This window comes from Plectrocnemia conspersa, unplaced genomic scaffold (assembly GCF_051122295.1).
Source record: "Plectrocnemia conspersa isolate PC_06_02 unplaced genomic scaffold, ASM5112229v1 ptg000014l, whole genome shotgun sequence".
Classification (NCBI taxonomy): domain Eukaryota; kingdom Metazoa; phylum Arthropoda; class Insecta; order Trichoptera; family Polycentropodidae; genus Plectrocnemia; species Plectrocnemia conspersa.
The window spans coordinates 30962751-31023698 of record NW_028277178.1 but is presented as its reverse complement, the minus strand read 5'-3'; the positions used below and the strand labels follow the sequence as shown (position 1 = coordinate 31023698).

Below are 60948 nucleotides of genomic sequence, written 5' to 3'. Positions count from 1 at the left end.
GTTCTATTGCCTGGAATCCGAATAAAGTGAAGTACTCTTTGATGTTGGAAAGAATTTAATTATATTTTTTGAAATATTTCTACGAGAAGGAGTACAGGTCGTATATGTATTTGTATCCTAGTGGCTTTTTGCTAGGAGCGTTGGGACACAATTCATTATATTCTCAGAGTATCATCTACTCAATGAAGCATTGTTTAAAGTTGCTAAGGGGAGGTGTCGACAACCCGTCAATGCTTGGCGACTTTCGGTTGCGAGTCTTAGGGCACCCTAGAGAGTCACGATTGCGTCTCTTATTCTTGCCAATAGACCCTTATAAACAAAACTAATGTGATTGCTTCTCATTGGCAACAATTACTATTTATTAAGCAAAGCAATGCTTTTGTTTAGACGAGCATAATACATTGTATAAGTACAATACTAAGTGCTTAGTGGTAATAAACAGTTTTGGTCATTGTTAAAGTCTTTTGGGTGTTCTGATATGACTGTTCTCGAGGGTTTCTACATAAAACGTCTTTGTTTAAATGACTATGCACAAAATTGGCAAACATACAAGTAGCACAGTTCATGTTAAGGAATACACACCCACATACATATACGTCAAAGTGTTTATAGATATATTATGAATAATTTAATTTGGATTAAAACATATTGTTGCATGTATTAGTAGCATATTTTATTTCTATAAGCATTTTATACTCATTAATGAGTATCAAATTCATTTTTAAGTTGATTATTATCTGATTCATAATTAATATGCATACATAACATCCAAGTATAAAATTATACTGCTGAAATGTGATGTATCACATAGATTTATAATACATTAAATCATAGAAACAGCAACAATCAATTAAAAGTACATTTAAAATATGTTTTTGGTAGGATGGTTTTATTTTTTAAAGCAATAAAATCAAATAATGATTTTTTACAAAATGACATGTGTTCAAGTGTTGCTGTTTTTATCATTTTTTAATATGATATCTGGAAAGGTATTGAACAAAAACGAGGTATTTCATAAAAAATATATATATTGTTTAATATTTACTTACAGCCGTCGTTCAAATTGATATTACAAAGAAGTCTGATAAAGTACACGGATCCATTATTTATCGGAGGGAGTAATTCTAGTGTTACAAGATACAATCGTACCGAGCCTTATGTTTTAAACATACACGGTGAATTGCTCAGAACATGGGATACTAACGTAACTGTAAAGTTAATAGCATGTTTAACATTTTTATTGATGAATTATTGATATTACTGATAAATTTATATTCGTTAAGATCAAGTTACGTACTTTTGAGCAGCGCAACAATGAGTTTAGAGAGAGCATCATAAGGGCGGAGTTCAGTTTTTGTTTTTCGATACAAAATGATCAATGGCTTGTACCAGTGATTAGAAAATATTCGAATCTTCCTAAGAAATGTCCGATGAAGGTAAATTAATATATGGTTATTATTAATTCAGTGAAGTTTTTGATGTATTAAAATATATTTTTCTTCAAAGGTGGGGCTTTTTAGTGTAAAAAATTTTCAACTACCAGAAGAGACGTTTCCATCTAATTTTCCTTTGGGGGTTTGGAGATTTGACTTCAATTTCTATCTAACGGAAGCTAGAAAATACATATTGAAATTCCAATTATTTTTTAAGATTGAAGCAATAACTAAGAGGGGCGGTAAGAAAAAGAAACCTAAAAAGTAAAGTGCTCAGTCAACAATGTTTTTATCATTATTATTGTTCTAAAAAAATATACATTTATACAAGTAAATATATTATTTAATTGAAATTTTTTGATCAGTCTCATAAATCCAAGGCATCATAATCATCTTCAGTTTCAAAAATAGATTTTTTATTAAATAAATTATTACTTTTTATCGATTCGTTACATGAAGATTTAATTTCATGCATTGTTGTTATTGATTGTGATTTATTTGTACAAGCCACAGTTTCTTCTTTTTGTGATTCCTCATTTTTATCATCAGCTAAAACTTGTGGTTTGTCTTCATCAATAACTTTATTTGTTTTAGAAGTAAATGAAAATTCAAGTAACTTTTTCATTGTGTTTTTGTTAACTGGTGATATTTTTTCATTTACAAAAACATCTTTTGAATTTGATGGAATATTTTCCTCCTGTATTAAATTTACATCTTCAATAATAATGTCATATTTATTATCATTATTAATAGAAATATTACTACTATGGCTCTTATCTGCAATTTCTATACTTTCCGAACTTAAATCTTCATCATCACTTGGGTTTAAATTAATATGCAAATCATTAAACACATCGTTTACACTAGGTACATAATTCAACGCTTCAAATTCATTAAATTCATCTTCATCAGAAGATGATTTATGATTTTCGATAACGTCAATCATTGAACTCTTTTTCTTTTTAGACATTACATTAGATTTAACATTTCGCTTTCTTTTAACTGCTTTATCTTTATTATTTTTATTAATATTCCTTTTCAATTTTTTGATGCCGGTTATTTCGCCTATATAATGAACTTTAGAATTAGTGTTCATAGTGGAATGTTTTTTTAATGATTTAGCCAAAAGATCTTTCGTCCTAGAATCAATGAATTGAAAATGAGATGTCCCTGCAGTTATATTTTGTGGCATATCATCAGGTTTCGCTTGCGAATCAGGTATCACATCAGAATCGTGTTCTTCATCATCTTGATTATCAGCGAATTTCACATTCTTCTTAAAATATTTACTCTCTATTATATATTCTTCGTCTTGATCAGTTTTAGATAGGCACTCGAACTGCTCAAAAATTTCAGTATTCTCTTTTTCAAGATCACTCTTTAAACGTATTCTATCTACTTTTAATAAACTAGCATAATATAATAATTCATCTTCCCATATGTTATTAAGTTCTAGATTGTTTAGCAGACGTTTTGCAGTACATAAGTAATGGAAATCGGGATACTTTAAAAAGTTGGTTTGTAGAGCATCCGACGATCCGGTGATTGTGCAATCTTGCATAGATAAATCAACGAGGCTTACTGCCATAACAGCGTCTACTGTATATACAACTTTTCTGTACATCAATCGAGCGTGAGCTTGAGATAACCTTACAAGACTGTCTAACATTCTTACAGTCGTGCGAGATGGATCACGATTTTCCGATCTTCGCTGTCTTACGTAGTATGCCTGCAGAACTGTTGTAGCTTTTTGATCCATGATCACTTCATACGGTCCAATAAGTGAAACGTATAACTAAAAATTATTAATATAATTTATTAAAAATATAATTAAAATAAATAGCACAAACTTACTTGTAACTTTTCTAAAGGCCAACAGCCAATGTTTGGAATATCTCTTGCTTTACCGAAGAGTATATAGTCCGCCACTAATTCATCCCATGATTGACATTGTGTATCAAGTAGGATAAATATCAAATCAAATCTAAAACATATTTATTTATTTGAATTAAGACAAACGTGACATTGTGATCCACTATCCAAATGTGTCAAATTATAGAACATGATTCAAGAATGCTGCGAATTAAAATGTCATAGAAGACACGAATAACTGACGGTTTGTCAAAATGAAACGCGTTCCTCAAAATAAAGCCGAGCATCTTGGAAGATTTTTAAGATTGGAGAAAACAACCGCATGCTTTCAAAAGTGATTCCAATGTCTTTAGTGGAAATTATTTTAACCAAAACGTTCTCCGCTAAGATGTAAGAAATAATCTGACGGTGAATGAAATTGGGAAATGACACAATAGTGCACTTTCTGACACTAAATCACTTTGTGGAAGGAAAGAGTCGCAACAGACCAAATACGTCTAAGCAATTTTAAATCATCAGCATATAGAATAAAACTTGAATTTGTAACTGCCGATTATTTGTGATTTGAACCACAAAATTATAAATGTGCTTTATACTATAGTCTATTTATTTTCAAGAGTCAGTGCGCAAGAACATTGTTTAACGCGTAATCATAACATGCTTTTAAATTTCTGCCCTGTGATTGGTCGTTCGCCGTAAGATCAATCGTTTCATTGTGAACGACCAAGCACAAGGCAGAAATTTAAGAGCACATTTTGATTACGCGTTAAACAATGTTCTTGCGCACTGACTCTTGAAAATAAATAGACTATAAATAAAATGCTATTTATATTGGCATTCGCTTTTAAATAGATATTTACTCTTTAAAATAAAGTTTACCTACTTCCAGAATTTAGAATTGATATCCGTGTAATCTTATGCTTACTTATTTTTTTCATTTTTAAAATTGCAGTTATGTTGGGCTTTCATCGAAGTTCAGTTCCGAATAATAACACTTTATATTTGATAGCTTTTAAGAGAAAATTATTTTTTTGTAACTGCAAATCAGTTTTTTGGGCCAATATTTTTTAAGCAACTTGGTGTCAATATCTGATTTCTGTTTCTCTCCGATTTGCCTTTTTAAATTTTGAAACATTCGTTTATATACATTTGCCAAACATTTTTATTAATTTCAAGCATAAAGCTCTCTATTCTCTATGCTAAAAATATTTTATACAAATAAATGGTTCAACTAATATTATATAATAAAAAAATAAAATCAAATTTGGCCAACTAAAAACAAATATCGAAATTTTTTCCATTATCTCATCAAGTCTTTTCACCTCGAATATAACTAACCTGCTCAATAATGGAGTTCCTAAAGATACATTAATGCTTAGTGATTGTTCCGTATCATAATGTCCCTTAGGATTACAGGCAGCAATTACAGCGCATCTAGTGTTTAATTTGCATATTATTCCAGCCTAAAATATAAAAAAAATACGATTTAAACTGATATTATATACAATATTATAATAAAATAAACATCTAGATCCGGAATATAGAGCTAAAATTAATTTTAATTTTAATCTACAAAGATTTTAATATGTGTTAGTAATTTTATATTAGCAGTGAAAATATACTTTCACAGGCATCTTAGGGAATTCAAATTCCTAGTACACTTTCGCCAGTGGATGTATATTATTATAGACGAAAATACAATTTCACGGTGAAAGTATAAGTTTTGATGGAAATGCCTTTACGTCCTACATACAGTTAAATAGATTCGTTGCGTTATTCATAGGGTATTCAATATTCAGACTAACAGTTTTAGTCACATGACCGCCCGATATTTTAATTCTGATCGTATTATATATTATTCTGACCGAATGCAATTTTTATTCAACCGTTTCATATTTATTCTGACCCAAAATAATATATTTATCACCATTTAATATTTTAATTCCGATCATAATATAGTATGTTTTGGCCAAATAAAATTTTTATTCTAAACATTTGATATTTATTCTGACCCTGAATAATATAATTTACTGAGTTGCCGAAAGTATATTTCTACTAGTGAAAGTATACTTTCATTAGGGAATATACAGGAACGCCATTTGGCCAGAAAAATTCATGTCATTTAATTAAATACTATGAATCTTAATAAAATATAAATATTAAAAAAGCTGAAATGATGTCCCTGATTTTAAACCACAAATTCTCGGGTTATCCCTCAAAGAAAATCTAAAAAAAACAGTTATGAATCTATCCTGAAAATATTTTTTCAAATATGTAATTTTAGTGAAATCATATCGGAATACATTTTCACCAGTAGATATATATTTTTACCAGTGAAAATATAATTTATCTGGCAGGTGCTAGTAAAAGTATATGATTTTAACTTTTCTATATGTAGTAATATATACATTTATATACTTATCTTTATTTATTTACTTGCGATGTATAAATGTTACAGTAAATATGTATTTTTCAGTAAAGTTATATTTGTTCTAATGAAGTCCAAATATATTTCCACTAGTAGATATATATTTCTACTATCGAAAATATGATCTTACTGATACACGCTAGTGAAATTATATGCTGCTCTAAAAAGGTACAGACGGCCCTTGACTTTCGCACATAATTGGTTCCTGAAAATGTGTGCGAATGTTGAATGTTCGAAAGTAGCGGGAAGTAAAAAAAAAATTTAATTGTGGGTATTTTAAAATATTTATTTATCAAGTAAATATAAGATGTTTAACCCTTTCTACGCCACGCGCACCATATGATGCACAACTAAATCCACTCTCTCACGCCATGCGCATCATATGACGCGTTCGTTAAAACCTTCATTTTTTAAAGAAAAGGAAGATAAAAGTTGGCAATATAAGTTTTAAAAATCAGTTTGAATTCCTAGTAAACAATTTCAGTGATTTTATTTATAGAATTTACGATGAAACAGTAGTATATATGATTATAAAGTCACGCCTTAATTTTAGTCGTTTGTATTTTGTGCGCGGTTTTGATTGTGCTACTGCAGCGCCACTTATAAAGCCTTTCCAAACAGAGAGCGAAGCGAAGGCGTGGCGAGGCGTTTTTATTTTGTAATACACCGAATCCTTCGAGTCTCGTCACACAGAAAAGCGAACGCGTAGCGTTCCGAGGCGTGTTATAAAATAAAAACGCCTTCGCTTCGCTCTCTGTTTGACAAAGCCTTTAGGGTTGGCACAAATGCGTCGCAGAAAGTCGTTTTTTTTATAATTTAATTAATGAATCGAAATTAAATTATGTCATCAATATTTCGATAATTATTGTGATTTGTAAATACTTGTAAATATAGTTATGCGTTATTTTGACTGTTGTTGATTGTCAATTGTTTTTATTGTTTGTAATAATTAAATAATAATAATAATAATTACTATAAAATACTTATTATTAAATATTAATAAGATATAATTAATAAAATATTAATAATAACTCTTAGTTAATATTAAATAATAATAACAAAAACGATTCCTTGTCGTTGAATCATTTTATTTTACTTGTTCTATTATTTTATAATTTATTTGTAATATATTTATTTAATTAGATTAAATTAAGACCATCGTGACATAACAGGTTACCCCAATGCGTCACGATAGCCGAAAAGTTTATTATTTATTGTATATATATATATGTAAATATATATACAATATAAATCTAGATAAACGACTGAACTTCAATTTTGGAACCTGGAATGTGCAATATTACAACCAGGAAAAATGCAAACAATAGCGGAAGAAATACTAAAACTCAAGATATATCTAGAAGCCCTACAAGAAATTAGGTGCAAAAGCCAAAACCGATCACCGGTTGTAGCGTCGTGGAAGAAGAAGAATATGTACATATTATAAATTATACATATAATTATATATAGTTAAATGTAACATCGTATCTTGCTATGAAGTTTTATTATTTATTATTTTTATATAAAAAGAAATATGACAACCTTCAACAACAAACAATTGCAAATTATTCTTCCACATAAAAGTGTGTTATAATTCGTAAACACCATTGATCAAAAACAAACAGTTTGGTTATTAGGGTTATTTTTGTGTACGATATATGTATGTGATTTTCTATACATCTAAGAAATGTTGTCGATTTGTAAATTTTTATAACAGGATGTGGGTCATATGACGAAAAAATGCGTTGCAGATTTATATAATAAAATTATCTCAGTCTGGAAGCATGACCCTGCGTGTCATTCGCTTGTATAGTGTCGCGCGCGTGCATGTGTGTGTACTTAAAAATTTGTCTAATATTTAAAAATTTGTCAAGATGCGTAAAGGCTTCATTAATATTTTTCATTGTTACAGAGTTTTCCAAAATATACCTGTATATTTAAAGCGAATTTCGGTCAATAGGAGGGCGCAAAAACAATTATCACTTTTCAGAAGTCAAAAATTCACGTCAAAGGCAATAAAATCGTGCTGTCGCCATTGCAGTAGGAACGCTCGATAACGGGCATTCAACGGCACGATTTTATTGCTTTTGACGTGGATTTTTGACTTCTGAGAAAGAATAAGAGTTTTTTGTGCTCTGCTTTTTTATGCTTGGTCAAAATTCGGTTTAGATATTACATTATGGCTAGACCACAATGCGTCCACCAACTGCGTGTACATGGATGAGAACAAATTAATACCACTCGATAGATAGTTAAAAAGTCAGATAGCAGTGCTTTTTGGGGAGTTGTCCAATACTTCTGTTCTCGCGGTAATTAAACAATACTCAAGAACGCGAGTGCTGGAAATTAGGTGGCAAACAAAAAGGAAGTTTTTCTAGAATCTCTGGAATATTTATGTTCCCTACTAGCCACTTGTAGAAATGTTTTCCCAAGTACACTTGTCGACGTGACTAGAGAGAATCATATTCAAGCATACCTTGTAGGAATTTTGTTAGAAATTAATATGGATAATATTTATATTCTCTCATGTAAAGTTATCCAAGTGATCTTATCTAGTGAGTTGATTGTGTTATTTGGTATCTAGATCACGTACAAGGGACGGATCCAGGAAATTGTCAGGGTGGAGGCGAATCATAATTTGTAATTTACTAACTTTTTTAAATTAAAAGGACGTTTAATCTGTTATGAAATTTTATGTTCAGTAAAACTTTACTTCATACAACGTTGGAATATTAATTATACTACATCAGTAATTTTTTCTACTTATATAATTTGGCCTTTTGGTTTGTTTTTCTATAATTCTTGGAAGTTCTAACTATTTCTATTTTATTGGCTAATTCTGTTGTTTTTTGCCATATATTTCCAAATTCTTATCTCTATTATTATTTATTAAATTGAATAGGTCTTTAATTAAAATATGAGCCGAAATTACGTCTAGTCTTTTTTAGAAAAATATTACTTAATACAATTGTTTTGCTAAATATGAATAATACATTGAAGTGAAATTAAAAACTCGAATTTTGCTATACTCTTCATTAAAATGTGCGGTTTTTTAAATTTCAGTTACTATCCCTCGTAGCTCAGACATTATAAGGTTATCATAAGGTTAACCGTTTGCACTCGTAATCGTTTTCGTACTAGGTATGTCGCCAGCTCAGGAAAAATTAAAAATGTTAAGTTCTTTTTAAAAATTAAAATTATATATGTAGAGCATAAATATGAATAAACTATTACCAAAAACGAAGAAATCAGAACAAATACTTGCATTTCTCTAAATTACATTTTAATTTTTTTTTGTTCTCTCAAGTACCATTGGTTGACAATCCCTAACAATAAATTAATACAACAACGACCCATTTTAAAATATTTATGGGACCAAAAAGGGTTTATAACCATAAATAAGTAAATATACACAAATAACAAAGATATGCCGCTCAGTTTTAGATATACGTATCTACCTGCGAACGAAGAAAGCTTACATCGCTTGCAGAAATACAAAATTGTATCGTTTTACAACAATTTAAAAATCCGCAAGGTATATCTATGTTTATATAAACTGATGTTGGGTATATTTTTAAAAACTAAAATACGTCTCATCGAAGGTCAAATGAAACGTTGCAGTTAATGTCATATTATTTAATATATTTCTTAATAAAAAATAGACAAAACTTTTTAGTTTTATGGTACATATTTGTTTGTGATTTTATATATTCGAGCTAATAATGCTTAAATAGCATATTTTTATATAAAAATAAACAAAGTAATGCACGAAAAAGGTCACTACGTTTAATAATATGTGGGATGTTGATTTATTATAAATTAAAGAAACAAATATGGAAAAATATAATTTTGTAATTTTTAGTTCTATTAGTATACCAACTCATCGGTGTAAAACAATTGAAAATAATCAATAGGTTGTATACAGTTTGCGGGAACTTGGGGCTCAAGACATTTATCACTTGGTGGAAATATTGCTATTTATAAGGTACATTGTCATTACTAGTTATTATTCTCCAATTTTCTGATGTGGTGCGATTTGTTTGAGGTACCGTTTCTTCCGCACTATTTTTTCAATTGCCTGTATTCCACCTTCGATTCAAGGCAACAGGCCTAATTTCGACGTTACTTTCTTTACTATCATCATTGGAAGATGAAAAATCAAACATAAAATCCTCCCCATCACTATCATTACAAAACATATTATCATTACAGTCACTATATTCAGCGATAGCACTGTTTTTTTTTACAATAAAATTTAAAAAAATAATTTCACAATAAAATTTAAAAAAATTAAAAAATTAGTAATTAAAACAAAATTATTAATCACTATAGTTTTACTTAGACTCAAATTATGGACACCCTAAACACTGTCGAAAACCCAATAGGCAATAAAAATGTCACCGACGCATGTCTACCGAAGGACGATCGCCAACCATTGCCTTCGAGAGAAGTCTACGGCACATCTGCATTTAAATTTAGTCATCAAAAAAACCCTGACTTATCGCGATAAATGAGCTCTCCCCGGTTTGATACAAGTAAAAATGATATTTTTTTGATAAGATATGCTTCTTGAAACTCTTGTCTACAACACTGCAAAAACGCCATTCAAAACATGCACAGGAAATACCCAAAAATCAACGTTATATTTCATTAATTGAAATAGTGCGCCTGACGCACCCTACGAGTAATATAGAACCAAGCGCTGGTGCGTCTCACGCACCTTACGAGCAGAAAGGGTTAAGGCATATTTCAACACAATCTTCAATGTTTATATTATTTTTTTCTTAAATATTCAACATAGATTTTCCTAATTTAGTGGCATTAATTTATAGTTCACATTCTGAACTAAATTTCGCTCATGTAAGTCAAAAAATTATTTACACGCATCATAATTAGTTAAGTGCTATGTATTATTATAAATAAATTATATTTTAATACAAGAGTATTAGAATTTGATAAAAATATATATAAAAAGCAAACCTTTGCAACGGATATAGTCTGTTGTTCCATAGCTTCGTGAATGCTGGCTCGATCATGTTCCCTCATTTGCGCTAGTTCATCAATACAACACGCTCCACCATCAGCCAAGACTAGCGCTCCTGCTTCGAGTTGCCATTCGCCATCTTCCTAATAATTTAATTACATTAATTTTAGAATTGCATCACATCAATGGAATAGAGTAAAACAATATAAAATACAAACTCTAAGTGCAGTACATGTAAGTCCAGCTTTTGTACTGCCTGAACCTGATGTCAAAATCGATCGAGATGTTAACATTGCTCCTGCTTTGAGTAATTGCGATTTTCCAGTTCCCGGATCACCAACCAACAATAAATGGCACTGACCTCTTACAGTGCGGGCGGCCTTTTTATTATTTCCATCTGGTGATATTGTTTTATTCATTGAATCAATATCCACTTCTAAATTATGATTACAGCCGGTGATCGCGGTTAATATTAAAGCTAGTTTTACCATATACAATCCGTATACCTGAAAAATAAATTATACAGAATAAAAATTATATTTTTCTAGATGAACTTGAACACTCAATGCAAGAAAATGTTAACTAACTTTTGAAATATATAAACAAATAAACAAAAACATGTTACAGTGAATGTGAATTTTTCAGTGAAATTATATTTTCACTAGTAGAAACATAATTTAGCTAATTATGCCAGTGAAAATGTATCAAACAATGAATTCAATATCGGTAAAATTTAAGGTGACCAGACATTCTCTTTGAACTTTATTTTCATGCTCATGTAGCAAATTTTTCTACATTGTCTTCCTCAAAAATATTTCCAAGATGGCTTTCGAACAAAAAAGAGCTAAGAAAAATGTTTGCTTCTTATGAAATATTGTCAATGTCCATTTTTAAGTAATACAAACATTTTTAGTAGATACCATTGTCAACAAAAATATTGGTTAAGATATCATTGCCATGTAATGTGCTATATAATATTAGGTACTATTTGATCAGCGATATAAATTTAGAAATACCTTTGGGCATATGGAAGCTAAAACGACGTCTCTCCCTTTCATCGGACATCTTTCATACGTAGACCAAAACTCGCTGAAGTTAACTTTGATATCCGGAGATATTGAAACTGCGATTGATTTTTGAGCATTTATAACTTCTAAATGATTAGCTTTGAAAACGAGTTCTACTTCGCATTTCTTATTAGAAGCAATTGGAAGCCATCTCCGCAACATTGTGCCGCTAGCAAAAAATGTTAAGATTTATAACTATATTATTTTAAACCAACCATTCCAGTGAATAAATTATATACCATATACTGACGTCATCACCAGGTTTGCAACTATCGACAAGATCGTCATCCAGAGCCACCCAAATAGATCCAGGTATCCCTCCAACGGCCAATTTATTAACTTGTTCCTGAAATAACTCAATATAAATAAATATATTGATACTTTATATTACATATTAGATATTAAACTGTACTTGTATTTTCATCTCTTGATAATCTTTACAGTTATCTCTACAAACGATGTGTGCAGGTGTAAATGTTCCACTGCGGCAACTAATTTCAGGATTTTTACATTTACTAGGCAATTTGATAACATAACGGTGCTCGAATTTACCTTCAACTGTTTGAATATTATTGCATTTTGTACATTTATATGATTTCTTATATTCAAGCATTTTAGATTGGGTTATCCTAATAGCTGTACCTGTTTAAAAACAAAAATAATCAAAATACATTATATGAATTATAAGCTATTTATACTAAAATTCATAGTTGTTATAAAAATTCACACCGGTAATTTTTAAAAAGCAATCCAAGTCTTTATTTTTAGGAATAACCATTCTGTGTAGCTCCGGACAAGCAGGTAATCCATAAAAACGAGCATGAATATTATATTTTATAGTATATTCATTCTTATACTTTTCATCAATGTCATCATGGATGACTTTTTGAATTTGTTTTAGTATTTCATCACATTTCGGTAAAATGTTTTTAGAATTGCATAGAATTCCATCACCAATTACTGGATCGGTTTCAAATAACTTGAGATAACTAAAAATTTAAGAAATACATATATGTATGCCATTATATATAGGTTGTATAATAAATATTTAAGCAAATCCACAATTTAAATGAACAATGTTAAGTATAAGCATAACCTTCAAACGTACAACGAAAACTGATGACTAAATAAATTATTAGACTTACTCTATATTTAAAGAATAATTATTGTGAACCTCCGGAGATTGCATAATTCGTATTAGGTCATTTTTATGATTATTATTAAGATATCTCTTAAACAATTCCATGACAGCTGTCAGCTTTGAACGTAATGGCGGTTAGAATTTTACAACATAGTATTGCCATAAGCAAAAATAATGTGTCTTAAATTCTAATAAGGAATGTACTCAAGCAAATTACATTTTTTAAATGAGATTAAACAATATAAATAACTTAATTTAATAATATAAAAGCATTTCTACATTTTTATAAATTCTCCTTTCTAAAAATTAGAAAAATAATATTATTCCCTAACGAATGATGGTCGATACTAGTATTTTCCTAAATAAATGCCTTTAGGGTTAAACCTTTCACAGCGATAGGTAATTTTTTTATCCATTTCCTATTTTGCTAGTATATGAAGGGGAATCTATTCGTGCGATTAATTCTATAAATATTTTAGTTCAATAAATTACTAATTTTCATTTTTTAATTTATTGGGGCCTATTTATATTTATATATAGGTTTTCATAATGACCAAAACTTGGCGGCTCTCTGGTAGCACTGGCTTGGCGGTTTTTTTCTCTCTTCTGGCAATCTTTGGCGCATTCGGACGCGCGCTGTCGCGTGCTTGCGTCCCGTATATTTGTTAACGTGTAACAACTTTACATCGCAATAAAATACTACTGAAGCGGCTCAATTTGTGTCTAATTGCCACCCGTCACCAAAAATTATATAATATAATTATATTACAAGGCTCAAAGGTTCATGGCACATATAGGTGCCCAGTTTTTTTATTTCATTCATCATCAGAATATTCTTAATACTCAGTCAAAAATTAATGACTAGAGAAAATCATTCTTGATGGCATGTATAGGTTCTTGTTGTAATAATTAATTTCTATATTTTTTTATTATTTTTCATTATATATTACGTATTATTTTTTCCCATAGTGCGGTATTGGCGTGACATGTTAAGAGAGTTTTTATTTACGGCGAACGCTATTGATAATCTTAAAAACACCTGAACGAAGCGTCAGTCCCTTTTTTTTAATAACGAATATGAGAAAAGGACGCCTTGTCAATCGATATATCGCTAATCGACCTCTTTCTTTCTCTTTATGGATTGTCTTGTATAGACCTATTTATACATTTTTTTTAAATTTGTTATGACCAAAACTTAGTGGCACTTTAGTAACAATAACGTGACGGCGACGAAGCGTAGCAACATTCTTTGGTGGAATTCGACGGAAGCTTAACGTGCGGCGGTGCCTCGGAAAATGTCACTAACTTAACTTGCTGCAGTACCCCATCAAAACATCGCTGCAGTACCATTTGCTGCAATTTCGCTGAAATTTCCTGATTCCGGACAATATGCATGTGACAGCTGACGTCACGGCCGACGACCACGTGACCCAGGAAGTGCCTGGCGCCGCAACGCACTTCCAGCGATTATTTACAAATGTGCCACCACAAACATCTTAGCTAGATCATGTATCACCTGGTGCGCATCCGTCGGAGCGTGTCCGGGGCCCTACGCGCGCTCCTTGAAGCTGTACTCACACATCTCGGAGCCCCTAACGCGATGCCCGGACACGCGTCTTTTGCAGCCCTACACGATGTCCGGGTCTACACTGGCTGCACTTTTGCGCTTCGTGAAGTCCCACACATGCCCCTGGAGGCCTAAGAGCAGATCCTGCACCCCCACCGACAGACACCGCAGCGCGCGCCGTCTATCATCGGCCAGTTGAATCCCGAGCCGTCATAATGCCGCACGCACGGCGCCTGTCATCGCTTTTCGCCGCACCATATGTCGCGACTTTGTTACCTCTGTGCCTCCAGCATTTTTCTTCTAAACCAGCTCCACTGGCCTCACTGTGGTAAAGCAGCAACGACAATGTCTCCTTTCTCTCTTTCTACTTGAATTTTGCATTTATAAATTTCTAGGGGGGGGGGTACTGTGGCGGCCCATTTATATAATTATTTTTTAATTCATTATGGCCAAAACTTGGCGGCACTCTGGTAGCACTGACGTGTCGGCAGCAGAGGGCAGAACCATTTTTAGGCCAAATTCAACGGAAGAATTCGACACACGGTATTGTTTCGTCCACTGAACATTAACATTATATCATAATGTAACTATTATGTACTTAAATAAATAATATTGTAGAGGCCCAATTTGTGTCCCAATTGCAACCTGTCGCCATCCATCTGCCAAAGTCAAAACTGTAACTATAAATAAAAAATACATCTGCCATCTAAAATATACATATGCCAATGTAGAGCCATAGAGCAAAAAGTTGTAAAACTGCAAAAATCCGACCCTGTGATCATTTCCAGAGTCTGTTGCATGCACTCTATCCACGACGCTGACTCTGATCTGATTAGGCTACGTCCAGTTGCTGGGGTTTCCCATAAGCAGCTGACGTTGTGCTCCGAGCCTTAGTATTTTCTGAGCTCTTAACATTCACCACATGACAGCATGTAGAGGATTATCCTCCTCAAAGGAGGACGTCTGGTCGCCTTATAATAATACGTTTGTATAATAAGATTCTCTGGCAAATAAGTTTTCTTGAAACTTTGATAGCAACTTTTGTTTTATAAGTTTAAAAATATTTTTATAAAACAAAGGCTTTTTATATTGACTAAATATAATAAAATAATTAAATTGAGTTTTGATAGTACCTATATATGTATAGAATGATATTGCCCATGTTTATAAAATACAACAATGTTTATTTTCGAGCAGTTTGTAAATATTTATGATTAAATCGATAGTTTTTCAAATTGTTTTTTTTATTAAATTTCTTAATTGATTTTTTTTATGTAAGTATAACCAAAAGCTAATTATATTAACAATATCATGAGACTGCATTAAATTTGTGTTTACAGTATTTTTCATGTAATGACTGCTGAACCAATCACTCTTGTAACCAGATGTTGATATAATCGAACACAATTTTAATATATTTGCATAAATTTTATTGAAACTTTAAGATTAATATTACACAAATTGGGTATTATTAATTTTATATTTTACAGGTTACAAAAAAACTACTTTGAGAATTGGCCAATCGGGAACTGAAAATATGTTCCGTTGGTAACGACAAGATAGAACGGTATTATAGCCAGTAAGAATAGATGTACATTTATTTTATTAATCCTGCAACCCGCCTAGAGACCCAATCATAGTATGTGGAAACTCTTGTGAATACATCTGGGTAACCAACAGCACACGGTATTCCAAATGAGGCAAGTCCCACTAGAGAATCATTGTACACCAATGGTGAGCCTGAATCTCCCTTTAAATATCAACAGCATTAATGTATAAACACACTAATTAACATGTTGAAAAAAACTTGTAAATACTTACGTGGCATGCGCCTTCTCCGATTGCAGTAAAAGTGCATACTTGAGTATCATATACGGTACGAATATTTCTATAAGCATACTTGCACGTTTCTAATTTCAAAAGTGTTAAGTCGATCTTCATCAAATCTGTGGATGAATTTCCAGAGTTCTAAAAGAATATTTCCTAATTGTATTATATGAATAAATGGAATATAGTAACAAATCAAAATTGGCATACAGATGTGGATCCGAATCCAGTGAAAGTAAAATTTGCTGGATCGTCAATGAATGATTCAAATAATCTTATAGGTTTCACAAATTTGGAAAACTCAATATCTCTATCAGTTATCAATAGTGCAATATCGTTTTCTTTGGTTTCTGGATTGTACTTCTCGTGTGATATTATACTTGTCGTATTGTACTTAGTTCCACCTACTAATGTATTAACGGTTCCGACTTGTATCACTACATACTTTGGATCAACGCTGCAAGTGTAATTATAGATATATACTTAGAAATATTAATTTGTTAAAAGCACTTACTCTTTAAAACAATGCGCAGCTGATACAACTGCATTCTTTGATATGATTGCTCCTCCACATACATGACTGCCAGCCAAACTTTGTAATGAAGCGTGATAAGAAGCGAATCCTTCTTGAGCTTCGGAACCACCGATGATTCGTTCTTGAGCATCTATAAAAGTTATAAAATTATTATATGCTCACTCACCATGAATAGTATTATTTCTATCAATATAAGAAAAAATCTTACCAACGACAAATAAAGTGTAGCTCAAAAACAGTAAGAATGTAAACCTGAACATTGTTCTAGTTAAGTTTAGGTCAAGTTTCAACGACTAACTGAAACTTAATGAAGTTGCGTATTGATCTGTTGCTGTATTTAAATGTGCACTATCTTATCAACATTCGACAATACTTATTAATTGCTTCACGCATAAATGCATATTGATTGTTACCTTATGTAGATATCAATATAAATATAAATTAGAACTATTAATGACTATTCTGTAAATGATTCATAAGTTTTATTTTGCGTTGTACTTTATTTGATATTATGTATTTATAAAACACCTCAGAGAAATATTAAATTCACCGATGCATATCCTTAAATACAATTTGACTTGAAATATGATTTGTGGAAGAAAATTTCTGAGGGAAGATTGAAATTAAATTATATACATGACTGACGAGTACAATTTTAGATAAACAAATTAGGTAAACTGGTAAAATGAAAGCATTTGAGTTCAACCAAGTTTGCAAATAACACAGCCGTATTAAAGATTTACACAAAGAAACTTTCAAGCACTAATTTATTTACTGTCAAAAATAAAATAATACTCTTTTATTAATTATATTTTCTAATAAATATTAAGTATATTATTTCCAAAAAACTTAAAATCGATGCTCCGAAGAAAATTCCAGCCGTTCCCCCTACAAAAACTAGATAAACTTTTGGGTTAATTATATATTTGATAATATGATTTAATAATCATTTGTACTGCTTACCGACATAATCAAGAGATGATCTCACTACTATTCTTTGTATACGGGTGCTCGGTAGAAATTCCATATAAATTGAAATTAAAGTTCCACGCTCTATCAACGCATTAGTAAGTTTACCTTTATTAGGACTATAATAATTTAAATTTTAATACAATTTTCTATTATAATACAATTTATACAGTACATACGAGTTTTTAAGAAATATGGTATTATAGTTTGGCTCTTCACAAGACTGCAAACATCCACAATCAAAGTCAATATCATCTTCTTCTGTATGCTCCTCTGAAAATATGAAAATTTTGTCAATATCTAATATATACAATGCATGTATATTTTCTATAAAATAAAACTAATTAGTTAACTCAGACAAAGTAATTAATACATGTAATGTGGTTATATAATTTAAAGTTTATTGTCTGAAATGTTAGAAAAATTAGTTCTAGAGTAGAAGTTGTTACACTATTAACCAATAGATGGGGTTACTATGCTATTTATATTTTATAAAATTGTAAATAAAGTTATTTTCATTTTTATTAAAATTATTTATTCATTAATTCGAAAAATATATTAGAAGAAGCGGCGTTTTTATAGCTTATATTGACTTGAAAAAACCTTGATTTTTGTATATTTATTATTATATGCTTTTTGCAGTGTCACAACTATGATACTATTTCTACATCATAATGGTTACTTACTCCTGATTGAAATTCATGACACGATTAAGCCATTCTGTTTATACTTTTATTGCAATTATATATTTCAGCAGATGTATTTTTTAACAAAATATCAAACATATACTGTAAGTAAAAATCGTATTTATAAATTTTATTCTTATATCTTCTATTACTTTCCAAATTAACTTCCTATATTCAATATATTTTACCGGGTTGTAACATATATTTGTCTAGTTTTTAATGTGTTTTAAAAATAATTTATTTTTAAGTGTAAAAATATTCATTACCAGCGACAAGTTGCGATTAATTCGAGTAATGCATATAATTGTTTATCGTTTAATTGGTGTGGCACCCAAGTATCAAGATTTTTGACGATACCAAGTATTTGGTTTTGTCTTGAAACAGTAGTGGTAGTGTTGTTTTCACTAGGCATTATTAAGAACTTCTACCATGTGCTCTCAACTTGGGACACACGAGAATTCATCGGAACTCGCACCATGCGGAGCTACACCGAAGCATCAATCGAGAAAGCAGCCGCTTCCCTCTTCACGTCAACCCTGGTCCAGCTACGAAACGCAGACAAGACTACGAAAACGTCACGTTAATAATTACACATATTATACGTGATCTAAATATTGGTACTGCACGTTTATTATTCTTTTTTTACTTTATAACTTCAACTTAATTATAAAAAATTGTTCAATTTGTCACGTTTTTGCCTTTTTATTTATGTCAAGACAAAAATCTTTTGAGCATGTCTAAAACTTAGAAAAATCACTGGTGCTTGCTGATCACAACTAAAGTGGAAAAAAGGGACGAATATATGTTACAACCATTTAATTATAAATATATACATAATTGTTATACTATATATAATATCGCGTTTAATGTGAAAAGATAATCAATCATTGCATTACCTGCCATATTTGTTAAGCAGACCAAACCGGCTATACCGCAAAAAGACTCGTTATCTGTATTTTATTTTGCAAGCATATAATATATAATGCATAATATAAAATATTAAATATTTTTTGTTGATTACTCATCCTAGGCAGCATATGATGAGTACAATTGCATATAGCAAGTTGCTTTTGCGCTCTACACTGCAATATGCAAGTAGAATAACTATAGCGAGAATAGAGTAGATCTCCAGATTGGATTCTTTCGTTTGGAAATAGGCAATTTCTTGTCTTGGCTGGCAAATGCTGAACACTATTTTCGTTACTAGTTTCTTCGACCTTAAAAATGATATTAATTAATTTTTTTAACTTGAAAAAATGTTAGAGATGAAATTATAAATAACCTTAAATCTCAATTGAAATGTTGAAGCGAACGGTAAATTTCCTTCTAAGCCGTTTATAATAGGTTTGTCGAAATTACTGAACATTATATCATTCGGCGAGTGTACGTCTATCTGAAAGCAATGAGAGAGAAATGTTAATATTTTTATAATTGCATTCTTTCCACGAATTCTTGCAGAATTTTTTTATACGAAAGCACTTTGAGATCCATTTTAGAAAATATCCTTGTACTTGAAAGCTTTCCCCGGAGCCTTGGATGAAAAACATATCGGATAGCAATAAAATTACTTTTTACGATGGTCAAATACAATATTTCAAATTTAATCATTTTTATACCCTTCTCTATATAACAATTCGATTTTGTTTTTTCCCTTGATATGTTTATAAGTGCGTACATGGTGTTCCATAAGTACGGAATTAAATAAGTGTAAATCTATAAGAAAACATTGTACAAGGTAAAATTAGCAGACTATAAAAACGGTTTAGGTTACCAGATTCTTCATTATCACTAAAAAATAGTTATTGTGATAATATATATAAATGCAATATTAAAATATTTTTGTAATTAATTTTTAAACATGTATAAGTTTTTATGGTTTTAATTGATTTTATAATTTTTACGGTTATGAGTGATGTGAAATATGTTATGTAGCAATTTTTAAGTTTATTAGAATTACATGGTTGTTTTTAAACGTATGAGGCTGGCGGACGAGGTACCGCCAGCCGTCGTACTACCGTCATGGCCGCCAAACGAGTGTGTTGCTCTAGCCGCCGCTACGTCAGACAGTTCATTCGCATACAACTAGTCACTTTTGTGTCGTTTAGTCAACGAACGAGTTCTTGCATTCTTAATTATTTGTTGACTGGAAAATGTTTAAGGACTTCGTAAAGAAAAGACGTTCGCTTATTTTGTAGATTCGGGCATATGACTTATAATAACAGTATTTTTTAATACATCGCTTTCACTACCTGCTCTGTATGCAGTTGTAAATTGAGCGAATATTAACGACTACGACTATGTTTTGGAAATAATTTTCGATAAGAAATACCAGTCGCAAAAATTTACTAAAAGTTTATTGTAAAAAATTATATATTTGACTCTCTTAAAAATTTTATAAGAAATATTGTCTATTTAACAGTGAAAGAGTGTACTAAAATGGTACTAAACCTTAGGTTTCACATTTTTATAAAGTGTATGCAGTTACAATCTAACAAGAGCTTATTAAATAATGACATATAGTATAGTTTCATCGCATTGGCCAGACGATCGAGAACTGGAAGGAACGTTAAACTTTACCCAATTTTGTGTATTGAAGATATGTAACTAAAAGAAAAATATATTAACGAAGATATTCACATCATAATATGACATGTACACTTAGTGTACATCATAGTAAATGTTAGGTTAAAATTGTCTATATTTATAGCAGAGCAATAAAAATAAATTGTTTAAAAATACTAGCATTTTTTCGCATTATAAAACTATAATTTGATACCTAAAACTTAAATAAAGCTATCTAAAAAACTATATTTTATTAAAGAAAAACTAATGTTACAGCATGTGAATTCAAATACAATATCTATTGAGTAATTTTATATTTGTTTAAATATTTTGTATGGTTTTATTATTATAAAATAAAAAATATATAAGTAAGCATAAACTAGTTATAAAATATAGAATATTATTTATGTATAAAATCTTACCTTTACGCTTTCCATAGCAGAAAATTTCAAAAATCCTGGTCCAGTGAATTTATTAGATAAATGTAACCGCTTTTTATCAAAATGGGCAGAATTGAACACAAAACACTCGCCATATTCTGTGTTAATTGAAGCGAATCTTTCACAACAATTGAATTCCTATAAATGGCGTTTATAAGTATTTTTACATAAAATAATTTTTGATATAAAATAATTACATTGTCATTCCACGAACATCGCACAAGTGTCTCATTACAAGGAGATCTATATCTTGAGACTTTTGCAATTATATCTTTGGGACACTTTAATTTGTCACATCTGCTGCAACTTCTACAGTAGTGGTTAGGGTCCACAAAAATAATTTCCTTATAAAATGTCGTCAACTCGACAGGAACTTTATTTCTGCAGAAAACTGTTAAATTAAATAATCACATTGTTTATTATGATATTCAAATCGTACTTACTCTGTATAGTAATCGTTTAATTTGTCAATATCCAAAGCTTCGCAAACTGTTATAGCTGGAAAATCTGTGTCCCAGTGGAGATAAGTTGTTTCCGGCACGAAAGATATCACATCATTTTCGAACAAGTCAGTTCCTTGAGACAATATATATAGCATCCCAAATGCAGACAAACATACAAATATTAACCACAAAGACCTTAAATCATAATTTATATACATATGTTATCGAACACCTTTAACAATATTAAAATTAATACGTTTTATCACCTGCGAATGTATTGAGCTCTACCAGTGTTTAATATATACTTGATACCATGCAAACTACTATGATCTCCAAAATAGTTTAATCTCTTTATTAAACTGTATATTAGATTATTTGTAATGTACGTGTTGCACATGGCGTGAAGTAACAACTTATAAATGAAGGGTAATCATGCCATAAAAATATATTCACCCAGTTAACGTGCTTACTTTTAATGCCAATTCGGTGTATTTTATGACATGAAAATCCACAGGGTTGAATCGTTTTATGTTTAATATTTAATATAAATATTTTATTTTATTTTAAAAATACACCCAAGAAACTATATAAGCAAATATATTAATTGTATAAGTTTTATATAATATATGTGATTTATTAAAATGTTATTGCACCGTTCGTTGCATAATTCTGCGTTTGAGAGTAACCAGTTGTTTTTACTCCTGGTTGCTTTTTAGTGCTTTTAAGAAACCCTCGGCCTAATCTGGTGATTGAATTTAGGTTGCTGATGAATTAACTATACTAGACGAACTCATATTATTCATTGATGTGAAGAAAACAAAAATCTATCATACCCTTTTTTCCATCGTCTTAGCAGCCAATTATAATTGATCTATGTATGCATAATAAAGAAGTCTAATGATGACTACTAATTGTTATTAAAAATTGATAAATAAAACGTCTTTGTTTAAATACCGCTTAATAATGCAGAATTATGTAGAATCATATATTAGCTTTTAGAATTTATTAATTAAACATTTTTCACCACAAAAATGGCAAATTGTGTTTTATTTTTATTAATATATTTATATGTTTTATACAGAAAATGTATCGTGTATGTGCTGTATTATATGTACATAATGCACTCGAACAAACAGGGAGATTAGCCTTTTAAATATTCAAAGGTTCCAATCTTGTTGGCTTATTAAATATGAAAATTTCGTAATTTACTTAACGCTTCCCTTTGTCGATGGCGTGGCCATGTCGTGTTCACGTTGTCACGTAACGCTTGTTTTAGTAATTTACTGAAAATGGATCTTCCTACATAATGCATTCTATTATCGCCGGTTACAAAGTCAATATAGGACATTTCTCTATATAAACATGTATTCAATATTCATGACAGCAATATTTTGTTCAATTATGGGAAGTACACATTGTTTTTTCTTATGTAAATATGTTATAAAACTTTATGTTTCATATGGCCAAAATTTTAAGGAATGCTATCTTATCTATTTATTAAAAAAAATATTAAAAATATATGAAATCAATAAAAAGTTATAAACATTTCACAAATACACAAAATTTAATCAAGATAATTTTTTTCCCAAAGCTACTATTATCTTTAAATAAAAATATCAAAAAAGAGTCATTAGAATATTAAAAAAATAAATATATAATAAGAATTTTTCATAAACAATATTTTTTTAAGAAGCGCATTTACCCGAGCAGCACAATATTTTTTTGCATATTTTACTTTTAAAAAATAAACAAGGTTGTTTCGCTGGTCCTTCGACTCCCATTAAAGCCAGGTGTACTGTCAGCAAGTGGAAAGCGGCTGCAACTTCGGTCTACTTAAAGTCGTTTTGGTAAAACTAGACGTAGTCGTATTTATATATTTATATATGTATGCGCGTCCCCCTTAGGTGGAATAGAATCTTGAACTTCAAAATGAGACTCGTACATTATTGAACGAAAAAAGGAACAATAAAGATCCGGGAGTGAAAAATAGTTTTTCTTTTTTACCATAAACTTTCACTTTATTGCGGTTAGAGCATAATCAGTAAGAAAAAATCGACAAAATTTAATATGGCACGATGTAAAGCTATCACAGCTCATAAGGTTGGCGGGTTATTGCAGCCGGCCGGAAGGAAGCCCGTTACGAAGTTTTTTCATTACTTTAGCTAAAATTTTATCCGGCAGGGTGATCAAGTTACAAGCTGTCACATATTTTTAATGCCCGAATGTTTCAGAGCGAACAACGCTTATATTAAATCTTTCGTTTAATCAATCTTCGTTGTCCGATCAAATGTGCCAAGGTTTAATAAAATATTTGAAGAGCACGTCTAGCGATTCTAGGAAAAAAACTGATTGAATATTGAAAGATTTTCACAAATATATCTATTATATATTATACTGTATAACATTTTTTTATCACATAAAAAGATTGCAAGCTGATTTGAACAGTATCAATAGTGTGTTTTTATAATGTTTAAGGTATCATCGGTTTTATAATATTTGAGGTATCATTATATAACACGATAAACTAAGATGTGAAATACATTTTCAATTGATTTAAAACTTGCAATTTGACAGGCGTATAAAACAAAAGGAAATAACTACTAAATTATCCCATGAATATCATATATTTATGACAAAGACATGGACTTGATTTACCACCCTTGGTAAATAAGGAAGTATTATGCAGCTATCCTTCTCCATTATTCGTATGTGAAAGAAAATATATAGGTAAATAACAAACATAAATGTTCACGCATTATTAAATATAGCTAAAAAAAATATATATATGCTTATGATTTCTGATATATATTTTTAACTTCATCATCGCTTAGTTGAAAGTGAAATTTATTTTTAATACTATACCTTAAAACTTTAGCAACAATATCGTACCATTAAATAATAAATTTACCTGCAAAGTTTCAATTTAAAAAAAATTGTTGCGTATATAATATTGTGTACTATTTATAACCTACAAAATAAAATATTTGTGTTATTGCGCCTACAAATTATGAAGACCCAACAGCGAAATTACATCAAGCCCGTTAAAGATTTTAACTATACTATATTTGCGTTAACACGGTCAGTTCGAGAGCTATTCACTTCGTCATAATTCATAATTGAGAAAGAGATAGCAAGTTTGAGTTTACACCCCTACTATTAGCTCTTAAGCATACGATATACATTATTCCTGTTTATATTTTTAACAATTTTATATAAATTAAAATCATTACTATATTTTTTTATATTTATCAATCATTCGGAGTGATAGTATATCGCATGTATATCCATATCGTGTGTGTGTTAACGCAAAAAGAGAATAGTTATAGTTATTAACATATATAAATTACGATATATGTAGAGAAATGTATATGTACTTATCAGGTGGTGGAGTTGAAATGGCAGGTCATGGAACTCGGAGTTTTCGTTGGCGTGTCGAATTGTATTATTGTCGGCTATATTTTCAGTGGAGCAGCTGGAAGTTGTCGAAATGTTATCTCGTGATGCTCTCTAAGCGATCCGCTGATGTCTCTCGTTTCGATGCAGTCTACTAGCTCGTCTCTGTTTGTCTCTGCTGCTGTGATTTCATAGAGTATCTTTGGCTTCTCTCTTCTATCTTTATCTCCGCGACTCTCCTCTTTGTTACCAAGTGTTACATATTTTAAAATGCTGGTTGGAGACAGTTTTTAGGAATCGCCAATCGCATCGCTTCTTGGATACAGACATTATGTGTTCATGCCTTAAACAATGAACGGTTTAGATAGTTACTACAGCGATCGGTAACCATAGAGTAAAATAATAATATTCACATTCATTATAAGCGTTTTATTTGCAAAAGTTTAATTTTTACGGAAAATAGGACTTTGTAGAACGATTGGGAAGAATAAGAGCCTTCCAGAATCTTTTAAAAATATAAAATTCAGGCTCCTATGGATGAAACATATCAGAAAAGGTAAAACGCTGATCCAAATCTGAAATACAAATAAGAAAAGAGATTTCAGAATGATATTTACTTTTCATAATAACCAGATGATAGACATGAGATAAAAACCAGAACGACCGGGCTTACAATATATAAGCCTCAATGTATAATGGACTGTAATTAATATTTGAAAGGTGTGATAATACATAGTTACCTAATATTATATTTTGAAAAACAATGGAATAAACAAAAAAGGTTGTTTGTTTATTGATTTTAGTGCGCGTTGTTTAATTCGTTCAGTGTCAATAAAAATTTGAATCCTAACAGGAAAATTAAATTCAAATATTTTATTTTGAGTAAGGCTAAAGAATGGTTGCGTAATTCTGTGAAATATATCGATTCTGAACACATTTCACCGGTTTCTACCACATCTTGCCGTGCCCGTGCTGTCTATCCACCAGAATGGCTTTCGGATAAGGTGAAAAATCATCAGCCAATAAAAAGCAAAAAATGTGGTGAAATATGTGAGAAGAATATGTCGTGTTTGTCCTGTACATGAAATAAGGAAAGGTATTTTTTTTTCTACAGCATACATGTGCAGAAGTTCTGAAATTCCTCGTAATATTGAATAAAAAAGTGTTAATAATAAAAATAAATTTAAATAAGGGTATAGTGTAGTTTATAAGTGTGATTATAAATATAAATAAAAATAAAGATATAGTATAGTTTATAAGTGTGATTATAAAAATAAATGTGTTTGTGATAGTTGTATGCGGAAAACAGACGCCGAAAAATTTGGTGAGTGCAAATTATATTATATTATAAATAGATATTCTTTATAAATCGTTTATACAAACATTTATAAAAGCATTAAATTTAATTTATTTGTGTATAATTGGGATTTTCCACATGGTGAGGAAATATCAAAATAACAAACACCCGGAAAAAATGTTTAAAAAATCAAAAATATTATCTAGTTTTTTGATTAGAGTAGTACCAAATTTATCTACATTTACCGTAATGTTTTTACTTTTTAATTTTGCAATAATATACAGAAGTTCAGGTGAAAAAATTTGTTAATTGATGTGCTATCAACCGCGGATGTTTCGATTTCATTTAATAGGATTTAATATATGTCATTATATAATTTATCTGACAGGTGTTAGTAAATATATATGATTTTAACTTTTCTATATGTAGTAATATATACAATTACATACTTATTTACATGCGATGTATAAATAGTTGTGTTTTTAAGTGAAGTTATATTTTAACTAGTGAAGTCAAAATACATTTATACCAGTAGATATATATTTTTACCAGCGAAAACGTAATTTAACTGATAGTTGCTAGTTTATATGCTACTCTAAAATGTCGACTTCTGAGAAGTGATAATTGTTTTTGCACTCTCTTCTTGACCAAAGTTCTGTTTAAATATACTTTGATCAGCCTTCTTATATTATAAGTCTATAGTAATATCGGTAAGGGTTGCTATCATATTTATAAAACATAGTATAATATCGAATGCAGACAAACTATGGAGCAATATGTGAGATGCGATGTCTCTCTGTACTTATTCTTTCACTTATTTTTCACTGAGAGTTTAATTGGCTTAGTTTGTATTTTGGATTTGACACAATGTAAGTTCTAAAACTGTAATTTGTTCTAGAGCTTTCATTATGCTAGCAGTGGATTTGACACTGTGTTTCATCGACATTTTTTCGCTAGTATAAATATGTATCTACTGGTGAAAATGTAGTTGGACTTGACTAGTTAAAATATAACAAAAAATACACACTCACTGTATGTAAATAAATAATGATAAATATTTAAATATATGTATTATTACATATAGAAACGTTGAAATCGTATATTTATACTCGTACCAGATATATTTATATTTTCACTATTAAAAATATAAATATGTACTAGTGAAAACGTATTCCGATATGATTTTACTGAAATGACATATTTAAAAAAATATTGTTGGAATAGATTCGAAAAAATTTTTCTAGATTTATTTTAGAAATAATCACATGAAACTGAAAGTATTATTTATTTATTTTGCTGCATTAAATCAAGTTGTCATATTACTGATAATACAATTTATAAAAACATTACATTTATATAATTCAGTTGGTGTTGTTGTTGATTTTTCGTTATTTTTTTGCTTCTGCCTTAGGTATTCGATCTGAATTTTCAGATCGAATACCAATTTACATTCGTTGAATATTTCCTCTCGTGTCAAATATTTTTTAAACGTTCAAAAAGCAATAGAGTTAACAATAGTTTGCAAACAAGTTTTAACACAAACGGAGCCGCTTAAAAAATTACAATCTGTCCCTTTGAATAATGATATTTATTGTGAAAGTACTACGTAGAATGTAGGTGCTTTTGAAGGCAATGTTCCGTTTCTTTTATTTATTGTATGTATTATATAAAAAAGTCTTAAGGAACTTATATTTAAAATATATCAGAACATACATCTTAAACAACTGTATATTGTTTCAGATTCATTATTTGAGGTCGGTTTTTACTTTTTTTATACATATATTCTTGCTATGAGCCCCTCAAGAAAAATGGGCCCCAGGAATTTGCCCACCCCCCTTCTTGGCACCGTAGCTTAGCTTTAAAATAATTTTAAAATAGGTGCAAATAGGTACAGAATTTATTTGCTAATTCTAAGATGAATAATAATCTCAATATCCAATTTTTTTAATACTTTTCTAAATTAAATTTTATTTATAAATTAAGTAGAAATAACTCAAATTATTATTTGTGAATAAAATAAAATAGGACATATACAATATATATTAAAATAAATACTGAAATTGTACTAAAAGTACGCAAAATATAAGTTCAAAGTTTCACTTAAACCGTTGCTATATATTTGCTTTCTAAACGTACAACTTTGACAAGTTATAATAAATCAACGGAAGAATCTTTTTTCTAGAAAAACGATGATTTTTTCCTTAAATCTATGGGATGTTATGAATAAAAATCAGTACATATTTTAATTTTGTAGTACATTCTATAAAATTGAATTCGACGTTTCGCCCCAATGTGCGTCGCCCAATTTACCGTGTCCCGCATATTCAGTAACAATTGATTTTGAATCATTTAGAATACCGTAAAAAAGGTGCCGGAACGCCGTTCCACCACGTTACATGACAAAAAAAGCCCTGCGTATACATATGTATATTGCAAATATTTGAAATAGAAATTAATAAATATAGCTAAGTAAAATAATTTTATTCTATAAATTTAGTACACAAAATAACCAGTTTTCTTAATTTCATACATTATGGATTCATTTTTATATAAAAACATATACATAGATAACTAACTAAATTTATTGTGGTATATTAATGTTGCTATTAATATAATTATCGTATTAAAATAATAGTCGTATGGCAATACTATGCACGCGAAAGTGATGCGCGAATATATAAATTAAATTTGAATAATAATTAATAAAACGAAGCGTTGCGGTCATAGATAACCTCAAACACATGTTATCCTAATAGAGTTGAGGTGAGTTGCGTCACTACGGTACGGTGCGATCGGCGGTGGCCTTCGCTTACTAGATAACGGCAAACCGCAAAACACCTCTTCGAATTCATGCTAGCCTAATGTGGCGCGTCTGTTTCAGCGACTGTCCGTCGCTCGCGCGTGTCGCTTCGGGTCGATGTCAGACGTCTCGAACTTATGTTATCCTAATACCCTCGTCGCGATTGCACTCCGACACGATCCAATTGATGAGCACGGATCAGCTGAGCACGAAAATTGACGCAAGCTTTTTTGTTAACAGTAATTATTATTACTAAATAATATAATCAGATAGTCCAGTGATGTGTTTTATGACCTTTGAGTATTTTTTAGTGGGACTCTAGAATAAAAAAAAAATATTTTTAACCCATTGAATGCTATGAATTACATATATAAATTAATTAGGAATTATTTCAATAACAAATATATATGTATTATGTGTATATATAAATCATGTAAACATTCTAAGGTCACACAGATTCGTAAAAAGGGTGATAAGTCTCACATTGATAATTACAGACCAATATCGTTGCTTTCAACACCTGCAAAATGAAGTTACATAAATATATTTTTAATCTTTGCAGGTGTATGCTTCTCGAACAGCAACATGGTTTCCGTCAATCTCGATCCACTGTCACTAATCTTATGATTTTTTAACTTTGTTTCAAGGTCATTGGACTCACAGATTTTGAAAAGGCATTCGATAAAGTTAATCATGATTTACTTGTAAATAGATCTCATAAATCTATTCTCAAATTACTTGACCAATAGATATCAGTTCATCAAGTATAAAAACTCATTTTCAGAACGATATACTTGAGTACCTCAAGGATCCAACTTGGGATTGGTGTTTCTATTGTTCAATAATGACAGAAACAGCAATGTGTCATTCAATTTTTTTATTATATGCAGATGACTTGAAAATTTTCAAGAAAGTGCAGTCGATTTCGGATTTCCTCGACCTGCATGAGGATCTTAATTCCTTATGGAAGATTTTCCTAATCTCGCGGATTAGTATAGTAATAAATAATTAAAAATTAGTTCATAGTGACAATATCGTATTGTAAGATATTTAAAATAAATATTCAGCAACGTTCATAGAGGCATCTAGTGATTGTAAGAACTAGTTTATAATCAATGAAATAGATGTCACTGTTTCACAGCTTTTGATTTTAGTCCTATTTTTTTTTACGCGTAGATGATAATATTGTGTTTTCTCAGTTGTAACGCGTTGGGTTATTACCTGTCAATTTTGTCAAAATATTATTGTTATAAAAAAATATCATGGCTCGAGTGGCAATAAGTTGTTAATTAAGGATTCTGTACAACTATAGTGATGGACCTTTCAAATTGTATAACCATTGAATGTAGTGCAAAATTCCTTTTGATCGTATCTTTTATTTTGTCTTAGTATTTAAGACTTTTTCATTACGTGCCAGTTTTATTAATCAAATATTTTAACTATTAATAAATATCCAATATATTTCAATAAAATAATTAAATATTTTTTTATTTAATAAATTTGTCAAAAACAGTTTTAATTGGTAGCTTAATTAATAGGTTCGGATAGTATGCGAATTGTAACGTTATAGGAGAGTATTCGGCCATTGCTAATTAATTACTTTTCTGGTCCAGTTTTCAAAGGAACTCTCGTATATTTCTCTTCATTAATTGAAGCATGTTTCGTCACTGGGAACAAATAACTTGTTAGCTCACTTAATCAAGTCGGACTCCCTTTGAACGGCACCACCAGTTACTAGCGATTGAAACTATTTGTTAAATGTCGTGGCACAAAGCCAGAGTCGAAGAGTGATTGTGTTGACTTTAATTTATTTTATATGTATATGTACTATATTTTTTCATAGTATACATATATAAAAAATAATTAATTATTCCTTATTTAAAATTTTATACAAAGCTTTATATTTGTGATTGTTTTGTAATATTTATATTAATAATATTATTTTTTTTAAATATGCTTTATTTTTTATTGGCAATATATTTTAGTTTTGATGATATATTTTGCTTTGACAGTTTTAGTTAATATCAAAATAATAAATATTATGAAAGTATTTTAATTGTTTATGAAATATTTATTCTACTCACTAGCAGCATAAATTGTCTTCATATTTATTAAAAGTAATTTATACTCATTTAGACCTGCACTGTAATTATTATTAAATATTGTTTTCGCATAAAGTGTTTTTTCAAATTAAATTCGCCTGGTATTTCTCTATGGAAAATATTAAAATCGCTTTGAAATGAATAGTCCAAATAGGCAATACCAATCAAAAGAAGGCTGAGATGTTATGAAATTATATTTCCACTAGTAGAAATATATATGCATATCTATTAGTTCGTATTGCGATATGATTTTACTGAAATTTAAAATATATTTTTTTGCTACTAAAGAGTCCAGTTATCGCTGAATATAATATTAAACTCTGGATTCCGGATGTGGTACATGGATCAGGGTTTACGTGAAGAGGGAAGCGGCTGCTTTCTCGGTCTTAGCTGTCTCTTTAGAGTTTAGATGATTGGTGTAGCTCTACTTGGTGAGAATTCAGACGAACTCTACCGTGTCCGTGAAGATACGATATCTAGTATTAGTTTTTAATCAAGTTCTCTGTTTTAAATGAAAGCGGCAGTAAAAACACTTTGTCTGCGCTTTTAGAAAACTTCTAATTTGTTTGTTTTCTTGTTGAATCTGATAAATCTAAACCATTAGAGATTCGATAATTTTGAACTTGTCGTTTATATGATACATTTTTTGGCGTTGCTTTTAGTCAATCCCTCTATTGTCACGTACGTTGTGTAAATAGGTCTAGCAAATTGCTGCCGTGTCGTAAAGACTAAACACATTCAGCTTACAATATTCAAAATCTTTCGTTGTACCATGACAGGCGTAAGCTTAATGAGTTAAAGAATATTTTAGATATAGTAAATAAGCATTTAATGGTATTGTTCACAGTGTTATTATACACTGTGACAAAATAATTTTCAACAAAATATTCACGAATATATCATATTAAAAATATTAAGTATTAAACACATATCATATAATATTTAAAGCTTTGTTGGTGATAAAGTCAAATAATGAATTCATATTTCTTATAAAAAAATAAGCTAAAAAATACTTTTAGTTTGTCTGAGTATATCAATTAATCACCAACGATAAAGAGTAAATCGAAAGTTTATCAACCCTTAATTGCATAGTGTATCTAATTTGTTATATAGCATAACATAACTATTCTTTTCTTACTCTATATTTCCATGGATATAATAATTTAATGTTGTTACAATTGTGTAACTGTCATATACCTTAGATTTTTAGTATATTAGTTTTATTTAGAACGTGAACAAAATTTATTAGATTTAATTTGATATTTATATAAATAATATTGATCCTAATACTAATTTAATTATCTCTAAAACTCGCATAAAATAAGTTTCTATAATGTATCCCCTTCTGATTAAATTTTACGGAGTTTAAACTATTTAAATTAAAGCTTTACAACTTTATCCGTTACTGGAAAGGAAATTACTTTTTACAACCACTATAAGAGTAGCTGCTAATTTATAGCTGAATTTAATTTTGAGATTCACATTGCTTTTTATACAAATTTTTCAAGATGTATATATTTTTAATATAAATAATTTTACAAATATACTATACATGTTATTGGTTCATAACAATTTTGTATTTAAAATTTGTTTTTAGCTTCAATTTGATAAAAAAAAATTAATGGTTATAATTTAAAGAAAAAAACTAAAATACCTTTTGCAATTTAAGCGAAAAAAACCCAAGAAAATGCCCATTTGTTATGTAGCAGATAGTCAGGATTTTGTATTTGTATAGTTTATAAAGCAAAACGTTACGCCATACTGTGTCGAAAGCTTTTTCAATATCGCATATATGCTCCATCAAACTATTAAGTTGATGTATTGTCAACTAGTTTCTGTGAAAGCCGGACTGTTTGTTAATAATTTTATTTCCCAAAATTATTTTAAATGCATTGGGATTATTTTTAAATATATTTTACTAAATGACGGTAGTAAACTAATGGGGCGATAACTAACCGGAATTGTAGTATTCTTCTTTCATACATATGTTCAATAAAATTATATTAAGACTCGACTGATTAATAAGCAGAAGGGTATAGCGTAATACTGTAATATTATTAACTATTATCAATTGTATATTCTTACATTCTAGGATAAAGTAAGCTCAAACAATTAAAATGGTCGTATATTCATACACTGTACTGGAATAATATTTTACAAAACACACCAGAGCTTTAATTGGCTCTCATTTGCATCCACAGCATCCACTTTTCCCGGAAACAACCGCCATTCTCTTCCGGGACACTTCATGACAGGGCCATTTTGCTTTATTCTTATAACCCATCGGCTAATTTAAAAACGCAAATTGAACAATAAAGGTACATTAGCGTCAGCCACGTGATAAGTTGATTATGATGAATAATTGCGACTATTAATTGCTTTCTTATGCTCCTACTAATTTATTATTGTTAGTGCTATCGTCAAAGTAAAGTCGTTTCGTGAAATTCCACGATGACAATAATCACGGGCCTATTAATTTTTACAACATTACTATTGATAAGCATTGTTGAAATACTGTTAATACCAGTTATAGCCATAGCGTTCGGTTTGACGATATTAATAGGTGCTTACGAAGTAATATATTCGTTAGCATATGTGAATAATTTCATATTACACATTGGAAATTCATTACTTAAAATCATTTTTTCATTAATTTTAACAATACTCGGCGTAATAGCATCACTCGCTATGATTATATTGATCGTATCGATTTTATTTTTATTGCTAGAAGAGCTGCGAATCAATAAAACTATATTTAGAGTGGCGGTCAAATCTATTGTCTGTTGACAAGTAAGTTTATTGTATAAAATATGTTAAAATTCCACTTTAGACCGATTTTTTTATACACTGTGGCTATGGATATATAATATAATATTCTCGAGACAAGTTCCTAAGCCATTTCGCGTAAGAAAAAGTAATTCATCATTTTTTTATGTAAATATATCTCCTCCGATAGCTTCGTATAAGGCGCTTGAATGATTGATTCTCCCTAAATATTCGACACATGAAAAATTCATTTTATTACATCGCATATTTAGCTTGATATTTCATATACATTTTTTTTCAGATTCACGGGCTTAAATCTTGCGAAGAAATAAAGCAATGGAGACAAATTTAAATAGTATAATAAAATATTATGTTTTTACGATTTTAAGTTTTTATACAGCAATGTTCGAATTAAAAATAAATTGAATTTTTAGATTTTCATATATAAGTTTTAATTATTTCCACTGAACTTTTAAAATTATGATGATTTTCTATTTTTAATATGAATTTTGAGATGAGTAAAGTTGTTTTATATTGTACTGAGAAAAAATACGTATCCAAAGCCCGGTATGAAATATTACGTTAATTATGAATCGCATAAGAATAGCGACGACAATGCAGAACTGAGTAATGAAATATTTAATTAAAATTTCAAATAAGATAACGCTGGCGGTGTCAGCCCGAGTTGCTCTTTCGGCCTTACGCGGGCGGTAACTTATTAAATTATTAGTTAGTAAAATAATTTCATTATTAAAACATACTAAGAATTACATAAATTTATAATTTTATAATATTTATTCAAGATTAACGTAATACGTTGACCTTTACATCAAATTTATTGATTTGTTTGTATTAAATAGTAAAACAAGTTTTAGTGACATCTCTCGTATATAACTGAAATTATTTTTAATATTTGCTAAATATTTGTATAAATGAATTATTGTTACAGATAGATAAAGATTTTTAAGTAGCGACTATGTATCATATTTTTAATATTATTAATAGCATCTAAAAATGCATTATATTTCGTATATAACTCACGTTATGCTATTAGACAATGTTTTGTTATTATTTAAATTAAATAATGTTTTGACGTTTTCGATACGGGAGTTGGACAAGTGGATGCGAAGAGAGAAGCGGCGGTTTCCGTGATCTTTAATGGTCTGAAATTAAGTCGGCCTCCTCTTGTTTGTTGTCCATGTTAAAAGATTCTTCTTGATCCTATGCTTTGAATTTAGAAGTAAACTTTCAAATTTGAATGCCAGCAGAAGTGTTTCTGAGAAAGTGTTTGAGGGGAAGTGAGATTTGGTTGGCTGCGTTCCCATATTATTTATATTCATAGCTCTCTAAATAAGATATTTTTTTGTCCACCCATTCCTTTAATAAATAATGAAATTCTTTGATTGTTTGATTACTACTTCTTCTATTGCCTTTTCCATACGAGTCAACATATTAATTGGTTTTATTTTCTCAACCTTTATACTATTTCTTTATTTTAGGTATATGTATTATAGTAACAATTTTTTAATTATCAGGTATTTTTATTTCAGATTGTGCTTCATTTACTTAATAATGTAATTTAGTTTCTTTATTTATATTTACGTCTAATTCATCAGTACTGCTTTTTTATATTTTTAAGTCATGTTGTGAATGTCTTCTAAATATACTGATTAAAATTCACTAAATCTTACAATATATGTTTCATTTTTGTTTTGTACTAAATTATTAAACTGAGGTATTGAATTCACAATCTCTTCTATACTCTCAATGTAGTATGTATTTATTTTTCTACTATTATATGAGGATCTTTATATATATTTCCACTAATCTCTATATTTAATATGTCGTTTTTATGAGTTGAATTAATTATTTTCTTATAGTTTTCCTTATTAATTTTTTATATCGATTTTTCATACCATTTTTTACCTATTCATAATGGTTTGACTAGCAAATTTCTATATTGTAGGTATGTTTTACATTTTTCATTTATGACTTTATATTCTACTCGTTTTATTTTTATTATTTGAAATATTTTGTATGATTCATCTCAATTTTTAAAGCATTTTTAATATCATTATTATACCACGGTTTTGGGTTGTATCAATATTCTGTTTTAAAATTATCTCACCTTTTTATTTTACTATCTGCAATATTCTTATAAATATCGTTCCATATTATATTAACATCTATGTTATCTACATTTCAATCCTATTTTTGTAATTCTAATCTTGATTTGGTAAAAACTTTTTTTTATACAATAAAATTGTAATTTTTACTACATTGTACTCTTTTACTATTCTTAAAAACTAAATTTAATAATGTGCTCTAGTTATTAGATGTACTTGTATTTTTGTGAACACATTGTCATAAAACAAATATATTTGGCTATTTTTTTATTTTTCAGGTATACAATTTTTCACATTTGTTCCAATTAAAATTACAGTCTTTGTTCAGTAATATAATTTATGAATTCCAAGAATGAGTTTGGATCACCATTTTTTCCATGAAACTCTTGGTGGACCAATATGTCTTATATTTATAATTTTGAAATATTGTATTATAATTTATATACTTTCTAATATCCAGTATAACACCTCCTGGTTGTCTCAAATTAGAATCACATCTAATCAAAATATAATCGTCAATATATAATTCATATTCTTTAATATCATTTGTGATATGTGTTTCTATTAATCCTAAATAACTTGTGCTGTTACAGATTCGCGTTTGCCATGTGAAATTAATTAATTTAGTTGCTATATATTGTATTGTGTTTTATGATGATATTTTTTTATATATGAAACAGTTTCGATCCATCGAATTATGTTCAACATATATATTTAAATATAAGTTTTTATTTGCTCTGCAACAATTTTCACATTTTTATGTTAAATGCTCTTCTGATCTACATTTTATACATTTTTTTCTTTTTAAATTCATTAGCTTTATGGTTATATCCATAGCAGTTTTAACAACGGTATATAAATATATCTTTGTATACTAAGCACCTATTCCATTAGATATTCAATTATCATATATATGTTATATTTTTAAACGTATTAATGTCTATCTCTACAATAGCGACATACTTATTAAAAAAAATTATTTATATTTTACTTCTAAATAAATTTCGTTTTCGTCTATGCATGTATTATTTTGATTTATTATATATTGATCTCCCAATTTTTTTACTGCTTTTTTTGTTGTTTTTAATGCATCTTTGAACCATCTTTATTTATGGCTCTTATATTTTGAAAGCCCACTTCTTAAAATATATTATTTAATAGATAAAAAAAAACTAGAATAATTTAATTAGTGAATCATCCACGTATTTTTTTCTTAAATTTATTTTCTTGCAAAAAATAGTTTTTTGTGATCAAACTTATTTTATATGAATATTTGCACTATGATTAAAGAATAAGCGGCATTATTAAAAGAAATATATTATGGTATCGGTTTTTTAAATAATGTATATGAAGTATATGTATATATTTAGGTAAAATATTTTTTTTTTGCTCTATCGTGATTTGTTAGTAATGAATTATAATTTTTGCGTTAATTTATTAGTTATAATATCACGGGCATACAGTGGAGCGGAAATATTAATTTAACTTAAATTACAGTGTGGTGAAAATTCCCACAACAGTACGGATTAACGCAAAAATCTCACAAATTTGAATTATGAGTTTATATTTGACAAGGGGCGGAGGATTATTCTAATTTTAATAAATCCTCGCGTTGCAAACTTCTCGCGGGCTCGTTAAGAAAGTTTCGTATATGTATGTATATTTTTTGAATATAAAAGCGTTTTCTTCTAAAACAATAATTATTATGTAAACTGAAAATTTAGACTTCACACACTTAAATTTATATTTTAATATTATAACATTTCCCTATATAACTAATATCATTAGTAACTATGATAAAACAACAGCTATTCAGCTTATAGTTGATTATTATTATTTAATTTAATATTTAGGGGATGCGAATTATTTTTAAATAAAACTACAATGTTTTCTATATGATTAATATTTGTAATTTAGTATGTATAGAAATGTTTCGTTATATCCGTAAAACCGATGATGAATGATGCGATAATGAACCACAAATCGCCATTCGATTATAACATGACAGAATTTAGTGAGGGCATTAGTTAAATTGCGTTCACTGTTGATAAGCCGGACACTGGTTTATCAGTTCACGCTTCAAGTGACGCGTTCTTCGCAGATACGAGCACAGGACAATTAGAGAGTAATATCGAAATTAATGATAGTCATAAAGATATACGATTGCTTTCTGAATTACTTACGATTGAGTTCCCTAAAGTGTAGGAAAGATTTTTGCTATAGATACATGATTTCAACTGAATAATATTTTTTTTCTAAGGGGCATAAAATCGCTACAAATGCAATAATCTTGACATAAATACACAAAAAATGATTCCTCATTTATAAACCCAAATTAAGCAATAATCGATCGAAACTTTTGAGTTGCTTAGTTTATTTCCTGTCATATTTTCCGGTTTGTGTGTCGTTTGGTGGCAGACAGCCCAATGTGGCGTCTCGAGGCACATTTAACCGTCGTCGGTTTTATCGAGCACGAAATTTTGTTAGAGTACAACAAACGATGATGCTGTGACGAAGGCCATAGTCGAAATTAATGGGCTTGAAGGGAAGCGGCTGTACGCCTTATTGCAGACGCTGAAAACTTTTGGCCCGGCATCAAGTACGATCTGAGTGTCACAAAGCGCCCATAAAAATAATTGCTGCCCTATTTATTCTCGAAAAATATTTATAGCGTCGTAATTTTTGTCAATGGGAAAAACACAACAATTTCGCAATTATTCCAAAGCAATGTTCGGTTAAGTTCACATACAAAATAAATTTGCTAAAATCAGATTAAGGAAAATATTTTATATAAGTCATAAAAGTATGATATTTATTTTAGTGTATAGAAAAACAGGGAAAAAAATAAAACAGCAGTCCTATATCTATTCGAGAGTATTACCCAATAATTTTATTTTTGTTTACAATTTAGTGCTTAAGAAATTAAAAAAACGTAAAATTATTTAAATATTATATTAAATATGTATAAAATATTATCTATAAAAATATTTAATAGGACACTGTGATGATTCGTTCAGATTAAAATTTTATAAAATTAGGATAAAAATCAGATATTTTAAAAAAAAAACGGAAATTAGAATAAAAAATACAGGAACTCATAATTAAGATTAATAATTAATTATTATTATTAAAAAATACAGGAACTAAAAATATTAAGAATAGTTTTATATTTTGTGATAATTAATAGCAGTGTTTAATAAAAAAAATATTACTTTATTTATTTATAAAATAAAAATGCCTATTATATTTTTGATATATTTAATTTTTTAATTTAATTGGTAAAAATTAAAAAACATAATTTTATTAATTTAATATATTAAATTTATCCAAGTTGCCAAGTCAAAAGTAGCATATTTAATAGATTCCAAAATGTTTTTTTTTCTTCGCTCCCCTATTTTCTATTTAATATTCAAAGAACTACATTATAGTGACATCTATGTAGTTTAGTATTATATTATACACGAAACATAGTAATTTATATAATCGATTATTAAGCCATGAAATGGCCACCTCGCACACACAGCTGACACGCTGCAAACTGCCATTGCATTGCAATTAATGCACGACATGACAAGTCATTTCCACGAAATGCTCTTGCAAATGATTTATTATCACGTGACATGTGATAAGTTCATATCGCTCGAATAAGACACTATTGACTACAATAATATGATAGATCATCCCACAAGTACTTATAACTCTTTTCAACTTGATTTAAAGCGATATAAGCTTCCAGTTTTGAGCTAAATAATAAATCTAGCTTCCTTCTAACATAATCCTGTGTGTTAAATCGTTTTCCACTAATGTGGTTTTGGATACTGCTGAATAGATTACGAGAATATGGTTTTATCTAATGGGGTTAGATTACGAGAATATGGTTGATTGTGTTTAATAATTATAATTATAACAAATAAGTATATTTAATACTTATGTAAAATATATTTATAATTAAAACTGTTTAAGCACCTAAGATTTAATCATTATTAAATCAGATTATAAATTTATTTATTGATTTTTATATATATAGGTAACTTTATTACTTATATGATGATTGAATAATAAATATATATAAATATGTATGCCTTAAGTTATAATTAAAAATATTTTTAGAACAACTTTTTAAAATCGATCAGAACTTTTCTTCTGAGATAGAAAATCGGAGAGAGTCTGAATTGATTGAGTTTATATATTCTACGCCTTTCGTATGCCAGTTATGCAATATATAAAACTCTTTTATACAACAATTTGAATATAAATATGATAAAGTTTGATTTTATTTAGTTGTGTAGTAAAAGTATATATTCCTTACCATATTATTAAAATTCTTAAATATGCATTTTAACTAAAAAGATTTAGTCTTATTCGCTATTTGAATATAAAGTATACAGAATAAAACAATGATTAACGTGAAACGAAAAGTTTGACTTAGGTTTTAAAATTAAACTTTTTCACTAGGGTGAATTTTTGGCTGAGGTAAACTTTTTGGAGATCATTGCTCATTTTACAGTCGATAATAACGAGAAAAAAAAGAAACGGCTGTAATCCGGCGGTTAGCTGAATACGGCCCACGATAAAAAGTCGGAAAAATGCACAAAAGGGTCAGGCGTCTGGAAATTTGGACCATTTGTCATTGTCAGACATAATTAATCTCCGATTTGCTACTGTCACTGTAGCATTTTTGTCGATAAATTATGCCAAAGTCTATCTAACAAACATTTCTCGAGTGGGAATTTTGTTAAACGCCGTTTAAAACTCTTACAATGTGTTGGATTTTATTATGTCAAACACATACATAATAGTATATAATATATATTTTCATAAATTGATGGATGATGCTTTTTTATCCACGAAACTTTCTGTCGACCTAAATTGAAAGGGAAGAACAGCTATTATAACTTATACAAAAGAAAAGATAAATATGAGTATATCTTTGAAGGCGCAAGATAAAAGCGCCGTTGAAAGTTTTCACGTTTTGAAACTTTGAAATATCTATATATCTATTCCTTTCCAATAAATATATACAATGTTTTTGCATATTGTTTCGAATTTATATATCTCTTGTTATCTTACCTTTATCTAAAGATTTGAACATTTAGTCTAATACAAGTTCAATAGATTTTTTTATTTTATGAACATTTTTACAAGCAATAATTTGACTCGATTTATTTATTACATTATTACATGCAAACTAAAGGACAATGAAATAATATTTTTAAGATATTTTTCATAACAATACAGAATTGATATAGACTTCCAGCATCATAGATCAATGGCTAATACCGGTCTTAGTCCCATATAGCTATTATTGTTTTTTATTGTCTATAGTCAATAGTGATTATTATTTAATTATAATTCTGATTGATTATCACAGTGGACGTTTTCCTATATTTTCATATTCTTACGGATAAATATCTTGTGCATAGTTACATCTTTTATTAATTCTAGGTTGTAATAATAGTTATTATTTTAATATAAATTTTATTTCATTCTTGTCTCACTGCTAACTTAGCTTATTATTTGTTTTTATGCCATTTTAAGGCATTAAACTAACGCCTGTCAAGCTGCAAATATTTACAATAAATAAATAAATTATAAAGAATTTTATTTGATATTTTTAGTATTTATTTCTATATATTGTTTTTAAGTACGAATAGAAGCAAAATATAAACCGCTGCATTTATAGCTGAAAAATGTATTTATTGCATATATAAAAAAGCATCTCTCAATAACTCCTTGACTTTTCGGTGCTTTGATTCATCAAAATTAGTTAAGTTTTTTAAACAAGAACAGCAGTAAAATATAAACGGCTGCAATTACAGATGAAAAATCAGTTTTTAGTATGCGAAAAGAAAATAAAATGCACCTACATCCACAAACAACAAATATACCTTTTAATTGTGATAGATTCGTGGGCTAACTTAACCCTTAAATTATTTAATGTGAAAGCTGGTTTTAGGTTCTATGTTAAGTGCCATCCGATATTTACAAAGGATAATTTAAGCAATTATTTTTTGCTGCAAAGCCATTACTGTTTTTTTCTTTGATTTTTTCCTAATATATTCTAATCTAATATATATTTCTATGAAAATATAGGTTAAGAAATTTTTGTGGTTATTGGAATACATTAATGGTAATTTACGGCTTTTACGGTTGTGTGGCTATTGTGCAATTTTGGGTGTTTTGGTAATATCTGATTTAAATTGCTTTTTATCATATTAATAATTTAGTGTCATTATCGAAACCTATAAATACATAACATTTACCACAATAAATTAGTAATATAACTTTACATGTAAATTTGTCTAATTGAAATCTGGTTTGAAAGTCTTATAAAAAACATTTGTGCGATAATAACAAAGGAACATTTAAATAATATTTATTTAATTTAGGGATACTAGTGAGATTTTTTATAAGCAAGTTATGAAGCTTATGAAAAATGGGTTAGAGAGTGTTTATGGTAATTAGAATATATTATTAGTAATTCTTAGCTTTCAAAAGTCTGTGTGGCTATTGTGCAATTATGAGTGCTCTGCAAATATATAATGTATATTTTTAAGTCAATAAATCACTGTCGTTTTGATAATTTATTGCTATTGGTAAAACTCCTGCAAATCCGTATTATATATCACATTTACCACTACAAAAGATTAGTAATCTATCTTCACCTCTAAATTATCTTCAGTAAAAGGTAGTTTCAAGGTCATACGCGATGCAACTGTCAAAAAATTACGTTTCTTTTTTGTTGCAATGCCATGAGTCTTTTTAGAAAAGTAATGAGAGTCATAAAGAAAATAGTTAAAGAGTTTTTGTGGTAATTTGTTTATTTTAATAGTAAATATGACCTTTAAAAATCGGCTATTGTGCACTTTTGAGTGTTTTGTAAATATTTTATTTATATGCAATATTTGAAAACTTTACCACCACGACGGATTAGTGCTCTAACTTAACCTCCAAATTACCTTTAGTAAATAATAGTTTCAAGGTCATACGTTATGCAGCCGTCCAAAACTTACAAAAGATATTTCACACAATATTTATTCGTTGCGAGTCAATTATTGTTTTTTTTAGATAAAGTATTAAGTTTATAAAGAAAAACATAATAAAAGTTTTTGTGATAATTGTTATTTAATAATGGTAATTCATGGCTTTTAAAAATCTGCTTGGCTATTGTGCAAATCTGGGTGTTATGCTAATATCTAATGTATATTATTGAGCCAAATTATTATCGTTTTAATGGTTTATTTTTACTGTCGAAACCTTTGCAAACATACGATAGATTAGTGGTCTAATTTTACGTTTTAATTCCATTTAGTAAAAGCTTGTCCCACGTTAAGCAACCGTTTGATAAAAACGAAGAATAATTCTCACAAATATTTTTTAAGACGTATTATGAATCATGTCAAGAGAAGGGTTAAATTTTTTGTGGTAATTAGTGGCTTTAGATGATAATAAAATATATGATTTAACGACGTTATGATATGTTATCATATTACACATTGTATAGGCATTTCTTTTAAGGAAGCTTGAAATTTAACAATCAATAGTGTGAACAAAGAATATAGAGATTAAATAAAATACGGCTTAAATAAACTATATATGTTTATACTTAAGATCATTAAATATTTTATACTTCAAAGTGATTTTAGATATTTATTCCTGTCTAGGAATCAACTGTTTAATTGCAATATAGAACCTTAAAATATAATTGAAACTTATCTCACACCACCAATTTACTTTTAGCTTTTTTAATAAAAAGTCAAATATACAAATTTCTTTTATACATCATTAAATTTTATTTATGTTTTTTACATATTTATATCTCACAAACGATTATTTATTTTCGTAATTCGTTATCTGTCAATATCTGATTTTAGGTTGTATTTATTGGAATTGAATTTCATATAATAAATGTTTTAATATTTTTAAGTATGATGTGTATATTTATACCTACGAATAAATGATTTTCTTAAAATCACAAAGAATTATTTTGCAGTCTCGCCTTTAATATTTTAAGTCAACCCCTCTGAGCAAACGACTGTGCCTTAAAAAAATGTTATGTCAATAAAGAGGGATTTCTGCGGATATGAGAACATCTGGAGCGAAGCAGTGAGCAAACAAGCTTCAGACTAAAATACATATTGTGAATATAAACCAAAATTATATTGCTAAATTAAAATATTATTTTTATAATTATTCGATTTTACCACTGCGCTCTATTATCTTTGTTTATTTGTCGAGACTTAACTGAAAATCCTACTACTGTAGTATAAAGGTCTAAAATTTAACCATTCTAGCCTAATTAGATTAAGCCGCGCTTTCGCCCCCTTTATATATTTAATTGCGATCCTAACAAAACAACACGCGCGCGGTTTATCCGAAACTCTTGCTTATTGGCCGAGTTCTAACCGCAAATTAATTGTATATCTAAGTGTCTGGGATAGTTAACACGATAGTTGGTATAACTTAATTATTAGTTGTCAAACTCAACAAGTATTTGTTGCCCTAAACAAGATGCTTCCGTTTTAGCGAACTAACGAACATAAACAAACCGATCACCTGAGATTCAAACTTTAACAAAAACTAGCACATACATATATTACACGAAAACATAGGGAGCCTCTGGGGCTGATAATATTTTGAAATTGAGAAACTTTGGTATACGTTGCATAAATATTTGGTCGTTCTGAAAACAATGACCGACAAAACTTTTACGTTACGTAGCCGTTATTATTATTTAATACAATCTTAATGTTTTGTATCTCTATTATAAATCAGCAGCTTTATTATGTCTATTATAAATTAAATAATACTAAAATACAAATATATAATTAGTATAATTTATCTGTATCTTTGCAAAATGCATTAAAATTAATTTTCCCAAAATTTCCACTCTGATTTGACTTTATAATTTATATTAATATGTTTCTTCAACAAACGACCCCCAGCAGAGGCTAACCAGAGTCCGCAACAACTTTCTTAAAAGTTTTAAGTAACTCAGACTTCCGATGGTTTCAAAAGCGGAAGTATAAATTCCTTGCCGCGGAAGTGGATGGAAGACCGTGCTTTCGGTTTCCGGAAAATTCTGCGGGCGCTCTGCGAAAATCTCTTTTTACACTTATCGTTAACATTTTACTATACGCGGTTTAAATATTTTTTGAATTATGTAACAAATCTGGTTATATTAAATCTTGTTTTACATAATATATTACTTAAAAATATATTCAAACTAACACATTAAAAAGCAATATATATATATAAACGTATATTTTCTCTAAATATTTTAACAATTTAATTCCCATAGTAATTATGTATATTTTTAGTTTTCAATAGATATATAGTTTAATTATAAAATAAAATATCTTATGAATAAATAATATATGTTTTAAAATTTTGGGGAAAAAATTAACACTAGTATGATTAAATATTTTATTAACAAAAACATATAAATGCTAAAATATCTTTTCTAGCAAACCATTGTGTAATCAAATTTATTTTTTGAGAGTAATTATGATATAAATATTTAAGCTTCAAGCAAATAAATATCAGATTTTTTATATTGTAACACAGCAATTCAATTATAATCAAGGTACATATTTTTTTCAGTTTGCTAAGGGGTGGTTTCATCAGTTTTAGAGTACCCTAGAGAGTCGCGATCGCGTCCCTTATTCTTATCCGTCGCGGCCAGGACGTTAGCGCTTGAGAAGACCTCTGTTACACGAGCTATCCAGCTTCTTAATGAGCTTGCTAAACAGAAAAATATTTTTAGGAATAATTATGAGGAGTTAAAAAAATATGGAATTATGATCATCTATTTAAGATGTGCACCATACATACATGTTCTTTTTAATTTTTTTTTATTATTTCTTTAGTATATTTTTTGGTATATTCATATTAGGATTTGCAAAAAAAAATTTTTTTAGTATACGAATTCTTTTAAGTGCCTTTGTTACGTTAATTTTTTTATATCACTGAAATTTCCGTTACTTTGGTGCATTATTATAAGGTAGCTAGAAAAATACACAACGTTATATGGTTTTATTTGACATACCACTGGTGTAATCTGATAAGATCTGGGTTAGAGCCTCAAATAAAGCATATTGTCTTTCAATTTATATCGTATCTGGGAAAACAAAATCAATGATTAATATAAGATTATAATATGTAATAGTAAAATTATAATGGTTTTCGTAGCTTTTTATAATCTTACGGATGTTATGAAAATACATTAAATCAACTAACAATTATTATAACATATGCATAATTCTAATAAATAAAGATAACCAGTAGTATATTGGCGGGTCTTTTAATTTGCACGTAATTGTGTTTCGAAAATATTTTTTTAAAATACATTAGCAATTTTTCTATCACGAAAATTTCCGTTATTCTTGTGTATTATTGTGTAGTATGATTTTGACATACCTTTGGTGTAAAATAGTAGTAAGTAACACCTGAAAGATCTAGGTTAGAACCTTAAATGAAATGTTTTTAATTTTTATTGTATTTGGGGAATCAAAATCGATGAATATTATACAATTACAATTTTTATTAATCATCACAAAATCGTTTTTTCTAGTTTTTTTCTAATTTTACACATGGCATTAAAATGCAATAAATCAGCTTACGAGAAGTAAATTGGCGGGTCTTTTAAGTCGCATACAATTGCGTTTCGAAAATATTTTTTTTAAAAACGTTAGCTATTTTTGTATCCTGAAAATTTCCGTTTTTCTGTTGTAGATGATAAAAACACACAGCGATATCTGGTTTTACTTGACATATCAATGACATGAGACGATAGGTAACACCTGAAATATTTGGCTTAGAATCCCAAATAGAGCATGGTGTTTTTTTAATTTCTATCGTATCTAAGAGATCAATGCTTAATATTATATATAATTATGATTTTGATTGATAATCACAAAATCGGTTTTTCTAGCTTTGTCTAAAATCTCACGGATGTTATAAAAATACCTCAAATCAGCTAATAATTTATATAAAATATGTTTAATATAAATAAATACAGATATTTAGAAGTACATTAGCAGGACTTTTAAGTCCCACTTTTTAAGTTAAAAATTTAAATCGAAAATTTTACTTAAAAAGTCTTAGTGAGTTCCAATTTTTTAAACATAAGCCAAATTGTATTGTCTTTCAAACTATTTACCTTTTAGTTTTTTTCTCGTTTGGGGATATTTTATAGTCCAATAAGATTAATTCGTCCATAAAATATTTTTGATGAAAATGTTTTTATATTTTATATAAATAATTCATTGATTTTAGAATTATGATATTAAATTTCCTGTTTATGATAATTTTTAAATAGTAAAATATAATCTCAAGTGCGCATTTAAGAAAAAGTATTAAAAAAGACAATATTATTATTAGCTATTAAGATAAAAAATTATAAAGATTATAAATAATGTTGAATTTCTAGTATATTTAGAAAGTTCATGGATATTTGGAAAATGTGTTTTTTTTTGTACGTAATTAACACTTTAGAATATTGGATATCATCTTAAACTTTGATATGTAGTAGGATTAAATTGATTCATAATTAGAATAATGATAAATTATATGGTTATATAGTAATATTTCAGGTATTGCACATAAATGCAATGTATTTCATTGTTATGTAGAATAAAATTGTCTTTCAATACTTTTTACTTAAATGCCCATTTTGCATTATATTTTACTTGGATGATTTACAGCGCTGTGTAGTGTATAATAATATCTTTATAAAGGATTAATATACATATATTCTGTACATTATTGTTTATTTAAATATTATGTACAATTATTGTACATTGCATTATCATGAGGGAAATTTCAAGCTTTGATTTTGCAATTTGACAATTCGATGAATAAAATTTGATAAAATATAAACAATCAATCGGCCGACTATGAAACATCCTATTCTATCGATTCATTTTTAATTTCGTTGAAATTGCATCAATAGTTGCGGAAATAATAAAATAATAAATTGTATATGTATTTGACGGAAAAAATGATAAGCTGACGTTTCATGGATTTTAATAAATAAATCATTGACGATCAATCCTTGGTTTGGTGACGATGGGTTGGTGAATTTTCCATTCGATAAATTCACCAGTCGGTGAACTTTCCGGTCCGTGAATTGTGGTCGGTGAACTTTCTTTCGGTGAATTGCAGTCAGTGAATTTTTCGACATTAGACAACCCTAATTGTTATAAAATTAAATAATCTCTTCTTACACTATTTCTTAGTATACGAAAAATGTACATATCCGTAAATTTCAAAGCAGATTTCGCGCACCGTAAATAATTTGCGCAAACGAACCTAGGTTCTGGTACACGTACAGTAAATATTCCAGAGAGCGTACAGTGTCTCCATTAGTTGGCCCGTGGTCGGCCTCATCGGACATTTATGTAAGATTTATTTTAGCTCCACAAAGGGAATAATTCATTTTGGCTTAAAGGAGCGACTGAACGGTTTATTTTTCAAGCAAAAATAGCCTCTTTTTCCTCCTTGTTCGGTTCCGTAGCACTGTCTAAAGAGGCCTTCTTTTCCTTTTGATGTGGGTTTCCGGCCTATGGCTGTAATCGCTTTTATGCCCTTTTCCTACACCCCAGTCCTATTCCATATCGGTAATACGTACATTTTTTCGTAAAGTAATACTTGTAAGTAGCTACATAAATCCGCGGAAATTACACGGGTTATAAGGCTTTCGAGGTAATTCGAGCGAGGCTTTGTAGTTTATTGTATTTTTAGATTAAATAGATTAAATTTCAATATACTTTTATACATAATAAAGTACAACATCATTATAAATTTTGCATAGAATTGGAGCTCTCATCCTTTCTATAAACAAACAATGACCTATACCAACTCTGCATTCAAACTAATTAAATTTGTTATTTTGAGCACGTTCTCCTGCGAACAGTGAACCGTCGAAATGAAATGTTTACGTGTACAATGCAATCGTTACACCCACCCACCCGCTTGTGCTAATTACCTTATCTTTGTATTTTCAGCCTCGAAAACACCTTGTGGCTAAGCCTTTTAGCCGGAATTAAATAACGCGTCTTTGTTCTGCCGGTGCTCCCCCTTAAACAATTTAAATAATGGGACGCGTCGAAACCTTTGTGCTCATAATCCACCATTTCCTAAAATTTCACTCACAACAACGCGGCTGTTGAAATATTTCTTACTAAGAGTAATTTAAATTGTACGGTATCTGAGGAATTTTAATTAATTTTTACGTGGCAATAAAAATAAATCCATCCGCAGATGCATCTCTTTTTCTGATTTTATAGGAGAATTAACAATTGAGAACGGAAAACTATAATGCCGATTAAAGTTTCTTTCCTCTTCGTTTACTTCCTGGGCAATTAGAGAACAAGACAATTAGAAACCGGAACAAAGATTCCCGGAGGCGGCCGGACGTCTTGCCGGAACCTTTTGGCTAACTGAGCTTTTATTTTGCTTTTGTTCAAAGCTCCCACTGGGACGTGAGTTTCTCTGAGTTGAGTAATAATAATGATTCAGATAATAATTGTATCACGTTAGATACTTTTTAATAGAAATAAAATATATGATTAAATATATATAATTTTATTTTATAATTAATTATTTTGTGGGAATGTGATTCTTTAAATATGGATATTACATTTGTATTTTAAATAAATAATGTCGTAAAAAATAGACATTTAACAAAAATAACTATTGAGTGAGATGCTTACTAAGTATAACTTATATTGTTTGAGGAACTTAAAAGTTAAATAAATACATAGGAATTATTTTATGTTTCTATGTATATTATTTTCAATAATTATTAGTGTATTTATTATTGAGACTCTTTTTCAAAATTAAATATGCCTATTTAAAATTAGTAAGTAGATTCATATTTAACAATTTTTATGATGTAAAATAAATAACTGGCATTCAAGGTTAATTTAAAAAATATAATAAATCAGTACGATAGGGTAAATAGTGACATGAACTAATATTTAATTTTAACCATATTAGGGACCAACTTACAGATATATTATACATAATAATGATGTATACCAAATATATTCCTTGGTTCGAAAATATAAAAAAATATGAGTAAGACCAGTGGTGCGCAAAAAGCGGCTCGCGGGCCGGATCCGGCCCGCAATGTTTAGATGTTGACTAATTTAATTAAACAATTAAAATTTAATTTATATTATAAGTTAATCAAAATAAATTTATTTATAAACTTTATAATAATTAATTACGCGTTCAATTTTCCATTCCATTATGTTATATTACGTTGAGAGTATTTCCTATTTTTAACCTTGTTTAGTAAAAATACATTATATTTTCGATATTAACAATATTTTTTACTTGTTTGAATGCTAAGCTTTTGCATATGTATCATAATTGTGGCTTAAGCCGCATGAGAAGAAAAAGTTATTTTAGAATATATGAAATTCTTTCGATGCGAATAGTAGTCGTCAGCAATTTTATAACACACATACATTTAAAGTGGATTTTCGAATTTAACTAGATTATTATATTTTCATAAATTGATCCATTGGAGAAGTGAATCGATGATTCAGAGTGTCATAATTTTCGAGATGTGTGGAAATAAAAATATTAATCTATTTCGTACAGAAATAATGCGTTAAATTTAGAATATAAAGAATATAATTTCAATCTAAATATCATAAAAAATAAAAAAAAATATCAAACGTAAAGTCGAAAATTGAAAGTTAAAAATTATTAAATAATTTACAGAAAAAAAATTGCCATATCTAAGGCTAGTTCATTTATTTAGCATAAAATTGCAAGGGTTATTAAATCATTATCAAAGGTTTTTTTTGTTATTTCTTAGATATGAATTGTCTAAAATTTGAAGTATAATTGAAAGAAATTAGCTTGTGGTGATAATGATGATATATTTCTCATGATGACTTTTAAAAAAAATTATCTGTGGCGCTCATAGAAATTTTATTTTTACAATTGTTTATATAAAGTGGTATTGCTCTATTCAATTTCTTATATTTTAATAAGTGTTACTCACAAACATTCTTTTGCAAATTTATCGATCAATAACTTTATTAACAATAACAATTTGGGGTACGAATGTACCTCAGAAGACAAGCACCTCCAGAGCGCTCTTTAGTGATCACTACCTCTAGATGCTGCGGAAAAAAGTGTCTTTTATAATACTTGCACCAGCAAAATATTCTCAAAAACCTTAGCCTTATAAGCCACCTTCATAGAATAATTTATTAAGGACCTCTTCCACTAACTATTTACCACTAAAACACTTCAGAGATACTGGGTTACCAGAAGATCTGCACTTCCCAAACATGAACATAAAAATACACTATAAACTGTTGAAAATCTGAAATTATATATGGTATGTTAATTTTGAAATGTATTTATATAAAATAAAAAACCTTTACACATGCTTTTAAAATATTATATATGTATATATTACATAAAATATTTTATATATTATTTGTGGAAATAATATTTGCTAAATAAAAAGCCATTTACAATAAGTACATACATAGTATAGTAAATTATTTAAGAGGAACTTCTTAAGAGTAATATTAGGTGCCATAAAGAGTCGCAATTGATTTGTATTAAAAAATATTAAATTATAGACATATAGACATTAAAGTCAAACGTCTGACATATTTAATGAAGTGATGTAATATTTTTAGTAGAAAATTGTTAATGGGATGTAGTTAATAAAATATTTTTAATTAGAGTTATATATTAAAATTTGTTTTAAATATCACTATAAATATATTTAAATTAAAATAAATTAATTTTATATTTACATAAATACATAGAAAATGTACTAAAAATACATTTTATTATTATTTAAAAAAATATAATAAGTATATATTATTTGAAAATAACATATTATATATAACACACTATTGCGCTCTCATGTTTATAATTACACAGATATTTTATTTATTAGAAATAATAAAAATGCAAAATGTTTTAAAACAGTTTAATAAGAGCAAAAGAATTTAAATAATTGTTATAAAAATGTGTATTAATCGAGAGTTTTCATATAGCTATTTTTTTGATGATTAACAAATTTTTTCAACTGCTGAATTTTGTGCATAAGAAAGGGTGGGTCTGTGCCAGATGCTTGAAAATATGCATGCTTTCTTGGAAGCTATTTGGTATTTGAATGAAAAAAAATTGTTTATTATTTTTTAACAACTTCAATTGCCTTATCTTTACTTTGGTAATCTAAAAACTACATTTTTAATTATTTAAGAAGAAAGAGTTTTTTGTGGGAATTGGTAGATTAAAAAATATATGGGAGTTTTCCACAGAGTCACGCCATATAATTTTTTAATCAATAAACTTACATCTGTGTGTTTTAATAATCTAAAGATGTTCTTTTATCTTTATCTTGCTCGAAATATTAAAAATGTGTAGAAGCTATAGTGGTTTTTGACAATTTTCTCTACAATTAGAATATAAATAGAGGAGTCCAAAATAGTTTCGTAATTCGAATCAATTAAAGTAAATCGATCCTTTCAGCTTCATTATAAAAAAAATCATTATTCTATTGAGATTGGCTCTCTTCTGATCATTTAAATCTATGTCTATTATTAATATAAAAATATATTTAATAAATACTGTAAGATTATTATCACATACATTACATATATTTAGAATTATATACAAATGTCTCGAAAAAATCGAGATGTGAAAATGAGAATTATCATTTCTTGAGAAATGAAAAACATGGAGAAAATAGTATATGTACATAAAAAATATTTGAGTTTGGTCTTTTTTCAAGATATCATAAGCTTTGTGTGTACGTGGAAATGTAAAAATAACTATTTATATTTGTGCGAAATGTCGTACCGCTGTTTTCGTGTTGTTCTGCTGATTTGCACTTCTCACAATTCGTTCGCCCTTCTTCCGTTTCCCTTCTACAGCAATCGGGCTTCCCGTGCACGTTCTCAACTTCCGTTTCAAATTTCCGGATGTTTATTATTTTGCTGTTTACCTCCGTTCTAATGTCTTCTCTTCAGTCGACAAATTTTTGGGCGTTTTAGTGTGGCGCCAAGCAATAATTATTTAATGCCAGATAATATTTATATTATAAAATAAATTTAAAAAATGCCCTAAAAAAAAAATTAAAATTAGAAAATAATATAATGAATAATAGCTTTAGATTACGGAACGAGATAACGCTGATAAAGCGCGTTCTGGTTTGCAATAACTCGTTAGACCTTTAGAAATCATGGTAGTTAAGGTAAAATATGATGCTACTTTGTTAACTGGAAACTTTCTTCCAGTTGCTTCGAAGGTGGGATCAGGTTTACGGTGAAAGATTGGCATCGCATTACAGTTTTTCTTTTCACGACTTTCCAGGAATGGCCTTTTTTGGGGAACATAACGACCTCGAACCTGTTTTCTTAACCGCCGAAAGCTCTTTGTCAACTTTAACCAAAAGCAATAGATAAATAAACTTTTTTCTTATGCACATGTAAATTTTGTAATGTATTAAATTCAGCGTATCCACGCTCGATTGGATGTTAATAGACGTGCGGGAAACGGTCCGTATTATAACTCATTACACAACGCCGTGGCCCGCTGAGCTTAAAGCTCGCCGAGATTACTCTGCTAAGTTGATATTGTTCTATGGGTTGCATTGTTATTGCAGAATTATTGTCTCTAAGCCGGGGTGGTTCTATTGTGTGCCACCGCTGGCGATGTAGGAAGCTCCCTACGGTGAAACTCTACGGCGTAGAATAATAGAACAAGCACATTCTTGGCGACTTCCCAGTCAAGGGTCGAAAGAGTATTTCATCAAAATTAATTTCTAAACACGCTGCGCAAATCTATACAATACCGATAAACAATTGCTTGGGTTAATATAATCATTTTAATATTAATTATTATGACAAGAAATTTACATCAAATAATTGTGAATTTGGTCGAACCAAATAATTTAATGACCGACTAAATAATGAAAATTCACTTACTATAATTAAGTTGCATTAACGTATTTAATAATAAAAAACAGAAACGATAAAAATTGTAAAACACAAAGACTCGAATGGAATTTAAACCCAAGTATTTTGGATATTAGTCACTGACTATACCACTGGTTTATATATTATTTTTTAAATAATTAACAAAGAAAATGTTTTGAGTTATCAATATGAGAACTTATCCAGTATTTTAATGCAATAATTTTAATATAATAATTAGGTTTAAAAATGCTTGATTTTTTATTTGATACATAAATGATGGAATAGCTCATTTTTAGGAAGCTTTTTAAATGCATTTCAATAAACATAATGCTTCAATTTTTTTACGAATCGATAATGTTTTTTATTTGACACATAAATGATATTCTTTATGAGCTGGAATAGCTTATTATTAGAAAACTTTTTAAATTTATACCTTTTAATGAGATTAGAAAAAATTATGAAACTCTAATTTGCAATGATCGATCAGAATCATAATAATATAATAATCACTAATTCTCATTATAAAATAATCTCTCAGACACATAAGAGGTTTAATCGTATTTTTTTTAGTATTAGTCACTGGTCTAATGAATTGGTGTATAAGTTAATTCCAGTTGTAGTTAGTTTTAATAATTTGACAAGATAACGTGCGAAGAAGACGTCGTGTATACAGATTTTGAGAAAACCTTTGACAAAGTTTGTCATAAGTTATTATTAAAAAAATTGTCAAGCCTCGGTTGCTCAGATAATTTAACTTGGTTATTCTCGAATTATTTAAGTAATCGTAGACAGTTTGTAACCTATGGTGGACGATTGTCAAAAGAATATTTTACCCCTTCGGGGGTTCCTCAAGGATCCAATCTGAGCCCTCTGCTTTTTGTGTTATTTATTAATGACATAAATACAGCAATTACAAATTCAAGTTTTCTTCTGTACGCAGATGATTTAAAATTATATAAATGCATTCGATCTGTTGTGGACTCCTCTCTACAAAGTGATTTAGACTCTGTGGAGATGGGCTTCCATTAACCGTCTGCCCTTTAGTGTCGGAAAGTGCCATACTGTGTCATTTTATCGATTCCATTCGCCATCAGCTTATTTCTACCATCTCGGAGGTAACATTTTGACTAGAGAAACTTCCACTAAAGATCTCGGAATCACTTTCGATAGCAAATGGAGGTTCTCTCTACACATACACGGCGTCTGTGATAAATCTTCCAAGATGCTCGGCTTTGTTATGAGGAATGCCTTTCACTTTGACGATCCGTCAGTTATTCGCATCCTCTATGACACCTTAGTTCGTAGCATTCTTGAATCGGGATCTATAATTTGGAATCCCCGAATTGCCAAATATTCCCTTTTAGTGGAAAAAATTCAAAAAAGGTACTTAAGATACCTTTACAAAAGGACATTTGGTTATTATCCGTACATATATTCCAGCGCCTTTCTTTTAGGAGCGTTAGGATACGATTCGCTGAGCTCTCGCAGAAAGTTGTATGTCACTAAGCATTTTTTCAAATAACTAAAAGGTGCTGTCGACAATCCAGCTATTCTCGAGGAATTCCAGTTTTGGGTTCCGGAACATTTTCGAGAATCACGATCGCGTCCTCTTTTGATGGCCGTTAAGGCTAGGACATCCGCACTTGCCGACTCGCCTATAGCTGTGGCCATCCAGCTCCTTAATACGCTGGCATTAAATATTGACCTGTTTAATGTTAGCTGCGAGGAGCTGATTATTTTTAAGTATTGTTCTATTTATGTATATATATGTTTTTGTTTTGTTTTATAAATTTAAAATTTGTTTTCGACCATCGTGGCGCATTGGGGTAATCTGTTAGACCACGATGGTCTTAATTTAATTTATAAAAATAAAAATTAAATTAAATTTAGCAAACTTAATGTTTTTAATATTATTTTTTCTTAGAAAGAAAATATTTTCTAGTTGTAATATTTATATTTTTCCAATCTCTTATTAGCACCCTCTAGCGATTTTTTATCTCGTCCATAGAAAGCGCTCGGCTCAGTTAAATCACCGTGGAGAATAAATCGCCGATGCGTGAAAATAACTTTGGTACAGCAGGGATAGACGTCGTCATTTCTGATTCCCCTCTAGTTGGCACAAATTTGATACCATGCCATATTTCACGGCGCAAATCAATAACATCATCAAGCAGTCACGCCCAGATGGGGTAAGTCACCCGTTAACGCTAGTCACTTAGACGGATTGTCATCATACATCATGGCGATCCTTTCTTCACCATTATATCCAGACGAAAAAATCTCCATCCTTCTCGTGTCACTGTATTAAATTTTGGAATGCGTCAACGTGCTAAAAATAGCGCATTTTTTCAACGCGCCAGAACGAGTGCAGATTTAAAAGGATACATAGAAATTTTCCAGTGAAAAGGGACCCTGCAATTGAAAGGTCTTTTTGTTGAAAAGTTATTTTTCCCCTAGCGAAGGTTTTAAGTGCTGCCAGGTTTTTTTAATGATTGCAGTCTTGCAGTCAACCAATTCATTAAATTAAAACGTCCGACTCGATTCAATTAATTCGTTTCAACGATTCCATTTAGATTTTCCACTCCGACTAAAGTCTTCATGTTAAATATACACTTTATATTGCATTTTCATTGCGAGTGATTGTTAAATTTACTTTAATATAATATCTTTTTAATTTATGATGCATATATATTTGTCTATTTAAAATTTTATTTTCTTTTCTTTATTTTTTTTATATTGCAACGAATAAAACTCTTTGCTTCAGGCTTACGATTTAATAAAATTTCGCATATAAATTGCGAAATTATCCATGGGAACGCGCACAGAGGGTCAAATCAAAATATTCACGGGCAGCAATAATTTTTGTACCATTCTTTGTTTTATTTCAGTTATAAATTCAAACGACGTCAATAAAATGCCTTTTTTAACATTACCATAAATTTAACGATCCATGAAAGTGAGAGTGTACTTTTTTTAATACATATTGCGAGCCGCATTTTTTGCAATAGCTCTGCAATGCGAAAATTCGTTATGCCGGTCCCATATATAAAATTAATCTTTAAACACTTTATTTTAATAAAATATTTTAAAATTATTATTTTTGCTATTAAACTGACACAAAAATGCCATTTTACAACAAATGGCAGATTTTATTAATGCTCGCTTGTTGTTTCGGTAATGATAGAGCTTTCTCGAAAAGCTCAGAGTACAGTGGGGCAGAGTAATAATTCTGCCCTCCGCATTTCTCCTTCGCGCGAATTCCACTCCTGTCATTAAATGGCGTACCCGTCTCGTTTAAGGCAGTTACGCCAAATATTTTATTCACACTTTGCTACCAAACAAATTTTATGACGGCCCCCCTTGAAAAAAGCGAGCTTTTCCCCAACAAATGGATACAAATTTCACTTTTACAACGAACGTAAGGGTCCCAATGACAAAAAATACACACAGAAACAGAAAGAGCTCTTTTCAAAAAATAAAATATGGCTGAGTCGTAACTTTGTTTCGTTTTGCAGACGATGTGTCTAAATATACCCGTGTCAGTATATTTGCATGCAAATAAAGAAAAATTACTCTTTTCTGCTTCGCCCGGGTAATGGCCGTAGAATCCTTTGATTTATTATTTTTCTTGTTGTAATAGAAAATATACAGTTCAGTGACAATTTATTTTAGTAGTTAATGTACTATTTTCTAATATTGCTCTCTTGAATAATATATTGATAGAAATATGTCAAAATAGTGTAAGTGAGTGATATATTTATAGCTATACAATTTTTTAAATAGTCTTAGATACAATTACGTACCGTTTTAACGTAGGTAAATCATTAAAAGAAGGTAAAATATATTTGTATGTTTTTTTTTATATCCAATTATTTTTATTTGCATAAATTTTAGTGATAATGGAGTTGTGAAATCATATTACAAACACACCCTCAAGAGAAATCGTAATAATAGAATACATAGAAGCATACGTAAAAAATGACCGAAACAGACTTGCAAAAACCATATACAATCGTAAGCTTTGCACGTTTTATTATTACTAAGCTTACGTCCTAAGTTTTTTACTTATCACTATATTGTGCTATCGTCAAAGAAATAAGTATTGTTTTGCTCAAGTAATTCATTTTCTTTGAGATAATTTGTTGAACAAAATGGTTTCGTTTATGAAGGTTCAACCGGGAGAGATATGTACTTATGCTTTATGGCACAGATTGGTCTAATAAAGCTTTTTTATTCGTCCAAGCTTTTCGTTGCTTCCCTAAGCCCACACAAATAATAGCATGTGAATTGCTTCGACGATCACAATAAATTATACTAGTACTTGGTGCTTAATGGCAATAAAAGTTTTGTTAAGGTGATTGTTGTTTATGGTTTTTGATAGTCTGTCACGATCACTGTATACGTCGTTCTTGTGTGGTATAATATGATTGCTCTAAATTCTCTTGAGAGTATTTTTGTAAAGCAAATTTGTTCGATTTACGCTTTCTACTGGATAAAATTCTCAGGAGACTTTATTATATTTGTATTTTAATTAGGAATATACTACTGCTAAAACCATGTAGAGCACAAAGCAAAAAATACTATAGATTATTCGTTGATACAATTTTTTTTGGGGTTTTGGAGCCGATAGAATAATAATAAAACAGTTTATTTTTGAGAGCATATATTAATTATCACATATATGTGTTTGAAAATGTAGTTATCGGTATTCGGGAATCAAAATCAGAGAGTCTTCGCTGGAGTGTCGAGTTGTATTATTGTCGGCTGTGATCTTGCAATGATGCTGGACTATTGGTTAATGTGCCTTAGGGTTCAGTCTCTGGAGCGTTTTATTCTGTTTGCTTCTCTCTCTTTGCCTACTAGTATAACCAAGTGTCACATCTTTTATATTACTGGTTCAAGACAGCTCTGGTGAATCACATATAAGGATGATGGCGGGCCAATTGCATCGCCTTTTGAACACTTCCAGATAATGGTTCATGCCTCAAAGTAAAACTTCGAAAAGGCAAATTCCAAAAAGGGGTAAAACGTATTGTTTATGACGCATAATTTTCACACAAAATGGTAGTTTTCCTTTAATTATGGTAAATTATAAGTGATTAACGTTTCGTGGACTAGTTAATATTTATTTTTATTTTTTCAAAATGTTTGTTAGAATGATCTTTAAATTTATTGTATTTATACCCATATTTACTACAAATATTTGTTGATAAAAAAATAATACAAATTAAGAGTTATTAGCCAAAGTGCAATTAATATATAGGCACAATATCGCTTAAATACATTTAAAAGGAGATGTAATTTAGAAAAAAATACTACCATAACCATTCTTTCTATTCAGTTCTACGAACTTTTTGCAACTCCCTCAAAGGTGTTTTTAAAGTGTGCGAGTAAAGAGATCGGGAGATTTGCCAAAGGCACTGCATAATATTTTGTGTATATAGGTGCCAAAATATAGTGTACAAGGGATTCTGTTTCTTAAAAAAATTAAATTAATTTTTTAATATATATTTTTATGTAATTTGAGTGCAAAAACAATTATGTTTTATTTTTTATTTATGAGTAAAACAATGCATTTTTTATTCAAGCAAAGTATCTCAGCGCTTTTGCATATATATTTTTGTAATGACTGATAAAATACACTGTATTCAGATGATTTAACTGTTTGTTATGTCAGATGCTCTTACATTATTTCATATATTTGTTGTTATATTTTATAATTTTGCAAGGTGATTTTTTAAATGATAAAAAATAGCATCGGGATCAAAACTTTTATAATAGTTTGTTACCACTTAACAATGTATTGTACTCGGGATCCGATAAATAATTCAATTCGCCAGTAATTCCCCGCCAACAATTTACTCTCGTAAATTGATGGCATAAGCAAAATATAGCCAACAATTAATCGCTAGCATATTTACTGTCCAGAAGCAATGAGATGTGCTTGATCAAATCATAAAAAGATTTTTTTTAAATTCTGCCTTAACATTTTGATTAATGAGTTATTGTTTCAGCATAAACATACATCATGAAAGTGGATTTATTTATATATTTTTTAATTATTTTTATATATTTTTTTAACAAAAGCAAAAAGCACATTTTTAGCCCTAATACCTAATCATGCGCGGGCTTTCGTCCTTGGCCGGCCGGCCCCATTTTTTTTAAATATCGAGCTTTGGACTTTGTCCGTTTGGGCCCACATCTAGGTATTGAGACCTTAATCAAAGAATCAGCTAGGGATCAATTCGCTAATCCTTTCTCCAGAACACAGACGACCCTAAAATGCGCCACGATGCGCGTCGCTAATGGTCTACGTCTTCTGATTCTAAGCTTTGTATACATGGATATAAAAAATATATTCTGTTTTATTATCAAAGGCTTGAATTGCGTTTTCAATGGCAACCCTAAGATTATTTATATATTCGCATAAGGTGCTCGGCAAGAACATCTGTATATAAACTCATTATTTCAAAAAGCATCACTGTCAGATTTTCAATGACTACTCTGCTATTTTTACAAACACTCTATTTAACTAGACTCTTCT

The 60948-nt window shown here is 29.3% G+C and overlaps 4 protein-coding genes across 5 annotated transcripts; all 4 read right to left on the bottom strand.

Annotated features, from left to right (window-relative positions):
- Nucleotides 1-1656: 1656 nt before the first annotated feature.
- LOC148226781 (uncharacterized) lies at nucleotides 1657-13088 on the bottom strand. Of its 2 annotated transcripts, none has more exons than XM_088203878.1 (10): nucleotides 12930-13088; nucleotides 12514-12773; nucleotides 12197-12426; nucleotides 12024-12130; nucleotides 11734-11953; nucleotides 10936-11223; nucleotides 10714-10860; nucleotides 4644-4768; nucleotides 3288-3417; nucleotides 1657-3228 (listed from the first exon to the last, which is right to left on the bottom strand). In XM_088203878.1, exons 1-10 carry the CDS (start codon nucleotides 13028-13030, stop codon nucleotides 1801-1803), a joined length of 3036 nt encoding a protein of 1011 aa, XP_088060004.1. In that variant the 5' UTR covers nucleotides 13031-13088; the 3' UTR covers nucleotides 1657-1800. The 2 variants fall into 2 exon arrangements, with proteins under 2 accessions (XP_088060004.1, XP_088060005.1); XM_088203879.1 differs by lacking the exon at nucleotides 12930-13088 and having other exon boundaries at nucleotides 12197-12275; nucleotides 12337-12426; nucleotides 12514-12562.
- A 2918-nt stretch (nucleotides 13089-16006) lies between these two features.
- Nucleotides 16007-17642, bottom strand: LOC148226780 (chymotrypsin-2-like). The gene is made up of 5 exons (XM_088203551.1): nucleotides 17063-17642; nucleotides 16834-16984; nucleotides 16530-16776; nucleotides 16314-16460; nucleotides 16007-16242 (listed from the first exon to the last, which is right to left on the bottom strand). The coding sequence occupies exons 1-5, from the start codon at nucleotides 17112-17114 to the stop codon at nucleotides 16090-16092; spliced, it is 750 nt and encodes a 249-aa protein (XP_088059677.1). The 5' UTR covers nucleotides 17115-17642; the 3' UTR covers nucleotides 16007-16089.
- Nucleotides 17643-17673: 31 nt separating this feature from the next.
- On the bottom strand, nucleotides 17674-19967 carry LOC148226779 (sodium channel protein Nach-like). The gene is made up of 5 exons (XM_088203552.1): nucleotides 19792-19967; nucleotides 19531-19726; nucleotides 19406-19459; nucleotides 18003-18096; nucleotides 17674-17942 (listed from the first exon to the last, which is right to left on the bottom strand). The coding sequence occupies exons 1-5, from the start codon at nucleotides 19873-19875 to the stop codon at nucleotides 17801-17803; spliced, it is 570 nt and encodes a 189-aa protein (XP_088059678.1). The 5' UTR covers nucleotides 19876-19967; the 3' UTR covers nucleotides 17674-17800.
- Nucleotides 19968-21475: 1508 nt separating this feature from the next.
- On the bottom strand, nucleotides 21476-22112 carry LOC148226778 (uncharacterized). Its single transcript, XM_088204625.1, has 3 exons — nucleotides 21955-22112; nucleotides 21709-21892; nucleotides 21476-21649 (listed from the first exon to the last, which is right to left on the bottom strand). Exons 1-3 carry the CDS (start codon nucleotides 22107-22109, stop codon nucleotides 21476-21478), a joined length of 513 nt encoding a protein of 170 aa, XP_088060751.1. The 5' UTR covers nucleotides 22110-22112.
- Between the last annotated feature and the right edge of the window lie 38836 nt (nucleotides 22113-60948).

Bases quoted from the DNA above. Each gene is read 5' to 3' on its own strand.
- LOC148226780 (XM_088203551.1), bottom strand. From the start codon at position 17,114: ATGTTCAGGTTTACATTCTTACTGTTTTTGAGCTACACTTTATTTGTC. The intron at 16,985-17,062 runs GTAAGATTTTTT...TAACTTTTATAG, and splicing joins CTACACTTTATTTGTCGTTG to ATGCTCAAGAACGAATCATC. The intron at 16,243-16,313 runs GTAAGTATTTAC...TGATATTTAAAG, and splicing joins TCGGAGAAGGCGCATGCCAC to GGAGATTCAGGCTCACCATT.
- LOC148226781 (XM_088203878.1), bottom strand. From the start codon at position 13,030: ATGGAATTGTTTAAGAGATATCTTAATAATAATCATAAAAATGACCTA. The intron at 4,769-10,713 runs GTTTGCTTTTTA...TTTATATTTTAG, and splicing joins AGACTATATCCGTTGCAAAG to GCTGGAATAATATGCAAATT. The intron at 3,229-3,287 runs GTAAGTTTGTGC...AATAATTTTTAG, and splicing joins GGCCTTTAGAAAAGTTACAA to TTATACGTTTCACTTATTGG.
- LOC148226779 (XM_088203552.1), bottom strand. From the start codon at position 19,875: ATGTTCAGTAATTTCGACAAACCTATTATAAACGGCTTAGAAGGAAAT. The intron at 19,460-19,530 runs GTAATCAACAAA...AATAAAATACAG, and splicing joins TCATATGCTGCCTAGGATGA to ATAACGAGTCTTTTTGCGGT. The intron at 17,943-18,002 runs GTATGTACTGTA...AAATTATTATAG, and splicing joins ACCATATTTCTTAAAAACTC to TCCTAATAAAGGTAAACTTA.
- LOC148226778 (XM_088204625.1), bottom strand. From the start codon at position 22,109: ATGCTATATATATTGTCTCAAGGAACTGACTTGTTCGAAAATGATGTG. The intron at 21,893-21,954 runs GTAAGTACGATT...AGTTTTCTGCAG, and splicing joins TTAAACGATTACTATACAGA to AAATAAAGTTCCTGTCGAGT. The intron at 21,650-21,708 runs GTAATTATTTTA...CGCCATTTATAG, and splicing joins GATGTTCGTGGAATGACAAT to GAATTCAATTGTTGTGAAAG.